Source organism: Pollachius pollachius, assembly GCF_949987615.1.
Source record: "Pollachius pollachius genome assembly, chromosome: 1".
Taxonomy (NCBI): Eukaryota; Metazoa; Chordata; class Actinopteri; order Gadiformes; family Gadidae; genus Pollachius; species Pollachius pollachius.
In genome coordinates this window covers 32,160,663-32,220,656 of record NC_136934.1, presented here as the reverse complement: position 1 = coordinate 32,220,656, position 59,994 = coordinate 32,160,663, and the positions used below count along the sequence as shown (strand labels likewise).

Here is a 59,994-nt window from a genome sequence, read left to right as displayed (position 1 = left end):
ATAGTGAATTTGTTTACTTTAGTTATTTATTCTTGAGTGACCCCATATCTCAGAGTCTTTAGTTAGAGAGAACAATTAATAAAGTGCCAAGATAAGAGCACATCTATCCACCAGGATGATGGCTCCTGATGGTAGAAGTACACATTGGAGGAAGTGGTGTGTAAAGGTGTCTTCTTGTTGCCGTGGCGCCTGTGAATCATGGAGCTTAGAGCTGAGGCAGATGGTCCGACCACAGAACCATGTCACAGCCAATCTCCACCATTCAGCCCTAAGTTTATTATCTCCTGCAGGTCAATTCATTAACCTAATGGCCAGCTTCTGCTGGGACTTCACGGAAGATAAGTGGGCTTTCTTAGTGCAGCGTGTGTGTGTGTTTGTGTGTGATTTGAATAGCATATGGTCAAAATGAGTATAAAGATTATGTAAGTCCAATTTGCTTAATCAAATGGTGTGACAGCTCTATTTTTTGCAAATATTGAACACATTTAACACGTCCACCAATTATCAGTTTACACACAAAGCAGGACTTTCTTACGTAAAATAATAAATTGGTTACATTTTTCGGTGCCGTTGGCTAAATGTTAGTACCACAGTGAGGATTGGTGGTGTTTTCTAACCCACGACTATAGAGCGCTCTCCATAGGTTATGGACTCACTAGTTTGTGTACTTATTTATTGTGTTCAGCTTTTCATCATCTGGCTGGTGTGCTACTCTAAATAGACCATTCAAAATCAAATAAATGCCAGATATACCTGTATAGCTGAATGCTATATTTTCTTACAAAATCAAGGACATAATGTATACTTTGGACTCAACTAGAACTTGTGGAACTAGACTTGAAACTTGTGTGCACTGTAGGGAGTCAACTGAACAACTTTTTGTTGTTTGGTAGTTATACTTCTCTTGACTAACACAGATCTGATGATACAATTATACTGCATATTATTGTTTACATAGCATTCATTCACAACAATAAACTAATATACTGATCTGTGCTGCATTCTGAAAATATATAACAATCAGATCAATATTTGGAATGGATTGAATAAACAAATTCAAAAGAAGAAGTTCACTGTACCTTTTGGAGTCCTGTCGTGAGCCAGCTGTAAGCCTGTCCTCCTCGGCCACAGATGAGCTTGTGAGAGATTTACTCTGAGGGAGTGAGGTAACTCAACATTATCCATCCCTGCCTCTCTTGTTTCATGCCTCCTCAGCCCTCTTCCCCCCCTTCCACGTGTTGCCTTGAATGACCCATCCACACTTTGCCAGCTCCCCTTTACATAGATAGGCTACTGCTGGTCTTCCTCTCAAGCCCAATTTGACCCTTTTTAGAGAGGCATCATATGGATGCTCACATTACTAATTATGGGTCTGCTCTTTATATGTAGCAAGGCACAACAAGTGGAATAAACTCGTTAAGATATCACACCTTGACCATGGGCCATGGTACCTGGTACATCAAGGTAGCAGATCAATATTTAATTTATTTAAAATTATTTAGGGTTAGCATTTATTTTCTTCATTATAATCTTCCATCATCTCTCATCAACCCCACCTCAGTTTATCGTGTCAATCATGCAAGAGTCAATCATGCATGTCATTCTATTAGACGCACTGGCACAGCTTCTTGTATTTACAAACACCACGCGGCAGCTTATAACGTCTATGCTCCAGGGCTAATTGGCCTGATTACCTCCCCATGTCCATGTCTGCACCACCGGCACTGGTGGATACGCCAGATAGCAGATGGCTGCCAGCATTGAGGTCAAACTAAATCACACAACACAAACATGGAGCGCAGACCAAACGTCTTGTTATTTCCATAGATTACAGGAGAGGACACATTCTAACATTCCAGCATTAAAATACATATTTGAATGTTGTTTGGAAGAAAAACAATTTTGCAAAAGTATTGACAATATTTTGTTGTATAAGCTTGTCTCTCCTTATACAGGCTTAAAATTTTAATTTTTAGGTTGAGGTAATATCAAATGGCCTAATGCTTATTTGCTTCATTTATTGATAGGGATGCATACATTTAACTAACATCTCTCAAAAGGTTCTCATGTGATTCTGGACAGCTGGGTTTATCCAAATATATGGTCCAAATATATGTACATATAACCTATGTACCAGAGCTATTTAGAAAATGGCTCTGCTACATATACCACCATCTGAAAGCAAACAATATTGTGAAAACTAAAATGTAATTAAGCTAACAAATGTCATGTTATATAAGCCTACTACTGGATTTGTTCTGTGTAATCAAACAATTGCCGCGTTAGCTGGTAGTCAAGTAGCATGCTATAGCAGACAGTGTATCATTTCATAATCATATCACCTCATTGGATTAGAGCAATGGAAACACAGATCCACTTATCTGCATAGGTGGACCCATATAGCCTGCTCCTGCTCATAACTCCGATATATAATATCGGAGTTACCCAATAAGAATACATTTTTGGGGTCATTTTTATTACTCTTAGACTACTCATGATAAACAATACTTTTGTTAGTAAGATAACTTTGAGCTCCATAGTTGTTTTGTTCCATGAAAAACACATGAGACTATGATCCAACCTTTTACAAAACATTGTTTTTGACATTGTCATTTCGTTTGGATGATGTACAAGGAAAAATCGTGGACTTCAAACCATGGAAATAGTTCTGTTTGACCGACTATTTACTAAGATCATGAAAGACAAACAGCCGTTCTTCCTGTTCCTCAGGACTTTATCTCGGCTGCTGCCAGACTGTCCTGAGAGGAACTGCTAATACAAACATGGGAAGCCAGGCAGGCAGAAAGGGGGGTTTCTTTATAGGTCCATGGGGCAGACATGCAGGCAGGCCTCGGACATCCATGTTCAGGCTGACGCAAAAGCGAGTTTGTTGCTCTACCGACATCTACTGGACAATGTTAGACTGGCTCTGCAGGATGAAGTATGGTCAGAGGGCTCCGGTATGGTATACTTCTGCAGAACCTGGTTCTAAGCCAAGAGGAAGTCCTTTTTAAAATGTAAATGTAAATACCGTGTAAACAGAAAATAAATCAATCTTTAACAAGATATTCTTCATGATCCCATGATTTATTCCGTAAATGATACACACATATCAACTTTTATAAATTGTGTAAATCATACTGTAGGTTTGGCAAATAGGTTTGGTCTCTGATAATATATCAATAAAAAGCATCCCCTCGAGAGCATTCACATTTCACATTTATTCAAACGATCAGGACCGGATCTCCTTAACCGAGGTTCAAACACCTGTTTGTATATTCTAAGAAAGCATTAAGTATAACATATAAAAGAGCAAGAATGTAGAAATGCAAAAATAATCTAAACGGGGGAACGGGAACCTAAATCGAATCCAGATTACCAGCGCTTCTCGCCGTAATCTTTTGAAAGGTGCGCCAGTAAAACACCTACCCTCCATGTGCTCACTCACCAAATCATGGTCCACAATGCATCAAGTCTAGTATGGGGTGCCCTTTGGAATCTTTTGCTGCTCAAAAACGTGCTTTAATTGTTCCAGATTTAGCTCAAGCTTTGCCCAATTTTCCGAGATTAACCAAATAAACCTCCTTCCAAAATGCACTGCAATTGTCACGTCACTTTTCCACATATTAACTCTGAATAAAATGTTCAATCTAAATCCTAAATCTAAATCTACACTTTATATCTAACTCGAAATGCTATATCTGAAGCTAGATATTATAGGCTACATAAAACAAAATATTTTTATCTAAATCATCTGAATCCTAAATCTAAATGCTAAATCAAAATCCTACATTATAATCGACATCCTAAATCAAAATCTACTTTTTATTTAAATGCTAAATCTTATATCTAATCCTAAATACTACATTTAAATCCTAAATCCATACAACAGACATGCTAATTCTCATACATATACTAATTGTTTCTGTCTACTAACCATTCTTATTTCGGGGAAGGCTTACTGACAGCGGCCCGGTGCCAAAGCAGTGGGAGAAATGAATAAGTCGCTGTCTCTGTAGATCGGTTGTTCAGTGCTACCCCAGCTGCAAACACACGTTGTATAATACCAGTTTAATCGCCAGAATTCGGGATTGTGCCAGACGATTGTGAGTAGCCTAAGATGTCACATAGCATGAACTTGAGTGAACTGCTGTCCGTTTACGCATTTACTGCCCAATGCACGTGATGCCTCCCCGAAATATGTCTGGTTAGGAGTCAGCATCAATTAGTATATCTATGAGAATTAGCATATCTGTTGTATGGATTTAGGATTTAAGATTAAGGATTTAGATATAAGATTAAGCATTTTGATTGAGGATTTTCATGGATTCAAGTTCACAGCAGCTCCAAAAACATTACAACAGCGCTAAACAGGGCAACATTAGAACATATGCTTAGAATACATCATCTTCACCAACCTCAGAACTGATCAGCTTGTTCAGCTTAAACACAGTCAGCTCCCCTCTGAGGTGAGCAGTATCAAGACCAGCGGGAACACTGAATGGTAAAGAACCTCATGTAACTTCTTGGCTCATGAACTGAGTTTGGCTGACTACGTTCACACGTTCACAAGGTTAAACTTGTCACAAGTTTCTCTGTGGTGCATTGGAGAAAGCAGTTGGTTATCAGCTCTGGAGACTGGTTCAGTCAAGTCTAAAGTTGTGATGAGATTTTGGAACGCAAACGGTCATGTGGAATGTAAATTATAAACTCAGCCAGCATATCAAATAACATCTGTTCCATCCAATAGCGCTCTGGAGACCTAGGTTCACCTGCTGGTGAGGGTGCTCTCAATTATGTATTTTTGGGAATGTAACAATGTCATGTGAAAGCGAATAACAAGTATAATGCTGACCAATCATACGTGTTGTCTTAGTGGTGCAGTGGAGGGAGCTGTCATTTATCATCTATGGAACCATGGGTTCAAGTCTGGCTGAGGGTGTGCTCGATGGAAACATATATATTGATGACTTTCAGGAAAGAAGGATGTCATTTGACTTGTGAAGTCAAGTGTTAGCCCTGACCAGTTTTCCCCCCGAGCTGGCATCTGGGGGCACAGCGGAGAGAGCAGATGGTTAACTGCTCTCTCCTAAAGGGAATTGAGGGAGTACAGAGTTGAGTTATGTAGGGCGGTGTGGTGCAATGGATGGGTTTCAATGTCAGGAAAGGTTTTTTAACTCAATATGGAAAGAGACAGGTAGCCATTGCAGTGATGCCAGGATTTGGACAGTGTGTTTATGTTTCCGCCTTCTTATCAGGACCCTGGCAGCGCTGTCTTGAGTGAGCAGGAACTTCAGGAGGCACCTATCATCATTGTAGAAGGGTTTGATATGGATGTGGAAGGCCAGGGAGGGGTCAAACCTGATGCCAGCTTTTGGGACTGGGGAGGAGAGCGACAGCAGCACATGGTTAGTGGGGTTATGGTAAAGGGTCTGGCTTGTTGTGGGGTGCCAATGAGAAAGTCAAGTATAACTCAATTCGGATCATAGGCAGTGTCCCAGTGGTGCAGGGGCGCTAAAGGGTGGGTGCTCCGTTCTTGTGACCCGGTTTTGACCTATTGTGTGAATGAGGATGTTTGAGTCGATCGTCTATAACCATGTCAGAGATTATAATTGACATGCACGTGACATTGTTACAGTTCTTAAATTATGTTTTGACGGAGGAAGCCCTCTGCGGGAATGGAACCTATGTCTCCAGAACTAACCATAATATTGTTATGTCTCAAAGGTTACATTAGGTTTCAATGGATACCGGAACAACAGCTCTCAAATTTACCACAAAACTCTGCCTATGATCTGGTCAGAGTTAATAGTTTCGAATTAATTATTATTATAAGCACATGACATGCTTCCAAAATGTACTAAGGATACCAAGGGGCATTCTTGGCGGGACTTGAACCCAGGTCTGAAATGCTGATAGCTGCTCTCCGCTGGACCCCCAAGACCCAGATTATCATCTGGTCAGAGGTTATCATTTACATCACAATTCACATGACATCATTACATGTCCATACATTGAACCCATTAAGAATGATATGTCACTGTCACATTTACAAAATAATCTACTTACTTTAGGATTCTGTGTGGAGTCCCGTCAGCTGGATGATGGTCCACAGCTCGCTGCGCGGCACCACCAAGAGGACAGCTATAACCTGGCCAGAAGTCATATCTCCAAAAGGACTTCATGACTTTAGGTTTCCATGGAGACCCCCCTATGGGACTTGAACCCGGGGTCTTAAGAGAAGATAAACAACAGCTCTCTCTGCTGCGGCCGTGGTATGCTGACCATGCGCAAGTTGGAGGTTATAATTGACATGCAACTCACATGACATTGTTACTTTTCAAAGACAACAACAGGTTTCATGAAGACTGAGCAGGACTTCATTCAGGTCTTCATTGAAATGATGACCATCAGCTTCAACAGCTATTTCTGCTGATGCACCGGTTAGAATTGACATTACAATTCACATGACATCTTTACATTTCCAAAACTATGTAAGGTTTCAATGATGAGCGCTGATAGTTGAACCCAGGTCTCCAGAAATGATGACAACAGCTCTGTCCACTGCACCACCTGTGGTTGGAAGTTAAAATCAACATTCCAGTTACAATTATAAGTGACATGCAAATTCACATGACATTGTTTGCTTTGAATCACAATGCATTTAACAAGGTTCATGATAGGCTACTGTTCAACATAGGAAAACATACAGACTAAACCAGTAATAATATAAACAAATTATTGATAGAGAATGTCAATAGAAAACTGTTGAATTACCAAATAAACGTACAGCCATTGGTTGTGGCCAAGTCCCTGGACCTCAACATCTCCTTTACACTAAAGACACCATGTCATAGTGCAAACATTTAGAAATGATGTAAAGGCTCGACTGATAAATGCAGGTACTAAGAAAGCTTAAGATAAGACTCTTGTGTGAGAATGTCATTTTGAAAGTGAGTACTGGTGGCCTACTGCTGCAATGTAACTTCTGGCATTTCCAGCCATTTATAAATGTTTGCTAAGGCATAGATAGTCCTTACTTTAGATGAGCCCACCCTCAGATGAGTATTAACAACCTTAACTAATAAGGAATTCCAGCAATATTAAGTGTTTATAATTAACACGCCGCAACTTGTTTGGAAATCATTAACTTTATAATAATTAACCCTTATCACACAATGAACTGATTAAAGATAGCCTACTAATGATGTAGAAACAACGCTTTATAAATTAGGAAATTACTATCTACTACTTTATGAATGCTTCAAAGTGTCAGTTTGGTGAAGTGCTGTCCCAGCGCAGGGCAGAGCGGTGATAAGGCTGCACGGTGCCTCTTGGTGTCCCTCTGTCCCCAAACATGTCCCAGGTCATTTCTCTCCCTGCCACTATTCAGACAGGGTCCCGTTAGCTCATTGTTATTCTGCCCGAGAGAGTGAGTGAGTGAGGGAGTGAGGGGGATAGCGAGGGAACGAGCTAAATAGAGAGCACATTGTCAGGGCAGGAGAGGTTGGGAGAATGGGATGGCTGAGGGTTGTAACGGCAGGAAAGTTGCGGGTGCATTTCTAGGGCTTGTTGCTGATTCTCTGGCCGGGGTGCGAGCGTGAAGGCATGTTGATAATCGGCTCAATAATGAGAAGAGGTACTGAACGGCACCACATAACTGACCCCGATTCCTGGGACTAAAGGAGAGGCAGTGAGAGTGTAAAGAGAGGGAGAATGAGGGCAGGCAAAGGGGTGGAGGGCTCTGAGATTTAGTGCACTGGTGGATGAAACAACCCCCCACTAACGAAGGGCGAAAGTAACAGAAAGAAAGGAGGGGGGAGCTGCTCTGCGTTCCGTTTAACAGTCGCACAGCAACTTTGTTTCCAACAATGACATCTGAAAAGGTATGTTGTTGTTTTGTTTATTTACCATTTTCAAAGATTGTATCCCATGTTGCCCCCTTTTTGGTTGAGTGGAAATAGTTTGAACTCTTTTGAACTCAACAGGTAGCCTATAGAGGCGGTATGGCCAGATGGTATGGGACTTTTGGTGCACAGCTAAATGTATTTAAACAATGTTGTGGGTCCATGGACCTTCCATGGCCTACGGTGTAACGCGTTGCATCAATAAATTGCTGGATGCGGTTGAATTTGCCAATCAACTGTTGAATAATTTATTATCTTGACTGCAGCAACTTCCTTAGAGGTGGGGTACTATAGCATATGATAGGCCCTATGTTTTCATGTATTAGTCACGATTGTTGATTGAGTTAAAGGGATGACTCTAAATAATGAATATTTGGCATAACTCTTCAAAAGCAATAATGCATTATGCAAACATGCAGCTTTGGCATGGATCATTTGTGATTCTTCAGATGTGCATAGCTGGGAACCACATGTTACTTCGATGTAAACCTACTGTATGACATGGAGAGAATGGTTCGCACATTAATCCATCGAAACCTGCTTAACATCAAATTCATCTGCAGCCTGTCGTGGGAAAGCTAATATTGTGAGAAGGCGCTCCTGGTGCTAGGCGGAAATGTTTCTTTGAGCCAGTCGTCATTACTTGATATGGCTCTAAGTGTTTCACCTAATCTGGCTGTAATAACAAAGGGGAAGCCGTAGTAGGATGAGCCATTTGTCACTGCAGCCATGCTGGAGTCCCTTCGACCCTGGAGCGCTTTCCTTCATCCTCCTCTTTGCCAGGGAATCAAGGAATTGTGGTGTCCCGTTTATTGTGTGTCTGGAGACATGGGACACCGTATTGTTCTTATCTCAAAATGTGGGGCTGCACGGCCACATGAGTCTAGGAGAAATATTTGGGTTCCCTCAATGCTTGGAAGAGATACAGGAATTGGCAACAGGGACACTAAAGTGATCCATGGAAAACAGGAGCTAGGAAAGAAAACAATTGACTGAAAGAAAATAAAGAATTGGTATAGGCTATTATTCATTGTTGTATGATTCGTTTGTTTTAAACATCAAATCTTTACATGCATATTTGAATAACGTTTATTTGTATTATTGTATAGGCAATTAATAATCATGTTTCTTGTTAGACCTGGAATGCAGTGTTCAAGCATAATAGCAGCTTAATAGTGTTCCCTACAGATTGGTCCTTCCTTTATAGTTAGTGTTGGGAGCCCTGAGAAAGGGACATCTCTATGTGCATGGATCAATGGGGACCTCCACAGTAATGCTGCCTACATGAGGAGCCTACCAATGAATGCCTTTACATGCCCGTCTCCTCTTTAAATGTCGGGGAGCTTCTATAAGACAGACACTTTTGAGGTTGTTGTGCTTTTGGGCTAATTTATGCACTAATGCAAAAAAAAAATCATGTTCACCTTTTAGTGGGTTGCTGTTGTTTGAGTTTGGAACCGGGAGGAACACAACAACAACGTATACATATCAATTAAAACAAAGAGCAACAGAGCAACCATGTCTCGCACCGAAGAGGTCAACAAGATGACAGAGAATGTCTATAAGGTAAGGTGTTTCGGCCTGTATAGTGCACCATGACCAACTCTGTTGTCAGGCAAAGGCCCATATTTGTGTTGCCCCATATTCTATTTCTGCTGAATGGTTGAAGTGTCTGCCTCTAAAACAAAGTGATGCGCTTGCAGGGCATCCTGGATCAGTTCAATCCCAGTTTGAAGAACTTTGTAACGATGGGGAAACACTATGAAAAAGCCTTGATGGGTGAGTGACACATAGTTCCTGAAAAATAACCAAACTTTGCTTAGAAAAATGGCCTAAACCTTTGTAAATATTAACCAATGATATAATCCTACATGTCGTTTCTAGTTAGCTCAGATGTGCCTGGTATACAGTGACGACGGGGCTGTTTGTCCCACTTTAACCAGAGAAGCTTCATTAGAAGTGCTGTTCCAGCCTCTCATTAGAGCCTACAGAGGACCATTGTCATACCCTCTGTAACCCCTTTCACACTCCGGCCAAAACCTGGGAAAAACCCACACTGGCTGTGAAATGGTGGATCTGCAATAAAGCGAACCTCCACTCAGTTCACAGCCACATGCAGTTAAGAGGGTGTTGGTAACAGGAACCCATTTGGTTAAGATCTGATGCCATGGCACTATGAAGTAAAAGATTATTATAAAATAGTTGCTCTGCTCGTGTGTGTCTAACAATTCACAAATAAAACAAAATAATTTGAAGAAAACAAAACAACAGTCTAATGTCTTACACAACTACAGAAAATACATAGTCTGCTCTTTAATAACACAAAATACCAACAAATGTACAAAGTTTCAAGCCCGACAACAGGGTATTTTCATGTGACCTAACCCTGGTCTAAACAGGGTTTAACCGGTGTTCAAAGTCCCCGGTGGTACACAGGTTTCTGGTATGAAATGGCTTTTATTCAGGAAAAATGTGCTATTTTCTTCAGGAGTGACAGTGGCTGCCAAGGGCTACTTTGATGCCCTCGTGAAACTCGGAGAGCTGGCTAGCGACAGCCAGGGATCTAAAGAACTGGGTGAGTGGCTGAACAGGCAGGAGGAGCAGAGTTATGTGGGCAAAAGGAAAGGAAACGATACACAGTAGAGATAGATAGATAAAGGCATAGATAGTAAGAAGACAGGGGGACATGCAGAGCGCGATAAAGAGAGCGAGGGAGGGAGTGAGATGTAGAAAGGGAAAGAGAACTGAAGTAGAGGGAGAGAGTAGATTCATTGTTGGGAGATTAACAACACCACATGATCTCATTGTAATGCTGAAAACAGCGGGGGTGGCCCGAGAGAGAGAGAGAGAGAGGGAGAGAGGGAGGGAAAGAGGGAGGGAGGGAGGGAGGGAGGGAGAGATGCCAGACACCACAGACTACTGTGCTGTATGGGGGAAGGGGGAGGAATAGATGGAGGAAGGGATGTGGAAATAGACTTACAACTCACAGCAGGGGGGAGGAGGGAAAATTGCAATCAGTGCAAACAGTTGGGATATTGGACAGTGAAATATGGATGTGAACTCATAAAGAGTTAACAATAATCACTGGTATTTTCTAGTTTTTTAGACCTATGGCTTATATCTGTGGCACATGTTCCTATACTGTGTAAATGTTTTGTCATAGCACAACAATATGGCTTAGTTTGTTTCCCGTATTAGGCTCTTTTTATGTTCTTTATTTAGGGCTGAAATCGTACCCTACTTTACTCAACTGAACTGTTGGTCAGTACTTTTGTTGACTTTAGTGTTTGTTACTGTAGTCGGCTACAATCAACTCTATTAAAGCCTTTCTTTGAATGTAGTCTAATTGATCACATTCATTCCAGGTGACACACTGTTTCAGATGGCTGAGGTCCATAGACAGATTCAGGTCCAACTGGAAGATGTGGTAAGTGTGTGTACTGCTGCAGTCGTTTGTTGGGTTTGAATCCATTTTTTTAATAGTTTAGACATGGACATGTTAATATGTTGTATTAAATCATTAACTATATGGATCTGATTCCTCCACAGTTAAAGCTGTTTCATTCTGAGCTGCTCGCCCAGTTGGAGCAGAAGTTGGAGTTGGACATCAAATACCTTACAGTGAGTGTGCTAGCTTACATTACTTTTAGACATGACTCAAACATCTCAGCACTTGCTTTGCTTAAGCAACAGTTGATTCCAGGTGAGTTTAGTGTCAGGCCTGTGTGGTCCTTTACTGATGTTAAGTCGTTAAAACAAAAACCCTCTTCATGAACACAACCTTGTGTGGCTTGCTGGGCTTCTTTCCTTCATCTTTCGTTCTCTCTCAGGCGACATTGAAGAAGTACCAGAGTGAACGCAGGTCTAAGACCGAGTCTATTGAGCGATGCCAGTCCCAGCTGAAGAAGCTACGCAGGAAGAGCCAGGCCACGCGTCACCCCAACAAATACGGAGACCGAGAGATGCAGGTAAGAAGGAAACCTAAAGGGGTCAATGTATTGTTGTATTTTTTGGCATTGTATAGCATGCATGCACATGGCCTGACTCCTACAGCTGTGGAGATTAGGCAGTGAAAACAGAGTGGCCTATTGTGTTAAGTGCACAGAAATAATCTAACACACACGCTTAATCAGCATTAAAAGGGGTTATGTAAACGCCTTGGTCACTTTGTTTGTTATGGGCGCTCTGAATGAGATTAAAGGACAATCCGTCTCTGTGGATTTTGTTATTTATTTGGAAGAAATGTGGCTTTTTTCAGAGGTACAGCCGTATTATTTCTCAGTTGGAAGTGGCGGCAGTGTAGAATTGAACAGCCTGGTTATTTCAGAGGAAAGGTCAAACGCTTGAGGGCAAATATTTCATGATTCCGATCACTTACAGGCAGGAAGTTGGTCACAGTTTCCTCAATGTGTAATCGTTGAGCTTGTCCCTTTCCCTCAGCCTGAGTTTAAAGGTCACTCTTTGTTCAGTGAAGTTTTTTTTTGTTAAAGTTGTCCTTATAGTTTCTGACGTGCATGGACATAACACAATGTGTTTTTGCATTGAAACATCCAAAATGAAACCTTGATCCAAACCGTTTCTCTCGCAGTTTGTGGAGCTGATGAGCCGTCGCCAGTTGGAGCTGGACACTCTGGTTGCCGTGGGTTACAGGTCTGCGCTCACTGAGGAGAGAAGGAGATACTGCTTCCTGGTGGACCGACAGAGTTCTGTCACCAAACTGCTCATCAACTACCACTGCAAGGTGACGCCATAAGCAGAACCATTGTTGGACTCAATGTTCTTCACACAATGTGCTATTGCTTGAGTTACCGACATGTAATACTCCTTATTCTCCCAGGTCAGGGAACTTCTGTCCCAGAAGTTGTCGTCTTGGCAACAGTCCTGTTCCCAGCCTACCAAGCTTCCAGAACGGGCCCTGAACCTCCTGCGCCATACCGCTCCACAGACCTCCGGGGCGGCAGGGATAACGGACACTCTGCGGCACACCAAGCTAGGCTCCTCCCAGCCCGACCAGGTGACAGAGCAGTGTTTCATCATGCTTTGGTTTTTAATATCCAAGAGATGTGTTGCACTCCATGTTATTTATACACAACCATAGACCCTTTGACATGGAATCATTGTTAATGTATCTCCATTCTTCCTAATGGCCTATCAGAGGCTGTCTGTTCAGGAAGTCCCGCCTCTGTCAAATGGAGACACCAATCGATCTCAGCAGCAGCAGCGGGGCCTTCCCCCCCCCTCCTCCCAGAGTGACAGCCCTCTACCTCAGGGCTCCCCTCCACTGCCCCGGCCCCCGGCCGCCTGCGACGGGGCCTCCGGTGGTGAATCCCTCGGGGCGTCCCCCCAGCACGCCAGCACGCCACTGGGCTTTCAGCCCGGCCCGCGCCCCGAAGGCAGCAGCAGCCAGGGCACCTGCACGCGCACCAGCGCGACAGGCAGCTCCTCCCAGCAGAGTCCTCTGCTCCTGGCTACCGGCACCTCCAACCTGTCCCCGTGCCTGATCCCCTCCACGGTGCTGTCCCTCAGCCAGGCCCCCTCCGCCCTGAACGCCATGCAGGCCATGACCCTACCCATCGCACACAGCGCTCCCCACAGCCCCCCTCTGCCCCACAGCGCGCCCCTCTCCCGGGCCATGACCCCCATCCATCTGATGCACCAACAGGCGGGGTCCGGAGGAGGCCAGGGTCCCCCGCTGAACCCCCTGCTGATGAAAGCTGCCGAGATGTACGCAACATCCACCCTGCCGTTGCCTAGGAGACCTGTCAGTGAGATTAGACTGGGTGGCTTTCAAGGTAAGGTCACTTGGGGTGATAAAAGCAGTTGTATAACCCCTGGTTCTGACTAGCTCCACTGGGAGAGCCTGGCATTAACATGCCTAATGTTTACGGTGTGCCCTGAATGCAATTCGTCCACTGTCATTGTAGGTTAAATTTAGATTCTGTAACAGAATGACCTGATCTCCTTCCCCTGGCTGCTATGCAGGCACCAGTTTGCCCAGAATGCTTTCTGAACCGATGCGTGTGGAAGCCATGTTTGCGCACACGCCCGCAGGATCTGAGGGCAGTGCGGCAGGCGGGGCCTGCTTACTTCACTTCCTGCCCAACGATAACATTACCCTGCTCATCTCTGAGCCGAGGGATGGCTGGCACTACGGCCAGAACGAAAGGACTGGACGGTAAAACATTTTTCAAATTGTATGCCCGTCTTCGTTATGAACAGGACGTTAAAAGACATCTCACATCTAACATCTCCAAATGATCTCCCTCACAGAAAAGGCTGGTTTCCATACTCCTACACCCAGCCCCATGCCAACAACATGGACAACCACAGCAGGTTAGTGCACAGGGAACACACTGTCCGCCCTTCAGGAGACACTCTAAAAGGTTTCCCCCTGGCTAATGATATCCCGTATTCTCCCCCCTACAGCTCCCTCTTGCTGTCTAAGGCCAGCAGTGGCAGTGATGGCCAACTCGACAAGCTGGTGTCGGCGGGCCTGCCTGCTCTGACCTCCGAGTCAGAAGAAGAACGCTCCCTTCCTCCACAAAGGGTTAGCACCTTCCGCCCACGCCCGTACAGCATGGCCGACAGCCACAAGGTCAGCCTGAGGCCCGGTGGCGCCGCCCAGGGGATGGGGGAGTGGATAGGGCCCGCCCCCCGGCCCTCTCTGTCCATGCTGATGCAGGAGGTAACAACGCCGTAGAATAGCCCCGTCCTCGACTGCCTAACGCCAAATCAATGCTATCTGATTCTCACATTCCTATCTCTCTGTGATCATAGCTCTCTTCAGATTTGGCCTCTCCTCCACCCTCCCCAACCAGGTAGATACATGCTTTATAACCCCTGAAAAGAGCGCCGTGCTGAACGCTTCTCCACTGATCAGGAAATAATAACAATAACATTATATCTGTAGGATTAGTGTGTCAATTGCAAGGTGTGATAAAGATGAATTAGAGATGATCCATCACTTTGAATATGTGTATATGTTGTTTATGTGTTTAGAACTTCCACTTTTATTTTGATTTTGATTTTCTTTTTCAGGACAAATCCATTTGCTCACGTCAAACTCAGGAGGACGGTCACCAATGACCGCTCGGCTCCCATCATTGAGTGATATGTGGGACACGGCAGTTTATAAAAGAGAGGGTACAAACATACAGAGTTCTAATGGAACAGATCTTCTGTCAAGCCTTTTCTTAAGACATTTTGAAGTAAAATGTTTGTGATTATTTAAAATTATACTACTTTTAGATTCTACATTTTGATTAAATAAGATGGACGTATGATACGTATATACATCATATGCCTAGATAAAGGCAAGAAAAATGCTTCAAATTAAAATGCTTAAAACAAAACTAATATCAGAAAAGAAATGAAGAAACGGTATATATTCTGATCGCTAATCTGATGATAATCTGATTCCGTAACGTGGGTTACAGAAAATATAATAAATGTATTATATTGACCCTGATTCTATTAGTAAAGATCCAATATGACAAAGTAGTAGAACCTAAGATCAAAGTAACATTTATTCACTTTGGTGAACATAGGTGTCTGGGAAAATGGTTGTGTATACCTGAAGTAAAAAGGCAGTTGGACAACTGATCAATACAACATTTTCTGTGTTTTACTTAGTCTGTTAATTAAAAAAAATGAATAGTCAAATGATTAGGGGACAGGCTCCTAATAGAAAAATCTATATTTTCTCCTTGACAATGAAATGTCACAGAAAGGACAGGTTCCTCATTTATTTTATTTGTACTTTCCAAGAAGCTGCCATTTTCTTCATGGATCAATCTACGAATATGCAATCCATCCCATCTTAAAGATGCAATCTATCCTTTTTGCTTGAAAGTAAACATTCTCATTTGCAGTCACAATTTAAAGTTAACACTGTGCATTATGTTTATGTTGTGCCTTTTAAACTTCCCATCATATAAAATAGGCCTTAAGTGAAACTAATCTCATGAAGTGTATTGAATTGATAATGAGACCTCAACATATCTGCTTTGTTCTGTCACACTAGTTGTACTTGTCAAAGTAAAAGTCTTTATATAATATTTCAATAAGCAAACTGATGGAATTCAAGATTTTGTGAAGGATAGGGAAATAGATTTAGAGGTTTAGTTGGTTTGCGGGAACTGTAAATGGTTTTCACCTGAACTGTACAGAGTACAAAGAGTGATCGTTGTTGGATAGTTTCTTAAGAATGGGCTACGAAGGTGAAGGTTTAAGGAAGAGGTTAAGTCATATGTGGCAGAATTTCCAACACTTAAGTAATTGGGTCTTGTTTGTTCTTGATTCATCTTATGTCCAAATGAAAATCTACAAAACATCTAGATGGACAGCTTAATGTTTACCTGTCAGAACATTTTAGAGAAATGCCAAAGCCAAGAATTATGAAAAGGATTTTTTTCATATCGAAATGTAACTTTGAAAGTTGATCTAGGAAGTATATGGAAAGTGGATCAGTGTAAGAGCAAGGGTTAAAGGTTACAATGGATATATTTTAGTATGATTGTGCTCACATGGATTTTATCAGATTTGTAAATTAGGATGGTTTATGTTCCTTTTGATTACTGTATATTGTGTGTGTATAATGAATGCTGTCGCATTTAACACAGATCACCATGGCTTACATATATATCAAACTAGAATTTCAAAATATATAATTGTGCCTGGTTAGAATTTTACCTTAATGCTGCTAAAGGAATGATTTTTCAATCACCACCTTTGGGTTAAGTCAAATGTTGATTTATTGGTAAAGAAAATTGCATTCATGTTTGCTTGTTAAGAAATCGCTTAGTTTTTTTTTTTATATATTAGACGTTTGAAATGAGATGAAGGCTACGGCAATACCTTCTACCACCACCAACTGACCAGTTTTGTACTTCATGTTCTTTAAATTCCTCAAATGTATTTTTTCAAGTTCACTATTGAACCTACGGTATGTGAGATATTAATTGTAAATCGCAGTAGCTCGCATACTGGGACATAGAGGTAATTTAAAATCGTAAATGGCATTGCATGACCTGGAAATCTAAAAAAGGATTTTCAGGAGGATCAACAGATCGGCTTTTGATAACAAAACCATTCGTCTCCTCATACATTTCAGAGATTCTGGACTAGCAAAGTGTATTTTTCCATGCTAAATATCATTGTAAAGTATATAAGAATGTATGCCTTCCCACAAACATATTTCCCAGACTTAATAAGCTTCCATAAACATCCTTAATACATATATCTAATTGTTTTCAGTCAGATTAGTTTTAATTTGGTTTGTTTATGAGCGCTATGCCATTTCCATTTATCCAACTAAGCTGGTTCAGTGGCTTGCTAACATTAGTCCTGTTTTGTGTTTGTAGCTTAGACACTAATCAGCTATTTTATAGAAGCAAGCAGTGCCTATGCTTGCTTCTATAAAGCAGGCAGAGGCATTCTACCAAGTTAATATATGTGCAGCTTTGGCACATTGGCCTAATAATGGGTGAATATATTGCTCAAAGTAAAATGATTTCTTGATTTCAAAATAATATTAAATTCCAATGGAGTAGCCAGTCAATGTCATAATTGTTCAGTTACCTACCAAGTGCACAACAGCAACCTTAAGAACTTGGATGACCATGTTTCTTGATCTTTTCCTCCAAAGGCTGTAATTTCAGAGCCCTGTAGGCCTGCACTAGGGTCTTATCCGCACAAAGTAGGAAACAAACATGACTTGTTCCCCCTTTACAGTGGAAACCTTCTTAACGTTGAATGTTACACAACTCAAATATTGAAAAATGGAATAAAAAAACTAAAAAAAAAATATCCTGTGCAAGTTGTACCTTTTCCATATTGAATCAATAAATCATACTTTGTTTCCGCAATTTCCAATAGATCATAATAATAAAACCATCTCAGTCATAATAGAATGAATGTGTCAAATACAAAATACACAAGCAAGCACAGAAACAAAATGTATAGGATCATATTTATTGTGAGGTTTCGCCAATAAAGTAGCTACATGGACCAGAAATAATGTACAGTTTTTGCCATGCAAATATGCAGTTATAGCTTTTTAAGCCATTCCAAGTTGGGTCCTTCTTTGTCAGATGGATGTGCGGGGACATCAGGCATATTTCCGTCATCTCGAACAGGAACTAGATTGAAGAAAGGGATTATTTATCGTGAATATGGCACAGCTGAACTGCTTATTGTAGTAGTATCGAATGAAACAACACAAACACTAATATGTATTGTATATAATATCAAGCAATCAAACATCTCGCTTGGTTGCACAGATTACATTTTTTGATCAAGGACATCAGAAACCAAAACCTCCACCATACAACGTAGGCCTGTGTTTACCTGGGTAGTTGAATGGCACAGCCTGGTTCATCATCGCTGAATATTTGGTCAGGGGACTCACAAATGGTAATATAACCCCTGTGGACCACCATTAGGTTAAATACATCAAAATATATATCAATGTAACCCTAACACAGGGGATCATGATACCATGGTTACTAACCTAAAATCCCAAGTCCACAGGAAACCACAATAACTGGTTCCTTATTCCACGCATTCTTCAGGAAAGCTCCAATCGCTGAAAGAAAACAAACCAAGATCACTTTAAGATAGATGTGGAGACGGGAGACTTTCACCGTCCGCCCGGCGTCCAAGGTCACTAATTTGTTTCATGAGGAGTCGACTGGTTTGCCTTAAACCAATACAAAATTGTTTGATCTTGTATTGCTGAAAGGTAAACACAACGACCTTTTATATGGCATTGAAATACGTTAATATACCCCTACTTGTTCTTCATTAGATATCGAAATGTACACTAACCCGCCATGTTGTATGTAGTTCTCCAGACACGCGATGGCTTGTGGGGGATGAATGCTATACCCTTCCACGTATTTTTGATGCGACGTAGAATAAAATATGATATGAATTGTATTTGTTTTAATATTTATTTGGTGATTAAGCTCTTAACACCTGGGCTTCCAATACGAATTTTCTTAAAATGGGAAGCTTTATTCCAATTATACATAGTTACAAATTAAATATGTGTGAAGTAAAAAACAAGGAATATGTATGTGATATTATAAATTTTGGTATCTAATTGTAAAAAATAAATAAATGAACAGACAGCAAAAACACAGACTAGTTTAATCCATGCTGGTTTATAAATGTGCACGCCGTGAGGTGGTTCGGCTTGTTTACACTACACCGGAAGTCTGCTCAACAAGACTTGCATAAGATCACGGCGCGAACGGATGTTTTAGTTGGTTTCATGATTTGGGTTTATTGCAATGTTGACGTTATCTAGTGTTATAAATAGTCAAATATATAGATGCTATGAACACATCATCACGGGATTTAATCGGCTGAACAAAATGTATGTTGCGTTTTCGACTCACGGCTAGCTGTTTGCTAGTAGTATTTCTGATGACACCGAGCTCGTCTAGGTCATTGAGTCTGTCCAGTTTTAGATTCAGTGTTATTGTTTACTTATGTTTAATGTACCCGCTTTTCGTCTTCCTTAATAGATGATGGAGGATTTCTCCGGTTTGGCGCTGCCGCCTCTGTTCGGAGGGCACATCCTGGAAGCAGAGCTGGAACCTGCTGGTGTCGAGTTAGGGCCAGGAGAGGTATAACAACACAGTCCTATCTCCTCCAGGGGCTACCCTACATTAGTCCTGTACCTATGCAATTACTAGTGTATTTCCTGTAGTACCAGGCCATACCAAAACGCGATTGTAACCATTATCCGTTGAAGCAGAATCGCAATGCACGGTTTGGTAGTGTAAACTACCAAAACAATGGTTTCTCATAAGATGTTGTGCGGTTTGGCTTACACATAAATTGTTCTACTACCCCATTCATTTTGGTACGGAAATAAAACGCCGAACGGAAATATCCTAATAACTCCCCACTTGTATTATTTTAGCAGGTGGAACTGGGCCCAGGAGACAGTGAGGTTTTGGATGGAGTGCATGAAGATGAAGAAAAGAGAGCCCTTGATAAACGGAAATATTTAGCTTTGAATAAGAGGTGCAAAGATATTGAACAGGTTTGAAAAGTGCTTAGCATGCATGCCATGCATTTGATTCATTTTATATATTTACCTGATTAATGTGTGTAAATGTAACATGAATTCAACCCTAATTTGGAATCTTCCTGTTATCTTCCCTGGTCAGGTAAATCAGAAGATTCTTGGTCGCCTACAACAAGTACAGAGATTATTACGGCGCATGAGGAAAGAAAGACGGTATTTATCTTCATATTTCTTTATGATTATAACTATGTAACATATTATGAAAATATTTCCTTTCCTCTCCTAATGAAATAACTCTTCACACATTAGGTTCCTGATGAAAACTCTTGATTCTCATGGGGATGATTACAGGAATTCTTACTTGACAATACATCTAGAGGTGAGAACTGTTAGACACGTATGGGACACAGCGTGGCAGCGAGGGCGTTCGACTCCCAGGTACTGGGTTCGATGCTCAATGTCCGCAGTGTACCTGTAGGCATCCTAGAGCGAGATGCCTATCCTCTAAATGACATGGTTCTCAAGTATATTATATCTACTTTAGAAATATAGACGCTTGTCTGTAGGTTCAAAATATAAAAATCAGACAAATAAGTGATGTCTTCTTTATTGATGGCTATCTTTGAAATTAAAATTTCAATGCCGTAAAGAAATTTATCCTGGCTACCCTACAAACCACTTTTCTATCTACATTTCTATTATTTAAATGATGGTTATTCTGTGTGAAAGATATTGTGTTTTTCTGTCTCAGGATGAGTCCACCGTCCCTCTAGAATCAGCCACTGGACAGGAGGTGGACCGGATTAATGGTGCGTCTAGTTCTTCTGGTGCAGCACATCATGGAGCCGGACCAAAGAAGAGGAGACATCGCATTCCAAAGCAGGAGAAGGATAAAGACCCACAGGTATGGGAGGAATATAAGTATTTAGAGATTTTTATTCTGAATAATAATTATGATAATCATAATAAGCAAACCTTTTTAATAGTATTTTCTGAGTACTCAATTGATAAAGTGGGATTCACCGTTTGCGAAGATCCACATTAGGAATCATAGACATAGTGCAAATCTCTGCAGAGCTGCCTGCGTTTATATTTCCAAGGCATGTTAACGTGTATAAAAAGGGCAATATAGTATATCTGACCCCAATGTACAGAAACCAAGAGCTTTTTTTTAATTTTATTTACTGTTAACTATGCTTTCATTCACCTTACAGACTGAGCCTGATATCCCAATGTTGGATGAATCACCTTTTGGGGAAATACCAAGTCCTACTCCACTGTCTCACTGACAAGAGATCTCTCGCTGTCTGATTGTAAAGTTAAGATGCCTCATATTCAGCCAGGTTTTGTACTTGACTAGTGGCTACTTATTCCATTTGGTTTTCTTTGTGTATATATTTGATTATTAAAATGGATTTATGCCAAACATGTTCATGCCATTTGTGTTGATTTATGTATAGAAGCAGGTAATTGTTGGCGACAAACCAGTTATATGAGAGTATGTCAAATGAAGTACTGTTACATTAGATTGGGTTTATTATGTTATCCTTGTGTTTCTACTTGGCCTGTGAATCTGTCTTTTCCCTAACTAGTCTGATGTCAGGTACAGCAAGTTATTTATTTATGAAAAATAATAGTTTGGCTAGAATATATTGTTGACGGAAGATACTCTCATCATACAAAGCAGGATTCAATTTGTCTCTAGCTAAAAATGTTACTGCCCTGATACTGCATTTATATAATACACTGTTTTGGGTCACTTCTTTGGAAAATAACTTATATTTTAAAGAAACAGCATCTACAATCTCAAATAACGTTCATTTGAAAATATCTGATTGATGACTGATTGAATAGTTCAGTGGAATAATTTAATAATTTTGTTGGGGTTTATTCCGGCGGATGTTTCCAAATAAAAACGGTAAAAGCTGTCCAATCACAGCTGCTAAATGTCACTTAGGGAGGAGACCAACCCTGGAGGCGTGGTTAAGCTACCGTCCATCTTTAGCTAGAGTACAGCGAGTTTGTCGAAAAGAAAACACATTTTGGAAGTAAAGAAGACGTGTGGGAATTAGTTTGGGCTATAATTGAAAAGAGAAAAACGAAAACCCAGACCCTAGGTAAATGCTGGAAACAAATGTGCATCTAGATGGTCTGGTTGAGCCAGTTTCCCTTATTCCTTAATTGTGCTACCTTGGTAGCTAAGCCGCTAGCTAGTATTGTATGCAATTGCTAGCCTGTTAGCAATATTAGCTATTGGGTTGGCGATTGGCAATGATGATAAATGATACATTTCCCAATGCATCAGACACAATTAAAATGCAATATTTTGACCCAAATTACTGTTGCAAGAATGTGTAATGAAACAGTCAATCTGTACTTAATAATCGTTTAGCCATAATCCAACTACTATCGAGCGTAATGGACTGGCTATACTGGGTAGCATTAGCCCGAGCACCCTATACAAGGTGCATCCGTTGACAAGTATGCATGACAAGCGTCACTGTAAATTGCACGTTTTATGTTATCGTACGATATGGATGGCGTTTTAATAAATACACTCTAGAAGGGTCAATGCTTGCACAATGCTAGGTTACATGAACACTGATACACAACAACCCACGTTAACTTGAGATCAATCCTCTTGGTGTGAAGCGTGTCCACAGATGAGTGCTGATGTTTCATGGACCTTAAGCATAATTCAAAGTTGTAAATGCTTTTCCCAGCTAAAGCAGTAACAGACGGAATGTGGACAGTGTCGTAGTGAAAGCCATGGCTGACAAGAGAAAATTACAAGGTAAGTCAATGGCACAACGATGTTGCATGGAGTCCTTACTTCCCACCACGCTCTAATTTTTACTTCGGAAACCATAGGCGCTGCATGACTTCTTCTGGTACAGGATTTAAGGGGTTTATTCAGGATCATCTCTTTGATCTCTACAGGTGAAATCGATAGATGTTTGAAAAAAGTAGCAGAAGGTGTAGAGCAGTTCGAGGATATTTGGCAAAAGGTGAGGTATTAATAATGCATGCAGTTTTCTTGTTTCCACAATTGTACATTTGATTTGCAAACTTGAGCCAATGTGATTTTTAATTGCCACAGCTTCACAATGCAGCCAATGCTAACCAGAAGGAAAAATACGAAGCAGACCTCAAAAAAGAGATTAAAAAACTGCAAGTAAGAGGAGTTATCACCCATGGGATCATTTTGCTTAATTTGTTTATTTTATAAATTAAGATGTGTATATCCATAACATGTCCTCTTTGCTCCTGCCCAGCGACTGCGAGATCAGATAAAAACATGGGTGGCCTCAAATGAGATTAAAGACAAAAGGCAATTAGTCGAAAACCGGAAACTCATAGAGACGGTAATGATCTTCTTTCATTCATCACCAAATAAATTTAGTAAAATTACACAAATCGGAACCAATTGTCTCATCCGCCATTATGTGTCTCTTCTCTTCTCAGCAAATGGAGCGCTTTAAGGTGGTGGAGCGGGAAACAAAAACAAAGGCGTACTCTAAAGAAGGCTTAGGACTTGCCCAGAAAGTAGATCCTGCTCAGAGGGAAAAAGAGGAAACGGGCCAGTGGTTAACGGTAAGGTGCTCTGTTGTCATTGGGCTCTTAGGGTTAGGGTTTTGCTCTTTCCCGTCATCGATGCTTCCACAAGCACAGCAGGGAAGTGTCATTGCATAAGTAACACGTACTTTATTTGTGATTGCATGTGACAAAAAATGTTATGTCATTAGTAAAATGTTTAATTAATAATGCATTTTTATGTTAATCCTCGTCCTGTTAATTGTTTTAGTTAAATAAAAATGGTCTTGTAGCCACAATTCGATGCAAGCAGATTCAATAATAAATTATTAGTTCACCATATTGTCCCTAATATTCACTACTTCCCTAATATTGTTCACAATATGAGGTCAGGCACTATAGACTGAACTGGAATAGCTGTGCACAATATGGTCTCACTTTCTGTGTTTGTGTGTTCCCTGCAACGTAGAATACGATAGACACTCTAAATATGCAGGTGGACCAGTTTGAGAGTGAGGTGGAGTCTCTCTCCGTGATGACGAGAAAAAAAAAGGGTGACAAAGAGGTAGGTGCTCCGTGTTCTTCTCGGTTGCCACTGTAAGACGTGTTTTGAGAATATGCCCTCAGTACAACTTTGGCCACCCTTCCTCCCAGAAGCAAGATCGCATCGAAGAGCTTAAGAGATTGATCGAGCGGCATCGGTTCCACATTCGCATGCTGGAGACCATCCTGCGAATGCTTGACAATGACTCGGTACAAGTGGACTCTGTCCTGAAGATCAAAGATGACGTGGAGTACTACATCGACTCGTCCCAGGACCCCGACTTCGAGGAGAACGAGTTCCTGTACGATGATCTAGACCTGGACGACATACGTGAGTCTATTGGAAAGACCAGGCTGAAGGAGTTCAATTGTTCTATGTTAATGACACAAAAGTGTAATTTTAGTCTTCTAATTACCCATTGGCTGTACAGCTGATGGCAAAATAATGTTCACTTTTGGTATGAGTTTCTTCCCAAGTAATTCAGACACCATACTTTTCTATAAATGTATTTGTTGGCGGAGGTGAGTGAGGAGGTGAGTAACTCTCATACAACCGAACCGGCCTGAAAACCTGCTTGAGCAAATTGGAAAGAGTACATTGTGGGGATGCCTTCTCTTATTGCCATTTGCAAGGCAGTAACTATGTTGAGCAAGACTAAACCATTATGATAATCAAATGGGGGTTTCGGCTCTTAGTGGGGGCAAGGGGGCCTGCTCGGGATCAAATATCAGTAAATAATCGTGCCTTTGCTTTATTGTTTCTGCCATTCCTCGGCTGCTGCAGCACTCGTGGCCACGTCTCCATCGGGCCAAGGAAATATTGAGGATGAGATGTTTCTCAACTCCAGCAGTACGCCCACTTCCACCACCTCCTCCTCACCCATCCCTCCCTCCCCGGCCGCCTGCACTGCTGTAAGTTCATGCAATCCTCCCTTTGCTTGGGACGATTCCATCACTTTGGTAAGGGGGTAAAGGGTTGGGGTCTTTTTGAAATTTGTTTGTGTTTGTTTGTTTGTATTAACATGCTTCGAAAGTCCCATGTTATTGGGTCGTAATCCACCAATGTGTTGGACAAAAGATAGTTTGTGGATTGGATTCTTATGAGTCTCTTTCTTACAGGAGAACTCTGAGGACGATAAGAAACGAGGTCGGTCGACAGACAGTGAAGTTAGTCAGGTGAGGCTCTCACCTGTACTGCGCCATCTGGTTGGTCCTGTATAGTCCTTGTGAAACAAAGCAGGCAAAGCATGTTCCGGGTAGAACAAAATGCATACTATAGACCGTAGATTTCCTTTACAGGCCTCAAGCTTGTAATTATTAAACAAATCTTCATTGTTCTCTGCATTGTAGTGTTGTGCCGTGTAGTTTTCTTACTGAAGCCAACGTTCTTTTAAATTTCAGTCGCCTGTGAAGAATGGCACTCCTTCCCTGTTGTCTTCCTTCTCTTGCTCCTCCACCTCCGGCTCCTCCTCCTCCTCCTCCTCGTTGGTGTCCATGGCGAGCATTGTCGGAGGCATTCCCGTGGTGCCCACAAGCAACAGCCTGATCGGGAGCTTCAGCAGCGCTGTGCAACAGCACCAGCATCAAATGTCGCAGCAGCAGGCGCAGTCTGCAAACCAACAGCAACAGCCATCGCAATCCAAACCCTCGGCCCCCTCCAGCAACACCCCCAGCCCGCCCAGCCACCCGCTCCTACCGGTCTCGGCCCCCATCCCCATCCCCACCGCCCCCAGCTTAGTGGCGGCCCTCCCCCAACCCATGCCGTCCTCGGGGTCCGCACCCTCCTCCAGTTGTGGACTTGGGCTGGGCCTGGGTTTGAGCAAAGTGGGCATCACGGGGACCAGCAGTGCCAACCAAATGTCCGGTCTCGGCCTGAGCGGCATGCCTTCGGCGCTAAACACGATGGCCGGGCTCATTTCCGCATCCACCCCTACCCCGTACGCTCAGGCAGCGGCATCGGGGGGCCTGGGTCTGAGCAGCAGCAGCAGCCTGTCCAGTGTTTCCATGGAGAGCAGCCCTTCCATCCCCCCCTCTGGCTCCAGTGGAGTCACCACCAATGGCTCCAGCACAGGCCTCAGTTTACTGGGCTCCAGCCCGGCGCACGGCTCTCTCACCGGGGGCCTCCTTGGCCTGGTCCCCGGGCAGAACGTTGCCCCCGGGTCCTCACAGGTGACCCTCCCCCCCGCCAGCGCCGCTCCTGGTGGGGGCATGAGCATGCTGGGAGGCAGCGGTGCCAACGTCGGCGTGGTCGGAGGAGCGTTGCTTAACGCGGCCCCTGCCAGACCCCCCAGTGGACTGAAGCAGAACGGAACCACAAGTGAGTGGTTCCGTTCTGCTTTCTATGTATGTTTTTAGTGTATTGTGTGCATTCAATCTCATAGTGGGATTGGTTGTCTGACTTCCCCTCTTGTCTCCCAGGTTACAGCGCAATAGTAGCAGAGAGCTCCACAGATTCCAATCTAAGCACACCGAGCCAATCACAAGGCAGCCAGCCTTCGTCGCTAACGTCCTCGACCAGTCAACCGTGAGTTTACCCCGGCATCAGTCGTTGCGCCACCGTTGGTCTATAACCCATTAACGGCCAATTAAGAGTCCTTGTGTATCTATGGTTGTCCCCTGCTGTTGCTCCCTGGCCCCGCAGAATGGACAACGGCCCCAGCCTCATCAGCTCCATCACCCTGCCGCCCAGCTCTCCCTCCCCCTCCTTCTCGGACAGCACGCCTGGCGGAAGCAGTCTTCTGAACGGACCCCACTCCTACTCACAGACCCCCGAGGTCCTCAAAGTGAGCATGAGGGAGGATGGGTGGGCCGGGTTTCTTGGTTCAAGGGTTTCAGTCAGATATCACCACCACTACACATGCTACAGGATCAAATGTAACCCTGAGAAGGTGCATTACACACAGAGTTTTGGGGAGAGAGTCTACATTTAAAGACCAGGATAACATTGTGAGGTTGCACCACTGCGGAGGGGGTGAGCGCATTCACCCCTATGGTGAGGAAGTCAGCAGTCAGAGAATGTATTGGATAGCCTCGCAGCAGCCATAAGCGCTAAGCCCCATCTTATTTTTAGATTGTAAAGCAAGATGCAGCTTAGTGGTCCACAAATACACTTGAGACCCCATACACCTTCTATTGACTATCATACAAATGTTTAGGTAGCCTTATTTGGGCATGGGATGTTTTAAATGTTTTACCTGAAGGCCTCTCCTTGGTATGTATGATGCTGAATAGTGTTGCTGTTGCCACGACAATAACTTGTACGGGCCCTTCGTCCCCCTAGCTCCCCACAGACCACCGTCAGATGCTGATGGAGTGCCGGGTGTCAGCAGTTGCGGGAGAGCCGCCCGGGACCACGGCCACCAACACACGCAAACGAAAGCAGTGTCAGGTAAAGACATAGGAACACATGCATAAGGTCACGGGTCTTCGCATACGTGCAGGACACTGAAGTGTGTTCATTTGTTTCTCTATCCCACTCTCTAATTCCCCCTTCTCTGATTCTATTTCTACATTCTCTCCCTCTCGTTTCTCTGCCTCTGAGACCTGATTGTTGTGTTGTTCTTGCTGCCGTTCTCCCCCCTGTTTCAACCCTTCCCTCTCTCCCTCGGGCTCCAGGCTCCTGAGGCTCTCAGCTCGCTGAAGGCCATGGCCGAGCGGGCAGCGCTGGTCTCAGGCCTTGACGGAGAGATCCCCAACCTGCACCTCACAGATAGAGGTCAGCACGGGCCACTGCCACTGCACTAGTGACAGTCATAAAATGGGGTGAATGGTTCTTTAAGGACAAAGGGGAAGGAAAATGGACTCGGATGTCGTGTTCATCTGGGGAAATATTCTCAAACATGGTTGCGTTAATCTTGAAATATCCTCACAGTAATCCTGAAATATGGATGGCAATGCAAGGAGGAGTAATGCAGCAAACCCTGCTCTCAGTCCAGGTGCATTGTGTAGTACAAAACTGTTGGGATTAACAGTTAAATCCACTAACAATGAACAACATTTCACATCTCAAATGAACTGAGTGTGGAGTGTTTAAATGAGGCCATCAGGTGTTTATGGCATGGATCTGATGCCCAGCCTCCTTTTCTGCCTGTAGATATCTTCTCTAGTTCCTCTGCAGCCCCCGGCACCCCGGCGGCCCCCCAGCCCTCCCTGTCAGAGGTCAGCATCCCCCCGTCGCTGGGCGTGTGCCCCCTGGGCCCCACGCCGCTCCCCAAAGACCAGCTCTACCAGCAGGCCATGCAGGAGTCGGCATGGACACACATGCCCCACCCCTCGGACTCTGAGAGAATCAGGTGAACGACCGGCGACTAATGATGAACCGTCTGTCCACTAGGGTGGTCCGTACTCTAAATTAATAGTTGATATGTTTTCTACATTCATGAGGGCAGTATACTGTAGTGGAGAGGGGGTTTTACCCCAAGGCACGAAGGTTTTGGGTTCAAACCCCGATGTCCACAGCCGACATGTAGGCATCTCTGAGCAGAAAGCCAAATGTCAAATGACTTGTTAAGGGTAAAGTGTCTGAATGACCTCATGGTCTAAAGGTAAATAAATACATGCCGCTTAATCAATGTTTTCATCCAAAGCTTCTCCTACAACACCGTGAGTGCATTGCTCGTTAGCGTGGCGTAACCCAGGGGGATCGAACCCTAACCCTGGCAGTGTTCACTGTGAAGGGGCATGACGGCTGACTGACAGCTGTGGTCCCTGTGTCGTTACAGGCAGTACCTGATGAGGAACCCGTGTCCCACGCTGCCCTTCCACCACCAGATGCCGCCTCACCACTCGGACTCCATCGAGTTCTACCAGAGGTTGTCCACGGAAACGCTCTTCTTCATCTTCTACTACCTGGAGGTAACGTCTGCCCCCGGCCCGCTCACCCTCCTAGTGGGCCCTTCAGTTGGGCCTGTCCATTAAACAACCTCTATTAAAGAATAACCAGCAATAAAGTAACATATTTTAGATGCCATGTAGTGGGTTACATAGGAGTGCTATGGATGGTGCTCTACGGGTAGAATGCTTACTCATGTTTGCATATTCATGAGTTACCCGATATTGGCTCTTTTGGGTAACCAGGTTACCAGTCAAACATTCTGGCTTTCCCCGCCCCCTTCCCCCAAATGGGTTTGTAGCGAGTGGGAGCGGCTTGTGCAACAGAGCAGCAATATAGATTCAAAGTGGCTGCCAGAATTCAGTCAGAATGCGCCCAGGAGGCGGGGACAAGCTCAAACTGGTGGCTTTGTTTGACTGACTCCATGCCTTCCTCCTCCAGGGCACGAAGGCTCAGTACCTGTCTGCAAAGGCGCTAAAGAAGCAGTCGTGGAGGTTCCACACCAAGTACATGATGTGGTTCCAGAGGCACGAGGAGCCCAAGACGATCACCGATGAGTTTGAACAGGTGCATCTCCAGCCCCCTCTCTCCAGCCCCCTTCCCTGCTCAACATGCTTCCATGTGGTTTTTCTGCATTCTTGGCACACAGGCAATGCAGCGATGGCCTTGGTTACACTTGCCTTTTGTGATCGGATCCCAGACTCTGCCTGCCACTTGAATGGGAACGCTTTGGCCATGATAGGTCTTAGACCGGACCGTATTGCATACCTTCCGTTCTAGAACGACCCGGAAGCAAAGTCTAGTTTTTATACCGTTAAACTTTTGAGGAATCTATATTTTAAAAGCATTATTCTTCTCCTTCGATGGTCTTCTGTTCTACAAGGGGATTATATGACATTTAAAATGTTGTTTTTATGGTTTTGGTGAGGTTAGGAAGGTGCTTATCTTCCAAGAGCAGCTCTTCTCTATAGCTCAACACCGCCACCATCAGTTAAGAGAAAGACACGCATGCACATTCTTTTGGGAGAACCGCTGAAAATAATGTGCCTAATGGCCACAGTGAAACAGAGCAGGGGCGTTGTTGAGCCAATAAGCTAAGAGGTCCTTACCCCATTGAGGCCTGAAAATAGACGCTTTGGAAATGGCTGATTTATTATAACATGGTATGACACAAGAAAAGGAAGGAGAACAATCATGCTTTTAAACTAATGATTTGTCGCTAGACTCGGCCTGCACATGAAAGTATGATATATAAATAGGTCATCTTACAACTGAAGCTATGCAATACTGCCAGTAGTATGTAGAGATATGGTTAGAAACATGTTAAGATCTTTTGTTGGCTCTAAATATTTAAATACTTCAAGTCTTTTTAGCTTAATGTTTTAGCTAACGGTGTTCAGAAGAGAATAGTGGTTAAAGTTAGTTATCACGTTTAACATTTATTTAAGCGGTGTATGCCATAATGCATTTCTTTTTATGAAACCAACACCTCATACATTGCAGTTTATTTTTATGTGAAAGGTAATATGAGTGGCATGAGCTACAAATCGGGACGCAGGCGTGGTTTAAGTCATGTAGTTGTCTTATTGGACCGGGGCCTTATTGTGTCTACATCCTGCGGAGACCTGATCAGGATGCGACCCAGACCACCTCAGACCTGCTGTGTTCTTCTACAAGAGGAGCCGTCTGATGAGAGGCTCCATGCTTGACAGTTAATGTGTCCTGGTGGGATCGCTGCACAAACGTCGCATTGAAAAGACAAGTGTAACCGAAGCATGGTTTAAATTGATCAGTCTCTGCACTCTACACGACAAGCTGTCATTACTAGAGGGGGTACACTTCGAATACATATCGTACTGATACCTAAATAAGCCGCCCCCTTTTACAAACTAGTGAACACACCTGCTGTTGAAGCTTAGCAAACCTTTTGAAAGTAAATAAATTACACACTTTAAATGTTTACTAGAATCTCAACTGAAGCTCGGTTAGCTGGTGCCTGCAGCACAGTCAAATGTCAGTCATGCATTCAATTAATTTCGGTTACCCAACCATGTATAGACCTTAACGCGCAGCTGAAGACATCCAATTCAACTCTGATCTGGCAGACACCCCCCTGCCTGAAGTGAATTCTGTAAGGATCAATTTAAATGTGGCTGGTCCGGGGCACCCTCTTTCAGGTACAACCAGCACTATTGTAAAGTGCGAATAGGCTATGGTTTTTCCTGGCGTCCACTGACGTGGGCACTCACTGACACTGCTGTCCTCTGCACCGTCTCCTCCACCTCTAGGGCACTTACATCTACTTTGACTATGAGAAGTGGGGCCAGCGGAAGAAGGAGGGCTTCACCTTCGAGTACCGGTACCTGGAGGACCGCGACCTGCAGTGACGAGGAGGGCCGTGGGGCGAGGAGCCGTGCTGCTGTTGACATTCCGAGACTGTCCTCCGTACTGTGGATAGAGATTGATGTGTAGTAGAAGAGGCCTCCTAGAAGGGGGGCCGAGGGTGTCTGTACAGGCTGCATCTTCCACGTGGAGCCCCCGCCACCCCCCACCGTAGCGCATTACTCTTGGCATGTGCCCCGTGGGTTTGAGCAAAAGAAGCAGTGCGCTGCGTGTGGGCCGACGATGGGATGTCTGCGTCCGTGCCTGTCTGTGTGCACACTCAGTATGTGGCATTAGGAAAGCCTAGCCCATGCATGTTTCTCATGGTATGTTTTAGTTTTATTATTTCCCCTCCTCCCCCATTGCAACAAGACTCTGTACCGTCACCATGCCAACATCACGAGCCTGGAAGCCCTAGACCCGATACAAAAACAAGCATTGGATTCAATTCACGTAACCGTCACCGCTCCTCATGTTTACCGTGATCTGGTGGAGTAAAATGGGGAACTGTGCAGTGGACATTTTGACATGGTGTGTAGAAATGGCTTCTTTCTAAGATCCTCTGATGCCTGTAGAATATGGTCACTATTGGATATAGTGATTGATTATCAATAGTGTTATTGACCGTCTTGGTCGATAAAACACTGATTGACCACAGGGCCTCTCCCTGTGGCAGGGAAAGAATCCTTATTGGACATGGATTAAATTGCTATGCAATTGAACTGGTCTCTGACTCCCTCTTTACAAATAAATGTTTCTAAGTTTACCTGTCTAAGAAAAATGCATCTTTATGGGGCATTCATGTTTGTGAAAAAATAAAATTGTAAAATAAATCTTAACTTAGGGTTTGTTCATCTTTTACTGTACTAATTATTCAATGGCGGTTTTCACGTTGGTAGTCGATGCAGTGTCACAGCCATTCCCAGTTTTATGAATGTTATTTGAACCAAATCACCTTTTCCATACACTGATGGTATTTTCTGTATAGAAATCAGAATTGTTGCAGCTTTCAATCATGAAATCCTCGTTTTAGTCACCTCATCCCATTTACGTGGCAGTTTTTTAAACCTAATTAGTATAAGTGAGAGCTACCTAATTAATGGTGGTTTTACATGTTTTAGTGAGTAAATCAGACAGCAGTAACTAAGTGGTTTGATTTACACTGCCAAGCATATCTTAACTCTTTGGTACAGATTCAATCTCAGCTTGGCTATTAAAGTATCTACTGCAGTAAATGTAAATTAAATATATATCTTGCTGTAAAAAACAGCCCTTAACATATGAACTTTTCTTCGAAGGTAGTTAAATACGTGGATAAAGCAATTGCCTTTAATAGAATCTATTTTTGGGCCTTAAATTAAAGGTAGAGGTATAGTCAGATTAAATGGCTAAAGTGAATTTCTCATATTTACAATTTCTCATATTTACATGTCGAGGTTCTGCATGGGATACTTCATAATATGGGTTACAAAGTATTGTAACATTTCAATAAATGCTTTTCAGAACTAAATGTGCTGTTTATTGTCCTTGATTCACAAAACGACATATACACACACCATGGCAGGCTACTCTAGTTTAGTCTACTACCCGTGCTCTGGTAGAGAAGGTAGCAGACCCATTATTAGGATCCACAGGTTTAAAGGGGACATATACCACCAGGTATGAGTGTGATTAAACATCACTTATCACACTCACATCTGGTAGTATAATGTGTCCCCTTTAAGGGGAGGATGTGGGCCCAATCATTGAATTAAATTAAAAAAGGTGTTGATGTTTTACTCAAAGATCCAGTACCCGGTTAGAATAATATGTACCAGTATGGTTGGTGCAGGGGTTAGCACGGCTGCCACACAGCAAGGTCCTGCGTTTGAAGCCCACCGCTGCCACCAGGGATGGAGGTTCTGTGTTGGCTGCCTTTGACCCTGGCATCTTTGTGGAGTTTGCGTGATTACGTGACCCTACTTAAGAATGGACTCGGTTTTTGGACTCAAGAGGGGAAGGTTTGTGTAAATCATACTAATGAATACCAGACATTTAAGAAATGGCTTTTATTCACAACCACAAATCAATACGTAAAAATAAAACAAATAAGGGGAGACGGTGTGTGTGTTTTGGTGTGGATGGGGAGAGCATAATGTCCAAGTAATTTACAAATTGAGAAAATACCATCACTCACAATGTCTGACCAGTGGCTTTAAAAAAACTAAACAAAATAGACCATTATTCCTTCTTCACCTTAACAAACTCTGACGTGTTGGAAAAGTATTTCTGGTTGGCCTCAGCCACCTTCTTCTCTGCTGCCTGCGGGTTCACAATCTCTAAGCCCTGAAGAAGAACAACAACGACGATGACTTTAACACATGATCTTAAAACAAAAACCAATGAGTGGATGGGAGTTTTGTGAGGAGAGTTGCAATACCTGAAGCGGAGTAAAAGCCACGCTGGAGCTGATTCCCGAAGAGCGGTCTCTGACGGTAGACTTGCCCCCATACGTCATGCTCTGCTTCTGCAACGTCCTCTAGATAGGGAGACAAACAAAATACCATTTGTAGGACCATTACTGCCATTGGCATGGTTTTTACGTTATTCTCACTACTGTGCATTTTTATAATATAGATGACCCTGTCATATATAGATGAGCATGTCATAGGAATGTCCGTCTGTTTCACTGAAGATGTTCTACAACACATCTGATAACCAAAGACTTTAGACTGATGCAGTCTCTCGGCGATTGGAAAGCGAGCCGCGGTGACCCACGTTGTTGGTGCTCTGGAGCAGCAGGTGCCTTTACCTGGAGGGACTTGGAGATCCGGGCCTTTGTGGCCTCGTTGACCTGCGCCTGCCTGACTCGCCCGCTGCCACTCTTACCCAGCTGACCCAGACTGAAGCCCAGATCCTCTTGGTAGGCATCGTCTTCAATCTACAAACAGATAGACAGAGGTTAGAAAGGTTTCATTTGTGGTCGTGTGCCAGTGGCTTGCAGGAATAACGTAAGCTCACTCTGCGCAGTGGCTGATAGTGGTGCCATTCCTGTGTACATCCCAAACACTCAATGCATGATGTTCTGTCATAGACAGAAATAGTACAGACTACCAGTCCACTTGCGAGTTCGAGCCACACAAGAAAGCCCTTTAAATGATCCCAGAAAGGAAATTAGGAAGAGTGTTTTAGGACCCTTATAAAGCACATTGTTGAAACCAGTATTTCCTTTTTTTAGTCACCTCACAACGACCATGAAAGAGTTTTAGACTGCTGCTCACCTCTGCAAAGGTCATCCTGTTGGCGTGTTTCCTGATCTCCGTCAGGCCCAGGCGCTCCTTCATCTTACGATACCTGCACAAGACAAAGGCCTTCAGTTTGAATGGCAAACACCACCCTAATATCTCAGATTGTGCACTCTGTGAACTGCGGCCCTCATGTGGCGTGTGGTGGTTCCTCACCTCCTTCCACCTCTCTTTTTCCTCTGGCCGTCCAGTGGGGCCGGCAGGGGCTTCACCGTTTTCACTGGGGGAGGCTCCTGCCATTTGTCAAACTTCCTCTCTATCTCCTCCTTCAGGTCGTAGCCAACCTTGAGGGACGGTGAGGGATTAGCTACGCGGCTTTAATTACTCATCACTAATCGAATGACCCTCCTTCCACACGTCTGGCTGACCCGTACCTTTCCTACACCACTCTCATGGAAGCTGTCTACTCGGGCGGCCAGAGTGCACTTTGAGGCCACCAGACGAGCCGCTTTCCTCCTCAGGTCCTTAAAAAGGGGAAACAAATATGTAAAGACGCAGTTAGCCAACGGGCTGCAACCTCGTATTGAAAACAATTACACACAACCAAGAAAACAAATAACAGTGTCCATGCATGCCCCTGGCCAACAGCTGCATCACCACTCTCGTACTCACAGGGGGCAGCGACTGCACCACGTCACAGTGGTAGATGTAGCCTGTGTGGGGCAGCAGGGAGGTGCTGCTGAAGCCAGACAAGGTTCTCCTCTGGGCTCCCAACAACATGAGGTTACAGGCTGGCATCTTAGCCAGGTTGGTCAGGCCTCCGGCAATACCTAAAGTACATCAACCCATTTAAAAACTATTGTCAGCGAGACCCCTAGGCACAGACAACTCTGGGGTATTAGCTAAATGTACAATTTGGAAGGACTGGATGTTTTCTGTAGCACTCACCCATGATCTTGGCCGCCGTTGATGCTCCTACGATGATGGACACATTAGGAGCGATGAAGGACATCCTGGATTCTACGTATTCGTAGATCTGGTGTTTGGATTGGTTTAGTTCCAGGGCCATGTCACAGGCCTCCTCCAGCTTCTTCAGTTCATCATCGCCAAGCATAGTCCTACATTACAACATAATGGATCTTTGATCTGAATCATCCCCTGAAAATGCTGCATGTCATTTAACAAAATGACCATATGGAGAGGTGATTCATCTTTGGTTGACCCCTCACCCCTGTGTGGTAGACGCTGTGACGCTGACCACCATGATCGTGGCATTAGTGAGGATCTGCTGCAAATTCTCATTGTTCTTGCACTTGTCCAAATTGTTCCCAAGTTCCTACACAGAACAGACAGAACTTAATTCCCCAGACAGGTAATACTTTTGAAACATTTGATAATTTTCCCCTTCACATTGATCAGGTATCGTTAGTGTCGTGCATTAGGGTATCCGAGGGCCCATATTAGACTGCAGTACCATGCTGAAACATTATTGGGCTCTGGAAGCGGCTTCATTTACTACCATGGCTCAGAGATCAAACTAGGGAATAAAAGCTTGGTACATGTATGCTTTACTGCTTCAGGACACTTGTTTAAAGTACATCTTTACAGGGAAAAGACAATACTTCAGGGATAAAGTATTATATGTGCCTTTCACTACCCCACTTACTTTGACCGTCCGAACGTAATCCAGAGAGGTTGGCACAAGTGACTCGAGCTCTGGAAACCTCTTTGAGTATTTGTCACGGGTAAACTTGTGAATGATATCTGAAAAGGAAAAAGATATGTAAAAAAAATAAGCTTATATCAAGGATTATACAAATCAAATCTACAAAGTCATTTATTAGGACAACGGCAACAAAGATGTTTCAACATTCACTCACTCAGTTCATTTTCAATCTCTACTGTGAGGTTATTGGCTGCAACGATGAGTCTGTATTCTGGGTCTGACTCCACTGGGCCCATAACTACGAAAAAACAAATCATCAGAGAGAACAGAACAACCATAAGTGAGTTGTATTGTACCACCAACAAAACTAATCAAGAGCTGGGGAAATGCACTCACCTTCTGAGTTTTTACGCTGCTTTCCAACATAGATTTTGATTTTGTCCATGATTTCTGAAAACTGAAAACATATTGTTACTGCATCAAACATTTCTGCAATCTTACGTTTACCAGAGACAATGTGAATGTTACCACTACTACTTAATTTGTCCACCCCAATATTTCAGTGTTAGTTTCAGCGAACTAAAAGTTGCAGAGAGACTGCAGAGGCTGATTATGGTCCCACGTTCACGCAACGCAAGGAGGTTACAGACCCCTTATGTCCTTGCAGACCCTCCTTGCGTCCACCGCAAGGACAAGACGGGCGCCTCGCAAAAATTGTAACCTTCAGTCGAGTCGACGCAGCAGCAAGGGCTCTGATTGGTCTGCTTGCTTAATTCCAACACAGAACAAAAACAGTTTCAAAACTGCGTCGAAGCGTCTGCGTGGTCCTTGCGTTGCGTCGACGTGGAACCATAATCAGCCCGAGAGGTGTCCGTTCGACTGGATGATTATTTTACAATTAAATGATGAGCACATGGTTGGCTCAAAGTTAACATAGGGCCAGGCGTGTGCCATCCATATGGGCAGGTGGGGCAGCGAACTACTTGCAAAAGCATGCTCCCAAAAAAATAGTTCCTCAGTCTATTTTTAATAATGGGAATTTCACATTAACTATCAATAGTTTCTGTAGGCTTTCCGACTGTTTTTGGTCTGTTTACATAAAATTTTCGATGATGGTGGCGATTCTATTTGAGTTCAACGTGTCATGCAATGTGGGGCAGGATAGCTCAACATTCCTCCGTATGTTTATCGCGTAACCCTGCAGGCTGCAATAAGAATTGCAATCCGTGCTAAAAGATGCCTATATGGTCGTAAAGTAGTCTGCCCCATGGTCATATTCTAGAATTGTTGTTGTTTTAACTCAAATTATTCCACGCGTATATTTTTTCGTTTCTATATCAGATGCAGATATGGCGAATGGTGTTGCACCTGTGATTAACAGTGTTGAGTTTCTCTTAAAAAACCCATTTGAGAGGTTAAAATTGGAAGAGAAGTTAGAAATCAAACAACTTGGCCCAGACAGACCGGACATAAACATTATCCAACAAACGAAGGATAGGGAGAAAACTTACAAAATAACTTTCTTCCGAGCATGGTATGAAAATAAATAATGGCTTTGTTGTTGCTCAAAGAGAAATGCTGTGTTTTGTTTCCCAGGTCTACTTTTTCCAAGCAAGTGTGTGCACAGGACAAGGGGATATATGGACCACGGATGTGAGTGATGTGAAGTATATATATATATATATATAAAATAATGTATATATATATAATAATGTATAATACAATATTATATATGCATATAATATATACATATTACAAAAAGAAAACTGTGGGTGTGGTCATACACTAGTAGTTTCTGCCCCACTGAAATTTAGGGTCACCGCACGCTAGTGAACAGGGCATGTTATCGGAGAACCCCACACTCTTAACCCGATTTGTGACTAAATATTTCGCTCTTGTTGTTTACAGTTAGCGATTCTCACAGCTCACCTGCTTGCTGTCTCGGAGCTTGGCGATAGATGATACACTCTCTGTCCCAGCGTAGTCCAGCTCCATCTCCTCCGGGATGTCTTCCAACATGCCTTCGGCTTTGCATTCTGCGCCCTCGCCATCACTCTCTCCCTCCTCTGTTCCTCCATAGAGGTCGTCTTCGCCTTCCTCCCCGGCCTCCTCAAGATCCGCTAGTAGCTCGTCCGCCAAAGACATCTGCGGCCGATGGGAGTTATGAGTGATGAACGATACAGCCGCAAACAAGCTCAGCTTACATTGTTTAGTCGCACTTACACTGAATAATTCTATAAAACGCTATTCAATCATATTGCAGAGCGAAGAAAATGTCGTAGATGTAGCCAAGACACAATAGAATAGAATACATAACTTATATAGTTACAAGATAGTTTCAGGACACATGTTCACGACACGATACTGATATTAACAGACTTGATTGACTCGAATCGCTGCACATTGATTAGCGTTGTTAACATCGTTTAATTAGGAGTGTCTTACCTTGGGGGTTTAAAATGCAAACCAACCCCCCGTTTAGGCTACGTAGGGTAAGGTAAGTGTCCAGGTGAAAAATATATCGATTGTGTTTCAAGCTGCAGCGCTTTCCTTGTTCGGCATTTGGTCGTTGGTCGCGGGTCGATGACGTTGTAGTTTGGTCTTCTTCTTTGGTTGATGATTACTTAAGGTTTAGCGCCACCACCTAACCGCCAACAACAGGGCTCTTAGGAGGAGACATGCACAAGTGTAGCAAATAATCAAATATATTTAAAGAAATACACTAAATAAACTGCACTGTTTCACAGTTTTAAGTTTTTATTTACCCTTGTTTATACAGTACCCCTTGAAAACCATCCTTAAACAATACAGGTTTAAACCAACATTATAACAGACTAAACAAAGGGACTAGTTGGTTGTCGACGGCAAGATGGATGGTTATTAGTACAAAATGAGGAAAATTAACAGAGACACCAACAAATGGGAGTTATTTACTAATGATTGGCATCCTTTTTCATGCTAAGCTACATACATTTTCATTGAACAAAGTAAAATAATGACAAGACAGCTAGAAATCCATTGACGTCAAATAAAATAGGACATTACGGGACATATTTTCCTACAGAATGGCATATTTTAACAGATGGAATTATGCAAAATACTTTTTAGCAAATAGGGAAAATAGCAATTCATTTGTAAAGAACAAAAAAGGTAAAACATTTACTGAATCTGTCCTAAAGAAATATGTTAATTTAAATTATTGGAACGAAGCGCAAATACATTTATAACTTAATAAATACATGAATAAATAAATAATAATAGTAATGCTTTTGTGTATTAAATTGGCTTATGTGAAATACCAAGTACATACAAAAAATAAATAAGTACTAAACATAGCTTTCGAATTGTAATTAAAAAGAAGAAATTATACATTTTTCCGTGCAGCTTAAGAATACATCTAAACTTAAGAGGATCTAAACGGATATTTCACACACTTGTAATGATATTTTTTACAAATGTTTAAGTGAGTATCCTTTGAATAAAGGAGTCAAACATGATTTACCCAACTGCTGGCTACAAGAATAACTGACTGACTGCAATTAAAAATCTTCTTTTTTTATAAAGAGAAAAATTGAGTCCAAGCATTTAAATAGACAGATAAGACGACTCAAGAAAGTGCTTAACCTGCACATCTGGGGGGTAAAATACAGCGAAATGAAGCAGAAAAGGAGCAGGTAAGCTGGTACACAGTAAGACTCCCATTGCATAGCCGTCAAATCTGTTTTGAGATTTTACAAAGCTCCAGGCTCCCCTTCTTCCAGGACTCATGCCTTCGCCTCTTATCAGACCTTCATCAGCCAAAGACTAGGACTAAACTCCAGAAAACAGTGGCAGGGAGGAGCTCACCGACCCTAGTCATACAAAATCCTGCAGCTGGTAAAATCTAGAATGTGGTCAGCGTCTAGAACGGGAGTCTTTATTTTTTTTCTTCCATTGCCTATTCAATAAAAAAATAGCCTCTGAGAAAATGGCTGTGGGGTTGGGACGATTGGCTGGCCAGTCTCAGGGGGGGGGGGGGGGGGGGGGGTTATCCCACCATGTGGGGGTCGTTGGCGGGGCTGACTGTAAAGCGAGACGCCATCACTGGGTTTGCCCCTACCGGCGACCTCGCTTTGACTGGCAGCTCGTCTTTTCTTTTGGATTCTTTGCTTCTGGCGCTGGACCCTGAAGGAGACATGTAGAGGTTAGCAAAGCTGCGGAGCGGAGCCAAAAGCTATACTCAGGTAAAAGCCTTGTTACTTTAGAATAATAAAGACGTTATCATTAGAAGAAGCAATGGTCAACTTTGAAATAATGACTTGAGTAGGAGTAAGAAAGTCAGAAAGAAAGGATTACTCATGTACTGAGTTAGTGGTGGTTGTGTGCGATGAAACCCAACTTTGATGACAAAATCAATAAAAGTAAGATTTCATGTTTGATTGTGTGAAATAAAAAAATATAAAAAAGTTTTTGCCACAGAGTGATATGATTTCTGAGATCAAATCACATGATTAAGATTGCTTCTGCTATGCATGTGCATATGCAGTTATGAAATACATAAATCTTTTCTTTACATATCTTTTTTTTACCTTACAATGGTTATGATAGAGTAAAAGTGTGGGTTGTCTTAAATGAATGATTTATCATGTGTTTAAATGCCTTAAAACATCAGAATAAAATCCTAAAATAAAATCTTTGGAGTTCTTCACGATTGCCACTTTGAGATTTCCAAACAAGTAACAGAGAAAGAATGAAGTGTTAGTGCCCACCTCTTAACGCTGTCAGGGTGACATAACAAAGAGAGAATGCTTGTAGGGTTGTGCATGGGATTTATGTTACGAGTTGTGCAGGTATGTGTGGGTGAGTGAAGACTCTTCTTCACTCACCCACACATACAAGCAGCTCTCTCTCTCTCTCTCTCTCTCTCTCTCTCTCTCTCTCTCTCTCTATGAGAAAAGGAGAGGATGAATATGGATGATCGAATGTGACTGTCAGACTGTGAGGTTGACTTCAGCTCTCTTGTTATTTCGGAGCTGTCAGCTTTTTAGCAGCCTGTCAGGCTTTGACTAATGACTCAAAACTTAAAAGGCTTACCATGTTATATTAGTCATATTTTTTAATCCAAAACCATCATCTCCTCATTATGTGGCAGATGTTTTTTCTATAATACATACCATGTAGATCAAACTTGCTGCTTTTACCAGAAGCTGGAGTTGGACTGGGAGTGGAGCTGCTCAACTCATTCGTTGGAGTTTCCTGTTGCCCATTAACAACAAAGAGTCAGTTTATGTCTATCTTATGCCCTGAACAGTCAATTAGAGTATTGAATGAAAGTCAAACTACCTGATCGAACAGATAGACCGTGACATCATCGAAAAAGGAGACGTTCCTCCCTCTGTATTTCTCCTTGTCCATGGGCTCCTTGGGGGACTTCAGCAGACTCCTCAGGCCCACACGTTTGTCCACGTCTGTCTCCGTGATGACGATCACCCTTCTGGAGCTTTCATCCTCCTGCTCCTCCTCCTCCTCCTCTGGGTCGCTCCCTGGGGAGAGTCCCCTCCTCCCCCGCCCCAGCCGACTACTGAGCCCCCCCTCCCCAAATCCGCCTTTCCCAGAGGGAAGGGTGAGAGTCAGGGGTGGGAGAGCAAGAGAGAGGCGAGCGAGCTTGGCTGTAAGAGAAAAAAAAAGGTTGGCATCTACAGCCGAAATACCGAAAGATCTGTAAATCTGCTATTACTTTAACCTTCAGCTTTACATACAATAATAACCATACTAATGAAAAGCCCTAATGTGAATCTAACATGAAGGTACCTTTCATTGCCTGGTTTCCTAGAGCTGGTACGGATGTAGCCTTGTGCTGTTCAATCACAGGCAGCGATTCAGCTGTCAGCGCAGAGTCGCTGCTGGGACCCGGGCCCAGGGCCACCGCCTGATCCTCTTGGCTTCAGAGCACAGGGAGGAATCAAAATAGGTTAAACTTTGAATAAGGGTGAGGTTTTCTTTTCCTCTATTTGAAAACTATTTATATATTTTACCTTTGCTCTGCATTTTTGTCTTCCATTTGGACTGAATCCACAGTGCCATCTTTGCTTTGGGTCCCCCATGGTCGCAGTGTCACAGTCTCTTCCATAGTGGACCCCCACAGCACATTGGTTTGGACATTCTCACTCAAGGAGAACTGTAACCTTTCCTCGCAAACCTATAGGAAGATAATGCTTAAATAAACCAATGGTTTACTGCATTCCTGTCTCAGAATAATAGATGCGGAAGATGAAGAAGAAGAATTATATAAACAACGCAAGCTTAGGTCATAAACGTAAAATACGACCGTGCAACACTTTGAAACCTCTGTGGGGTCCTCTCCTCACCTGCATCATGAGGCCGTTCTTGGTGGGCATCTTGGAGAGAGAACCCTGGTCCTTGACATCAGGTGGGTGACCTGAGGACAGGCCTGGTTCTGGGCTGTGTGTGTCAGACCGCTCCTCCTGAGGGGTCAGCTTGGCCTGACCATCCTGGTCCACACACGCTGCAGGCTCCGCCACACTCTCTGAGTCCAGCTCCTCTGTGGCCCCGTGGGTCCTGGTCTCCTCATCATGGTGGCCCTCAGCACAGACAACCTCCTGCTCAGGGTTTTTCTTCAGAGACTCCAGGAGCTCCAGGTTCCCCAGGAAGACTTCCTCATCCCCAGATATGCGGCACAGTTGCTCCAGCTTCTCAAAGTCCTCCAGAGGCTCCTCATCCAAATCCCTCCACTCAGAGATGAGCAGCTCTGGGAGGGAGTTGAGGGAATGTGGTGGTTGTTGTTGTTGATATTTTTGCTGTTGTTGTTGAGACATGGAGGAGGTCAATGTCTTCTGCAATTGGTTATTATCTTCATCGTGCTCCCCTAAATCAGTTGTGACTCCACTTTCACTTTGTATTGTAATAATTACAGGTGAGAGATTTAGGTTAGCCGAGATGCCTTTGCTTTGTGTTGGAGCAGGTGTATCAGCTGGAGGCTCTATCGAAGAGTCACCTGCAATGCAGGACAGGGCATTGCATTTCTTTGTCTCCGCGCTTGCAATAAAGTCCTCCAGATTCATGTGACTAATCAGCTCTTCTCCCTCGATGAGAGACGGTGGCGGACTAGGAAATGAGTCATCTAAACTCTCTAATTTGTCATCTTGCACATCCAGATCTATGCTGTGTGGAGGACTAGGGAAATCCAAAGAACTGAAATTGTCCACCTGGGAATAAGAAGTCTCTGTGACCGCCTGCACAGGCAAATTAACATCACTGGCCGTGGGCTCTTGTTCAAAGGATGCATCATTTGAATATTTCCCACCATCTAACGTTATTATTATTTTCTTTTCAATGTCAAAGTCTTCAAGCTCTGGACTGATGGCACTTTTAGTGTTGATTTCTGGTTCAACATTTTCTAGACTTGAAATGACAATAGGTGGAGCCTCAGAAACAAAAATAGAAGTAGCAACACTCTCCAATGTGTCAGTGAAATGGTTCTCTGAATAAGAGCATGCGTCTTTTTCAATAACTTCATCTGACTGTTGATTTGAAGGCCACCTGTTAAAATTCTGATTCTCTTCTTCTGAAAACGCTAACTGCTCTTCACTGTTCTTCACCGTATCTACTGCTGGTGTGGTTTCGTTAAGAGCATCTTCCAATATCTCTTGCTCTGGGATTTCCAGATTCTCCACTTCGATCACTGTGATTGCATCTATGCTGGAATCATCAATTTCTTCTAGACTTTCAATATTTTCATTTTGCTGTATGTCCAAAACCTGATGACAGTCGCTGACTATTGAATCATGAAGTTCAAGGTTGTTGATCAGCCCCTGTCTCTCCACATTACAGGGTTCCTCAATCCCCTCCAGGGCAGCTGGATGAGGTTCACTTCCAGCCAGTTCATCATTCTCCTCCGTCTCCCAGAACTCTCTTCCAACCACAAGCCTCTCTCCAACCTCCCAGGCCTTCCCACCAAACCCAGAGAGGAACTCTGACCTCAGCTCCACATCCTGTCTCCTATTTTCCGGAGATGCCCATTGGTCGTTCTCTGCGGGCCACAGGTGCAGGTCGCTTTGAGTGAAGCGGTGACAGTCAAGCTCTCCGGTGATAACCGCTCTGCCTGTCCTGCCCTCCTCCTCGTCCAGGGTGTTCCACAGCTCTTTCCTCTTCTGCTCCAGGCCCTCGGGGGACTCTTTAGTCGTATCTTTAACAGGAACAACTGCTTTCTGATCTTGCTTTACTTCGGCCCTCTGGGGGGACTTCTCCCTCTTAGCATTACTCAGCTCCCCGGCAGCCAGCTGGTTCTCTGTCTCTGTCTTGGCTCCGTCCATAGAGCCCTCCCCGTTGGCTGAATAGCACAGGTTCCTCAGGCCCAACTCGTTGGCATCTGTGTTCTGGAGCTCCAGCCCAGGGCTCTCTTCATGGTCCTCCGCTTCTTCCTCACCCCCCTCGGGCCAAAAGGTACCCGCTCGAGGGCTTATCGTATCCTCCTCACACTTCTCATTGCTGGCATCCAATGGTGTGGAGGAGTCATCTTCAAGTGGGGTGTTGCTGGTTTGAATGCCATAGAACCGTGACAGGCGAGATTCATGCTTGTCAAAATGAGATGCCGTCATGGATTCCTCACTGCTGTTTCCAGAACAGGGGGAATTATGTGCAGGAGAATCAATATCTGCATGAGTAATTCTTGCACTTTCTTGATCGTCAGATGTTGACATACTATCCTTTGACTGACTGCTAGAGCTACTCTCGTCCAAAGTATTTGTCTCTGTGATGTTCTTGGGATGCGAGTACTCCTTTGTAGAATCCTGATGTTTGCAATCGGTTATCTTCATGTGAGAGACAATGCCTTCTATGTAATGCTTGTCTACCTGAGCTGTGTCCCCATATGAGAGCCCAGGCTCATCCTCCAAGTTGGAAAACATCTTAGCAATGAATTCAACGCTACCCTTGGACTGGGAATAATTAGACTGCATTGTTAAATTGCTGAAGTCCTTCATATTTGTCTCTCTGCACTCATTCTGGAATATGCCAGATTCATCGCTCTGGGCAAACTCTAGCCTGCTATTATGAATATTCTTCTCATGATCCTTACAGGACACATCATTTTCAGGAGCGTTCTGGTAATGATCCCTCTCGTTCTCCGACATCCCAATCGTGTCCCAGTCCTCAGCTTGAGATTTCCTATCTGAATCTGCAGCACACTGTTTGAGGGGACTCTTTCCTCCTGTCTCTCCCTCTTCCTCTGTCTTCTCCTCTATTCCTGTCAGCGTCCCCCGATCTCCCCCTCGCCCGCTGCCAGGCCTCGAGGCCCCCAGTCCTTCGGCGACCCTCCGACTCAGGCCCTCGCCCTCCCACTCGCTGTCGGAGAAATAGGCCGAATCTCGATGAGGAGTTTCACTTCCCAGAGCTCTCCACCCTCCACTTCCGCCTCCCCCAAGCCAAGAGTCGCTGGGGGTGAGGCAGTCGGCCGAGCTGGAGGTCATTGGGGACAGGACCGAGTCACTGGTGGTCATAAGAGAGATATCTGAGGATTGATCCCAGTCAGGCGTAGTTGGAGCAGATTGGAATTCAGCTGTACTGCTCTCCTCAGTCAGTTGGGTCTTCAGATAGCTTTCAAGATTGTTTCCAGAAGCAAGAATCTTAGCTTGGTTGGACTGAGTGGCAGGTTCTTCTTCTGCTATGCATATTGTCGCATCAGAATCATTACTTTGCAAACTGTTGCTTTTCAGGACAGCACTGCCAGTTGGTAGATCATCCTTCAGAATATCACCAGTATTCATGAAACCAGTCCTTTCACATTGGTCAGTCTCATGTGAAAAGGGTGTTTTGTTTTCACACTGCAGTCCAGTGGGCTCATTGTGAGATGGTGCTGACATCTCTCCATGTCTCTGTTCACCTCTAGCGGGTAAAGCCGGCCGTTCTGAACAGTCGTTTTCCTCTTTATCACACGGTTGGCTGAACAATAAACCGTTTTTGGGCATTTTCTCTGAAAACAAGCCACCTTGTTGGCATAGTTGTTCTGTATGTGACAAAGTATCGACAGTGGCTCCACCTGTCTCAGAGGCATGTGTGTCTGGGTCCGTCTGTGTTCCAGGCTGCTTATTTGGGCCTATGTGAAGGATTGGGATGTCAGGTCTTTTTGTAACCTTAATCTCGCTCTTCTTAGCCCGTTTGGTCACTTGAGCGTAGATGGCCTCCTTTTGTGTCTCATCCTTTCCCTTGTTTGACGCTCGTACTGAGCTCTCCGATTGAAAGCAGATGGTCTGGGAGGAGTCGGGGTCGATGCATATGGACTCGTATTCAGGGGACATCGGGGTTGGAGAGTAGGCCGACTCCTCGTCCTTCTTTTCTGTAGTTACTTTTTGACGAGAAATGATTTCCGTCAAGAAGGTTTCAGCGGAATGGATCTCCTTCATGAACTCTTCCCTGGTCATCTCCATCTTCCGGGGCTCCGTCTCAGGGTCCTGGAGCTCTGACCGTGGCCCCCCAGTGGTCATCTCGGCAAGGAGCGAGCGGGACCTCCGTATCCCCTTGGAGTAGGCCTCTTCAGCCTCGCTGTAGGAGGGGAGACCGGGGGCGCAGACGTAGGGCCGCAACCTGGACACCGGATGAAGGTATTTCACAGAGTCTTGTTCTAACTCTTCCTCTGTATCTTGGTCTATGTTCTGTGTGTCAATTTCTGTCAGAAAGAGTTCCCTTTGGAAAGACTCCTTGGTGACCGTACACTTCCCCTCTGGGCCCGTCCTGTCACCGTGTCTGTAGGTCCCCCATGAGCGTTCGGCCGAGCTCAGCTCCGTGACAAGGGACTGCGATCGGCGCATCCCTCGGTTTGGAAAAATATAATTCCCCCACCTCTCCTCCCCCTTCTTCTCCTGCTTCTCTTCTTCCCCTGTGTCTTCCTTGGACTCGCCGGACTCTGTCGAGGTGGTTATCTCTGTCAGGAACAAATGCAGGGGTGACTTCCGGGCAGCGGCCACGCTCTCCGCCTGCAGGTCGGCGTCCTCCTTCCATATGGTGGGAAGGAGAGTGGCCAGGCGGGACTGGGTCCGCCTCATACCCCGGGAGAAGAGCTCTGCTGTGGCTGGGTCTGCGTCCTCAGACAGGCTGGAGTGGCCGACGGTGGAGCTCGTTCTTACAGGGGACGTGAAGGGGGAGTCGTCCTCGTCCGAGTAGGTCGGACTGGAGGACGATGAACGCCCCTCATTTGGGATTTGGGTGCGAGGTAAGTTGCGGTAGACCGGCCGCAAGGGGTTCACTCTCCGTACGGGGGAGTCAAAGTCTTTCTTACGGGAATGGGAATGCTCCTTGGAGTTGCGCAACGACGATGCGCGCCTCATACCTTCCTCCCGGTCAGGATCTTCACAGGATAGCGGGTCTCTTTGAGTGTGGATGTGTGAGCGGCTGTATCGGGAGTAAGTGTCTGCCATGTTGTAACTGGGGTACCCTCTCATGGGCTTGCTGTGGGGAGGCAGAGGGGGAGGACACATTGGAGCAGCAGAGTAAATGGGATGGCTTGACGGGGGCAGGGACGGGGAGAGGGATGGCGACGGGGGTAGGGCCTGGCGCGAACGATGGAGTCCCAGGTGGTCAAAGGCGGACGGTGGGCAGCTGCCCATATGATGTGGGTCCGTCTCCACTCTTCCACCCAGGGTGTAGTGAGGCAGCCCTCTGTGGTATCCAAGCGGAGGGGCCGGGAGAGGGCGGGAGTGCAGGTGGCCGGCTGAAGACATGGACATGGAGCGTGGCTTCGGAGGAAGAACCGGGGCATGGGAACCACTGGACGAGTACTTGTTTCCTTCGCCACCCCGCTTCCTATCCTCTTCCTCGTCATCGCCGAGGTCCACTACTGAGAAGTCGGTTACCCGGGACGACGTGTCCCGGAACTCCGCCACTCCCGTGTTGGTCACCTGGAGCTGTACCTCACTGGAGCGGACCGTCTGGACGCTCCGGCCCAGCGTTCTACCATCAGTGGAGTACGGCACTCGCTCCTTGCCCAGCATCCCGCTGCGGATCTCCATCAGCTCCATGTCTCCGGGGCACATGGAGTCAGAGCCGTAGGGCGCTTGCAGTTTCCCCTTCAGAGTGGGCGATTTATCCTGAGGAGTGTGTTCCTCTAATCTGATGTAGTATTCACTGGCCAGGGAGGGGCTGCGGGCGCTGATCACCGGGACGACGGTGGGAGTGTCCAGGGACTGCCTGTGGGTATGGTTCAACGTCGGGATGGACTGGGGAGGAGGGAGAGGTTTGTAGCCCCGTCTTGCGTGGGCCTTCTCCCAGAAGTACTCAAAGTTTAAGCCCTTGCTGGTTTCGGTGACTGTGAGAATGTCATCCAGCTCAGAGGAGGACGGGGTGATGCAGTTCCCCACAGGGTCCAGGAGAGGGTAGGAGTTGTCTCTGTCTCTCTCTCTGCTGTACTCTCTGTCTCTCTGCCGCTCGGTTGTGGCGGTCTGAAAGGCAGGAGGACGGAGGGAGTCCCAGCGTCTCTCGAAGGACTCGTCGCTCTCTCCTCTCCTCCCTCTGCTGCCCTCGTTGTACTCCTCGTCCTCTTCATCTTCCTCGCCAACACTGCCCCTGGCGATCCCTCGCTCAGCTGCCAGGAGGGAGGAGAGGAGGAGAAATACTTCTGCTACGGAGGGACGCTGAGATGGAGGCAGCCAGCAGGACTGCATGATCTCATACCTGGCGGAGGAGCAAGCAAAACAAGGCAGAAGATAGGGATTAATTCATCACACGGCTGGGGGCATCATTCAAAATTATCATTAATAATTGATCTACATTATCCATTAAAATACAATCAAGCCTTGTGTTTTTAATCTATGTGTCAATCGTGTCGTGCTAAGTAACACTGACCAGTAGTCTGCATGGGACAATTTGAGCCTGGGCTGGGCCAGGGTGATCTGCCTCTCCCTGATGACAAAGGTGAGCACCTCTTCATCACTGAGGTGTCTATGAGGCTGGGAGCCAAACTCAAACAGCTCCCAGATCACCACTCCCAGGGACCTGCACCAGAAAGAGAGAGATGAGACATGAATCAAGAGACAAGCTTTCATGCACCCCCTCAGTTCATGGACATAGTGTATCCTGATTTAGAAGTATGTAGGCTGTTCCCACTCAGTAAAATGTCTTTGCCGATTATACCCACAAACTGACATGGCAGTGCTTTAAATATATTTTCAGAAAAGGCTGTCCTGCGCACAATTTTACAGTAAAAGATTTATCCAATTTCTCTGCATATCTGAATTATTAAAAGAAGGGTACTTACAATAACACGTTTCACTTTTATACGTGTCCTTTAAAAGTATATTGTTGAACAATATTTTCCCTAGTGTATTTTAAATCTCTATGGTTTTAGAGAAGCAATAGTTTGTGTTTGTATGATTCAAAGTAGTTCCTGGGAACCGAGGTCCTTCTAAAACGTACCAAACATTGCTGGTCTTGGTTTGGTCGGTAACAATGAGAGATCCTCTGTATTCCTCCAGAAGTTCAGGGGCTATCCATCGTAAAGGGATCCACAGCTTGTCTGGGGTCAGGTAATAATCATCCTGCAAAACATAGATATTCAGCAATTATTCAATGTATGCATTGGGCATTTTTTGTTATGGAAGCAGTATAGCTGAATATGTGTTTTTTTTGTGTCTGAAATGTAAACCTCTACAGTACTACCAAAACAAACCCAAATTCTTCAGTTCCCTCTTGGAAGGGGCCAACACACACATACCTTGTAGTGGTTATGTGACAGGCCATAATCTCCTATTCTAACTGTGAGGTCGGAGGTCAGCAGGCAGTTTCTCAGAGCCAGGTCACTAGAGAGGAGGACACAGAAATAAGCCAAAATACAGGATGAACCGCATAATACATTACCCTACATGGGTTAAAGGTGAAATGGGCAGATGTCTCCAGCTACCTGTGGATGTAGTTGCTTTCATGAAGGTGCAGCAATCCAGAGGTGATCTCGAAGGCCATTCGCTGAAGGGTCAAGAGGTCCCGGGTCAGGAGGTCAGGGGTCATCCCATCTGACTTTCTCTGGGCCCGCAAGTATCGCTTCAGGTCGCCCTAGTGATGAGAGCAGAAGAGCAGCTGAGTGACCTCCACCTCCGCCCACACACCGGCTAGAAGGCACCTGGCAGGCCTTCTTGCATACTCACACAATCTTTAAGTTGATACCATGCGCATGCCATGTCTCCAACAAGAAAGGCCATTTAGTGGGAGTTTGGACCCCAATGTCCTCTGAGGCCGTAGGAGAACTGATTAATTAGTTGGCAGCTAAGGCAAGGAAGGCCATATAAAAACTGGGGACACTGTGGTGGGATAGCTTATGCTCACTGTGGTTTATAAATGAGTAAATGCTGGGTCCTGTCTAGCTTATCTTGTAGAGCATGACATTAACCCTGCCAGGGTTAGGGGTTTAATTCCCATTGGGGAAACGCATGCTAAATAATTATGCACTCAAGGTATCTTTAGACAATAATAGTGTTTTGAATAAAACCCTCTGCCAAACGTCCTTTAGATATACCCATGTGGCCTATCCATGATATAATGAAACAAACCTTTTATTATTACCTTTTGCACTTGAATGGGACAATGGAAAGGAAGTAGTATTAGTAGCAGTAGTCGTACCAAGAAGAAGCTTGATGATAAACTAATCCTGCGGTGATAACTTTCAAGAAAGTCCATGTTGTTTGCGCCATCTATCCCTGTTGTTATACTGCACTAGTTTAGTTTAGTTTAGTTTAGTTTATTTATTTAGCACACATTAACATTAATGGTGCAAGGAGGGAACGAAGCCCAATGGACTTGTACAAGAGTTCCACCCCTGTCAATAATCACAATCAAATCATATTTATTAGGCTAACAAATAGACTTTAGACTTTACTTTTAAATAAGGAGACAAAGTACATAAATAATCTAAATAATCAAAATTAGATGGAAAAGGATGTGATAAATACATGTCTTAGATAGAGAAAAGGTCTTCTCTTAGTCTGAGAGTGTCAGACAGCATGCTGATCTTAATCAGTCATCATCTAATCAGGCTGAGCGGATGGAAAAACTCATCTTGCATAATGGAAACAAGAGGATTTCAAATGCTAAAAAACACAACAGGTGAATTTACTAATAGACCTGCAGTCTACATCCAGAACCACGCAGATCTCATTGGATGCAACTGCGGCTGCATGTTGTCAAAGATGACTATGAAGTCTTGACTATTATTGTGTGATATCGAGCTGGTGGTTATATTATTTTGGGATGTCCTTTGGCTTCTCTGTCTTACCAGCTGACAGAACTCCATGACCAGGAGGTAGGGGACGCTTTCATTGCACTGGCCCAGACACTGCAGGATGTTGGGGTGTTGCAGGCTCCTGAGAGGGGAGGGCAGAGCAGGAGAGACAGGGGATAACCTGTGTTAGCAGTGTGAGGGACCACCTTCTGTCTGGTGTGTGGAAACAAGGGTGATGATACCGATACCAACAGAATGAGAGGTGGATAGGAGTCATTACTTATTAGTACTACCATAGTTTAAGAGCTTCATATATCATTGAGAATAATGTTTAGGGTTTCCTGAGAGATCCATCAAAGTCTGAATCTTTAGAATATCTACATCAAAATAAATCCACAATTATATATTAATGGATTTATTTTGATGTAGATATTCTATATATATATATATATATATATATATATATATATATATATATATATATATACACTGTATATATATATATATATAAATGGAGATTATAGATTCTCAGCTGTCAGTTCAAGGCTTTGTGCCTCAGCAAGTGAATTAGCAGAAGAGGCTCAAAAAAGACTGCTTATATATGAGAGAAAAGATGGAGAATGAGAGAGAGTATATTAATCGCATGTGTATGAGTGGGCCTGTATGTCTATGTGTGTGTGGGTGTGTGTTTGCGAACGTTCATCCACATATGTGTGTTTGTAAGTGTGTTAAAAGCAGACATATTTTAAAATGTTCCGTGAAGCATGCAAAATAGGTCAGCCCAAAATCCTCTGCCAGGATTCATTAGCTGGATTTTGTTTTGTATACAGTTGCTGATCCACACAAAGAGAAATCAGGAGGAAATGAAGGACAGTGATATATCATATGTCATACATGTTCATCTCTACAGATAATGAGAAATAATTGAAGGCCGAATTAAGATGATAAATCACTACACCCACTAATTACAACAACTAAAACATCTGTGTTATAGTCAGTGAAATCAGAATAGTTTTTTATGTCTTTGTTTTCAGAAAATATTACTCAGCCAATCAAAGCACAGGACCGGGTTATGTCTCTGGGTAGGACGGCTCTCACCTGTACGGCTCTGACTCAGCCAGGAACTTCCTCTGCTCCAGAGGGCTGGCGCTGACCCTGAGCTCCTTCACGATGGCCTGGGACGAGCTGCAATCACACAGCACCTCGGCCAGGATCACCTAGAGACACAGCCCACTATGAGACCCAGGACCCTGAAAGTCGGCTAGTGGACATCCTCAGTGTCCATAGTCTGTAGGCATGGAGCAAGATACTTAACTCCTGCTTCTTAAAAAGTTCCTAAAGACTGCTTTTGATAAATCACTGAACATAAACATAAGGTACAACATCTGAGAGAGGAAATACGTTTATAAATGACATTGAGCATATGCTTTTATCCAAAACACTTCATTCAGATATTCACACAATTCACACAACATTGATGAACACAGACAGCCGTCAGGAATCAAACCAATCAAAACGCCGAAGCCCGAGCAACAACAATAACTATTTGTAGATATCGGTCTCTAGAGCCCAAAAGAGAGTGTAATAAAACAATATTTCACCAATTTCTCATTTTGGCAAAAAAATAGAAGCAGGCTAAGATTAGTCATCTTGAGAACAGCCAACTCTCTAAAGTTAAATATAATTTATCATTATATAAAGACAGGCCCGGGGACATACTTCTAGTCTGGGGCATTACCTAAGGCACAGACAGGGGCCGCGTTATGTAACGCAGTAATACTAACCACTGCAACACTGCCCCAGGAGAGACTTCAGATTAACTAACCTTTCCAAACCAGCCATTTCCAATCTCCTGCAGATAATTCAGCGTGTGCCTCTTAAAGCACTGAGATTTGGAATCTGTTGAAGAAAAGCAAAAAATGAAGAGAGGTGAAAGAGAGGTGAGACGGAGCAATGTTACAGCATTGTTTTTTCGCATGAATCAGGAAAACACAGATATAGATATCAAATTCAAAAGTTTGACTTGTATTACTGACGCATTATACATAATGCTCATGAAATCAGAATATAATATGGATGACATTTTTTTCTATTTCTTTGAACCACATATTTCAAAACTTTTTTAAACATAAAAGCACTACACCCCAGGAGTAATACAGCCGGGTAAGAGCCCTCCTCCCACCTGCTACGTCCTGCAGGGCTGGGCAGGCGGCTCGCTCCCTGACTGGCAGGGTGTACACCTCAGGGAGGGAGGGGCAGGAGGACAGGCTGTCCTCCTGCACCGGGCTGGAGCCTGCCGAGCACTCCTCCCCGTCCGCATTGTCAAACTCCTGCTCCCGACAGAGGCAGCACACAAACCAGGGAAACGGGAAGACCATTTACATTTCTTAACACCATTAGGATAAACAATATATATTTATATTTATCATGATTTAAGAATCATGAAGAAGGGGAGTAGAAGGCAAAACAAATAAATGGAAGAACGTGGTTGTTTTTGAGATAATGAGAGAAGAAGAAGAACGACTGTAGACTATTACCTCCTCCTGCCCAATGAACCCCAAAAACAACCCAGCCATGCAGAGTCCCCCTTATCCCTGTCTGTCTCTCTGTATCAAACAGCATTACATCCCAATCCCCCTCTAACTACACATCCACCCAGACACCACACAGCGCTGTACGAACACTCTACTGAACATGCATCAGTGTGCACACATACACATCCAGCAGGACCAGGTGAGGAAGTCTCTTACATGTTGGAGACTTACATTGAATCCCACTCCTCCCTTCTTGCAGCACAGACAGGTGAGGAGCAGCAGGACGAAGGAGACCAGCCCGGAGCAAGAGATGAGGATGACCACGTAGGGCGGGGGGGAGAGGAACGAGGCCCTGGATTGAGAGACTGAAGGAGAGAGCGACCAAGAGAGTCAGAGAGGAAGGAGAGAGAGAGGGGGAGAGGGGAGGAGAGAGGAAGAGATTTACTGCTGTAGATCACCTCTCGGTATGACTCAGTGAGAAGGGGAAGAAGAGACGTAATTGAATTAGAACACAAAGAAAAAAGAAAAAGTAACGCATAATATTATGGAGGTTTGTGATTAACACAGAAAAGACATTGAAGCGCTTCCATAAAGGCAGGGTTGGAACACAGTGGAGGACCGCCCCCCACTACCCCAATGCTTAAGTTACATTGGTAGAGGGGAGGTTTGGGAAAGCAGGAAGAAGAGAAAAATATATATCTTTCAGTTTCAGAGTTAATGTATTGACTGGAGCCATAAAAGAAAAAGAAGGGAACAAAGATTTAAATTGAAGATATATTGAGGTTGAAACTGGGAGCATATATCATTCCAATTATAGGACAAAAACGAAGAAGAGGAGGGGGGGGGGGAGTATCAGAAAGGGCATTCTGTTGAGGAGAGACGGCTGAGAAAGCAGGGAAGGTGGTTGGAGCCGTCGCCTGGGTTAGAGGATTGCTTATCAGGGGGAAAGGGGGGTTCGGAAAACTGGAAAGCATTGCTCAGTTTGGGAGGGTGGACTATACTGAGGTGAGAGGGGGAAGGTTTCGGGTCATTGATATTTGTACCTCAACTTGGCTGACTGTAAGAAGCGAACCATCTGTAAGAAAGAAGGGGCAGGGCAGGGTGGTTAAAAACCCTTTTCTGGTTTACCTTGTTTTTCGTATTGCTTGTATATAATAATTCTACAATAAAGAAACATAAAATAATGTTTGAAAATGTCATGAATTATATTTTATTTTGATCACCAAAGATATTCCTTGATTGTTGGGTCGATCCCATTTTTACCCAGGTCCAGGCACGATGCAAACTTCATCTTATATTTCTAGCCGAAAAAGATTACTGCTATACAACGCAGAACAACATCTGAGATAGACTACAAGCAAGGTCATGGTACAAGAACATGTTACACACACACACACACACACACACACACACACACACACACACACACACACACACACACACACACACACACACACACACACAGCACACCTGAGTCAGTCGTCGACACCGTGGGAAATAGATCAAGCTCATGTTCACTCGTAAACAAAAGCCTTTAATTGATGTCTGTTTTAAACAAGATCAATGTGCAAGCCTGACTATGATTAACACTTTTGGCAACACTCATTGCTCAGTTCTTAGCAGAGCTCTCTAAATATTCGATAAAACACCCTCAGAATTGGATCATTGTTGTAGCCTACAAAGGCCTATAGGCGAGTGGGAAACATGTAAACACCTGGTTCTGCTTCTTCTTCTTTTTAAAAGACGTGAATATTGTCAGTGTAATACTTACTAACCAATAAATGCATTTGCTAAATTTCTCATTTAGAATAACTGATTATATGATTTATTAACATGCACTGCATACCAAAACAAAAAAACGCACGCGCGCTATGAAATTGTAATCACCCCGTGTGTGTGTGTGTGTGTGTGTGTGTGTGTATTTCTATTCTATCCACCAGTAGCCATAAGACACTGATACACAGTTCCTAGGAATTTATTTTCCTTTCATCTTGGCCGAGACAGATGTCCAGACAGACTGCATTCAAATAAGGACGTAACGGGGCCTATTACAATAGCTCCGATGCACACAGCTCTCATCAAAACAATACTAACACAATGCAATGACTGCACACATTAGGAAAACAGAGCACACACCACTGCCAAATAATGGGACCACACGCCACCTTAGGAAAACGCTACGACGACTTATCATTGTTAAATATGTCTGGTTTCATATGCATACATCCCCCAATAACATGTAACATATTGCACTGTGCAGCCATTCAGCTTCCTATGCATTTATGTCATTTAAATGCCATTGGTGTGACCTAAGAGGGCCGAATACGATAGCAATATAGCAATGGAGGCATATCAGGCTAACATCAAAAATAATAAAAAATAAATAAATGTCGCTTTAACATGTTTTCAGTAGTATCGAGTCACTCATTATATGATATAGTGCAATAATCATTCGCGATCATCTGCACAGCGTTTCTCCCATGCTGGCTGATGCTCTCCCGTCTAGGCCTTTTTCATAACAGACTACCTCCCACCTCGGCTCTTTCTCTAGCATCACCGGAATGATCGCATTCTTCCACCGACACCACTCACCTTCTCTCTGCGGGGCACCGAGCGCTCGCTCCGGGTTGAAGTACATCATCCCCGCTAGCGCTATCACCCAGCAGTGTCGTCGCATCGTCGCTTCGTCCTCGGCATCACCATTCGAGCGATGCTTTGGGTCCTCTCCCGTTACCCGCCGCCACCGTCTGGTAGCCTACCGTCTCCGGTCTATCGCCTCTTCCCCCCCTAATAATAAAGAGCGTCTCCTTGTTGTGCTCTCCGTCCTACCCCCCTCTCCTCCTCCTGTTTGATCCCCCCCTCTCCGTCCTAATCCGCAATTAAACACGGTTTGAGAGGTGCTCTATTGTGCCTTCCGTCCGACCGAGCTACGCGTCTCGAGTCTGATGATATTCCCCGAAAACCTTCGGCGAGGTGGTCCATCCTGTGTTTGTCTGTGTGTTGTTTTCTCCGCTCGCTGTGTGGAGGTCTGGCTGTGTTCCTCCGGTATCCACCACCAGCCTACGTCAGCGTCAACATGCTTTATCATGGTCCGCGTGCTAGGAGGAGAAATCGGGTTGGCGCGTCTTCACATCGATTCTCCTTCAGGTTTAACATACAATGCTGCGTTTGTAATTTATAAATAAGAATTAACAAACAGAACGATAATATTTATATATGATATAAGTACTAAATGGTGAGAATTTGTTTCCGTATGGCAATATATTAATTGAATGTCCTCATTGCAGGTTTATTAAACGCCACACATTCTGATAAGGTTTCTTTGCATTAAATCAGAATCCTGAAAAAAAATGCATGAAAAAAATGAACACTTTCAAAATAGGATGTATATTTCCATAGAAAAAGCATCTTGTCTATATGGTAAGAACAGTCAGACTTTTAAGTTGATTGACATATTATTCAGCTCTTACACACGTATTAACACAGTTTCAAACAAACCCTGAATAACATCCAGTTTTGTATCTGACCTTTCATTCCCAGCACACATCCCAGTACACAACACACATCCCAGTTCACCGGCTGCCAATCAACACTCTGACGGCCCTTATAGTCCTTATAAAGCTGGACATCACTTCACGACTTCAGGATCTCGTCTCGCCAGCTGTCCCGGTCCTTGCGTTGGCGTTTGCGAGCCAGCTCCGGGAAGTAGGCGCTGTTGTAGGGCCTCTCGCGCTCCTCGGCCGCCGGCCCCCTCCCCGGCTCCTTGTCCGCCACCTTGCCGTTCCTCTGGTCGATCAGGGCCTGGGCCCGCCGCCGCTCCTCCCCCTCCCTCTGGAGCCGCTCCGCACGCAGCTTCTCCATGGAGCTAAGGACGCACACGCACAAACACACACACATGGATATACTAGTACACGCGGATATAATAGTACACACACATTAATACACAGATATACTAGTACACACACGGATATACTAGTACAGACACATGAACACATACGGATATACTAGTGTACACACACATGAATAAACACAAATATACTAGTACACACACATGAAAACACTAGTACACACACGGATATACTCGTACACTCACATGTATACACATGGATATAATAGTACACACACGGATATACTAGTATACACACATGGATACATACCGATATACTAGCACACACGCATGAATACACAGATATACTAGCACACACACGGATATACTAGTACACACACATAAACACATACGGATATACTAGTACACACATGAACACATACGGATATATTAGTACACACACACGGATACACACGGATATACTAGTACACACACATGAATACACAAGTATATGCGACACACACATCGTACATCGGTTGATTATTGGACCACAGGGAACCCTCACTCGTGAGGGTTCATCGCATCATACTGAGCTGCTGCGATGTGTTCATCACGTTACAAGAAAAGGAAGAAATAATCGAATGATAAACGTGAGAGTATCCAGAGAGTGTCTGACCCCTAACCGATAAATGTTCATGTTCATTGCTCCTGTTAATTCCAACTTTGACATACCCCCCCCCCACCACTGCTATAGTAGCACATGAACTCTGGTTTACAAAGCCAGTGCTTTCTACCCCGAAGCCTTCCTCACCTGGGTCCGCTGCTCATCTCTGCTCTGGGCCTCTTCTCCCTCCTCTTGCTCTTGGGTTCCTTGCGGTCTTTAATAGCCAGGGCTTTCCTCATGTCCTTCATGGGGTCCAGCATGTCCTTCAGCCTACGGTCACGCTTCTCCTTCTCCTCCTCCGTGGTTCCTTTCCTCATCCCCTTCTCGGGCTCTTTTGGATTTTTCTTCCATTTCTCCTTCTCCTCCTCCTTCTCCTTCTCGGTCTTCATGTACCACGGGGTTACCTCAGTGCCGGGCTGAGGGCCCAGGGACACCAGGAGCCCGATAGCTCGCTCCTGTTTCTCCTGAAAAGAGAGACATTCAAAAATAAATATTTCCAAAAGGTCTCTATATTTTGATTAAGAGCTTTAAGAGACTATTTGGGTCGATGAAACCACAGGAAAATCCTTGGAGAAGACTTTTTAAAGAATGAAATTCCTGAAGTGGAATTGCTGGGAAAATGTTCGATAGGTCAGAGAGATGGAAACTATCCCTGATGTGCTGTTTAGTTAGTTATATGATAAGAGGAATTCTGGTTACCTTCTCATCTTTCTTATCTTTGAGATACTCCTCATTCCCCTTCTTCTCCGAAGAATCTTCCAGGGGGAACAAGTTGAGATGTTCCAGGATTCCACTTTGTCCACTTGTTTCCTCAACCTTAATTCCTCGTCCACTCGTTTCCTCATCTTTCCTTCCTGGTCCACTCAGTTCCTCAGTCTTCCCTCCATGTTCCAGTTGGAGAGCAGCTCGGGATTTATTCCTCAGAAACTCTGTGCGTGCCTGTGTGGAAATCGAGAAAAATACAGTATGAGATTCTAAGGATACACATTGAGCTGAGAATTGAAAAACCTATATTTATGGGAAACAAATGTATATGTATGGGATAATATGTTTGATGCATTATAGTAAAAAGGCAGCACTAACTAAGTTGTAGCCATGCATACAAGGGATTTTAATATAGTGCATTTATTATTTTATTGAATATTTAGCACCATGGGTTTGACCTAGCTCATAATGTCATAATATTGAGATACCGATGGTGGTCACCTCTCGCTCAGCGCGCTCCACGCGACGTTTGGCCTCGAGCTCCTCTTCTGCAGCCTGGGCCTCGTCCTTCCGCACGCGCTCGATGTTGTCCTTGTTACGGACATGCCAGCTCTTCTTGGGAAGGATGTTCATATTGCCAACTCAACGCAGCAAGCAGCTAGCTAGACGCACTGGTCTACCAATTACCATATGAATAAACACAATAGATCGTAATATATCGTCCTCTTCAATCAATTCTTCAGCGTTTACAGATAAGGTCAAGGAAGTTATCAAATCAGCTGTCTGTTGCGATAATGAACTGAAGGAAAAAATAAGTGTCTTGGTAACTTGTATGGTTAATAGCTTATTCTGGTACTTAGCTAAAAACGTGTCCACCGTTCATCATGAACTCACCCAGTTAGCTTTCCAATATGGAGAAAATACTATCAAGTAAAGTTG

At 44.1% G+C, this 59,994-nt stretch overlaps 7 protein-coding genes across 10 annotated transcripts in view; 3 read left to right on the top strand and 4 right to left on the bottom strand.

The window, feature by feature from the left end:
- Positions 1-9,425: 9,425 nt before the first annotated feature.
- On the top strand, positions 9,426-15,018 carry LOC307075337 (BAR/IMD domain-containing adapter protein 2; the record flags this gene model as incomplete). Its single annotated transcript, XM_079735897.1, has 14 exons — positions 9,426-9,473; positions 9,611-9,686; positions 10,396-10,482; positions 11,273-11,334; positions 11,457-11,528; positions 11,738-11,875; positions 12,496-12,648; positions 12,745-12,921; positions 13,063-13,699; positions 13,890-14,082; positions 14,178-14,240; positions 14,334-14,592; positions 14,685-14,725; positions 14,946-15,018. The coding sequence occupies 14 exons, from the start codon at positions 9,426-9,428 to the stop codon at positions 15,016-15,018; spliced, it is 2,079 nt and encodes a 692-aa protein (XP_079592023.1).
- Positions 15,019-17,858: 2,840 nt separating this feature from the next.
- On the bottom strand, positions 17,859-18,753 carry ndufa3 (NADH:ubiquinone oxidoreductase subunit A3). Its single transcript, XM_079731450.1, has 4 exons — positions 18,735-18,753; positions 18,418-18,492; positions 18,255-18,332; positions 17,859-18,046 (listed from the first exon to the last, which is right to left on the bottom strand). The coding sequence occupies exons 1-4, from the start codon at positions 18,739-18,741 to the stop codon at positions 17,955-17,957; spliced, it is 252 nt and encodes an 83-aa protein (XP_079587576.1). The 5' UTR covers positions 18,742-18,753; the 3' UTR covers positions 17,859-17,954.
- Positions 18,754-19,149: 396 nt separating this feature from the next.
- Positions 19,150-21,357, top strand: tfpt (TCF3 (E2A) fusion partner). The gene is made up of 7 exons (XM_079741218.1): positions 19,150-19,287; positions 19,439-19,540; positions 19,840-19,962; positions 20,090-20,160; positions 20,257-20,326; positions 20,699-20,851; positions 21,162-21,357. The coding sequence occupies exons 2-7, from the start codon at positions 19,439-19,441 to the stop codon at positions 21,234-21,236; spliced, it is 594 nt and encodes a 197-aa protein (XP_079597344.1). The 5' UTR covers positions 19,150-19,287; the 3' UTR covers positions 21,237-21,357.
- A 579-nt stretch (positions 21,358-21,936) lies between these two features.
- Positions 21,937-32,593, top strand: cnot3a (CCR4-NOT transcription complex, subunit 3a). 4 transcript variants are annotated; one of them, XM_079745038.1, is made up of 19 exons: positions 21,937-22,064; positions 22,671-22,741; positions 22,888-22,955; positions 23,048-23,122; positions 23,223-23,312; positions 23,413-23,541; positions 23,951-24,046; positions 24,139-24,355; positions 24,809-24,984; positions 25,144-25,200; positions 25,426-26,341; positions 26,443-26,548; positions 26,666-26,807; positions 27,305-27,412; positions 27,640-27,739; positions 28,118-28,316; positions 28,746-28,878; positions 29,297-29,422; positions 31,144-32,593. In XM_079745038.1, the coding sequence occupies exons 2-19, from the start codon at positions 22,717-22,719 to the stop codon at positions 31,240-31,242; spliced, it is 2,862 nt and encodes a 953-aa protein (XP_079601164.1). In that variant the 5' UTR covers positions 21,937-22,064; positions 22,671-22,716; the 3' UTR covers positions 31,243-32,593. The 4 variants fall into 4 exon arrangements, with proteins under 4 accessions (XP_079601164.1, XP_079601165.1, XP_079601162.1 ...); XM_079745039.1 differs by having other exon boundaries at positions 24,136-24,355; positions 24,809-24,936; XM_079745036.1 differs by having other exon boundaries at positions 24,136-24,355.
- Positions 32,594-33,279: 686 nt separating this feature from the next.
- On the bottom strand, positions 33,280-38,710 carry prpf31 (PRP31 pre-mRNA processing factor 31 homolog (yeast)). Its single transcript, XM_079745073.1, has 14 exons — positions 38,573-38,710; positions 38,057-38,272; positions 36,524-36,584; positions 36,342-36,425; positions 36,128-36,225; positions 35,691-35,797; positions 35,410-35,579; positions 35,134-35,291; positions 34,896-34,985; positions 34,678-34,805; positions 34,498-34,570; positions 34,029-34,157; positions 33,657-33,755; positions 33,280-33,562 (listed from the first exon to the last, which is right to left on the bottom strand). Exons 2-14 carry the CDS (start codon positions 38,270-38,272, stop codon positions 33,458-33,460), a joined length of 1,518 nt encoding a protein of 505 aa, XP_079601199.1. The 5' UTR covers positions 38,573-38,710; the 3' UTR covers positions 33,280-33,457.
- Positions 38,711-40,154: 1,444 nt separating this feature from the next.
- Positions 40,155-45,594, bottom strand: lmtk3 (lemur tyrosine kinase 3; the record flags this gene model as incomplete). Its single annotated transcript, XM_079750524.1, has 8 exons — positions 40,155-40,291; positions 41,281-41,362; positions 41,450-41,775; positions 41,918-42,048; positions 42,142-42,305; positions 42,475-43,359; positions 43,726-44,737; positions 45,125-45,594. 8 exons carry the CDS (start codon positions 45,592-45,594, stop codon positions 40,155-40,157), a joined length of 3,207 nt encoding a protein of 1,068 aa, XP_079606650.1.
- An 11,540-nt stretch (positions 45,595-57,134) lies between these two features.
- leng1 (leukocyte receptor cluster (LRC) member 1) overlaps positions 57,135-59,994 on the bottom strand; it is a 2,927-nt gene continuing 67 nt past the window's right edge. The window contains exons 1-4 of the mRNA XM_079735626.1: positions 59,557-59,994; positions 59,050-59,289; positions 58,498-58,814; positions 57,135-57,725 (exon numbers count right to left, since the gene is read on the bottom strand). The exon at positions 59,557-59,994 is cut by the window's right edge and continues 67 nt beyond it. Of these exons, the coding sequence (XP_079591752.1) occupies positions 57,494-57,725; positions 58,498-58,814; positions 59,050-59,289; positions 59,557-59,688 (921 nt within the window). The 5' untranslated portion in view covers positions 59,689-59,994 and the 3' untranslated portion in view covers positions 57,135-57,493. The remainder of the gene's footprint in view (positions 57,726-58,497; positions 58,815-59,049; positions 59,290-59,556) is intronic.

Coding starts and splice junctions, on each gene's coding strand:
- tfpt (XM_079741218.1), top strand. CDS start 19,439: ATGATGGAGGATTTCTCCGGTTTGGCGCTGCCGCCTCTGTTCGGAGGG. Junction 20,161..20,256: donor CGCATGAGGAAAGAAAGACG/GTATTTATCTTC, acceptor TTCACACATTAG/GTTCCTGATGAAAACTCTTG. Junction 20,327..20,698: donor ACTTGACAATACATCTAGAG/GTGAGAACTGTT, acceptor TTTCTGTCTCAG/GATGAGTCCACCGTCCCTCT.
- cnot3a (XM_079745036.1), top strand. CDS start 22,717: ATGGCTGACAAGAGAAAATTACAAG. Junction 22,742..22,887: donor TGACAAGAGAAAATTACAAG/GTAAGTCAATGG, acceptor TGATCTCTACAG/GTGAAATCGATAGATGTTTG. Junction 27,740..28,117: donor CCTGCACCTCACAGATAGAG/GTCAGCACGGGC, acceptor TTCTGCCTGTAG/ATATCTTCTCTAGTTCCTCT.
- ndufa3 (XM_079731450.1), bottom strand. Junction 18,333..18,417: donor CTGTGGACTTGGGATTTTAG/GTTAGTAACCAT, acceptor GGTGGTCCACAG/GGGTTATATTACCATTTGTG. Junction 18,047..18,254: donor TGTGCCATTCAACTACCCAG/GTAAACACAGGC, acceptor TCTTCAATCTAG/TTCCTGTTCGAGATGACGGA.
- prpf31 (XM_079745073.1), bottom strand. CDS start 38,272: ATGTCTTTGGCGGACGAGCTACTAGCGGATCTTGAGGAGGCCGGGGAG. Junction 35,292..35,409: donor AACGGCGGCCAAGATCATGG/GTGAGTGCTACA, acceptor GATGTACTTTAG/GTATTGCCGGAGGCCTGACC. Junction 34,986..35,133: donor TGGTGCAGTCGCTGCCCCCT/GTGAGTACGAGA, acceptor CCCCTTTTTAAG/GACCTGAGGAGGAAAGCGGC.